Below are 72,089 nucleotides of genomic sequence, written 5' to 3' on the forward strand. Positions count from 1 at the left end.
CTGAGGGCACACAGCCGTGGTGCCCCCTGATGGTGATTATGTGTAACTATATCCAACTACACAGCCGCAGCTGTGCAACTGCGCTCACGGAATGAAGTGAAACAAAAAGTAAAAGTACTGTTACTTTGAAATAAAAGCTCAAGTGACAGTAATGTCTTCTCTGTGGTTATTTACGGACTGCTCATACATCACTTCAGTCACACAAGATAAGCGAAGGCCTAATGATCCTGCAGTGGGGACAGATGGTAGTGTAGTGGTTAGTGCTACTACCTGTGGATCCAAAAGTTGCAGATTTGATCCCCCTCCTGGCTGCTGTACCCTCAAGTAAGGTACTTACCCTAAAGTGCTCCGGGAAAATTACCCTGTTATATAAATGGGTAGGGGTGGGTTTGACCAGGTCCTGCTCTCTGGTGGGTCTGGAGTTCGGGTCCCGCTTGGGTGCCTTGTGGCGGACTGGCATCCCGTCCTGGGTGTGTGCCCTCCCCCTCCGGCCTTATGCCCTGGGTTGCCGGGTCAGGCTCCGGCTCCTGTGACCCTGTATGGCACAAGTGGTTTCAGAGGATGTCTGTATAAATAGGTAAGTAATTGTAGCGTAAACAGTGTAAGTTGCTTTGGAGAAAAACATCAGCTAAATGGACTGATGTGAAATAAATTTCTCCAGAAATTTACTTAAGTGTGAGTAACAGGTCAAATATAACTCATTTACAAACTTCTGCTTCATTGTGTGGCCTCTTATTGAAAACAGTGTGCTTCATCCTTAATTAAACATCTATTTTATGGAAGGAGTTGTGTGATAAAGCTTTAAGACCGATGACACTGTCAGAATAAATCGATATCATTCTTTCTCATTCAGAACCAACAGTAACCTCCCCTCAGTCATTTTTATTGGCGACAAACTGAAATCGCAGCTCACCCAACCCCACCAGTGCTCATGGTAAACAGTTCCGCGTATTTGCGGTGCAAACACTTTGATGCAAAGCAACAGAAGCTGTTAAAAACGCCCACTTCCTGCCAGGATTTGACATTTTTTGTCATGTCCGATGAACTGATGGAGTGTTCACCGTACGCAGGACCACCGATCACCCATACAAATAGCAGTCTTTGTGTTTCTCCCTTTTCCAGGACAGCTGCTGTATTCATTGTACAGCTGAGTTCATTCAGATCTTGAAGCTGCCCTTGAAGGGACGTTATTGGAATGAAAGGCATTCTTATGCATCGTAAAGGCTTCTGGGGTTAGGACTGTAGCAGCAATTGAAGTTCATCCACATCAAATCCATGTTGTGAATTTAGTTTCATGACGGTAAGAAAATGAGAGAAATTTAACACAAGGACACACACACACACTGTCTGAACTGCTTGACCCATACAGGGTCGCGGTGAGCCGAAGCCTAACCCGGCAACTCGGGGCATAAGGCTGGAGGGGGAGGGGACACACCCAGGACGGGACGCTAGTCCATCACAAGGCACCCCAAGCAGGACTTGAACCCCAGACCCACCGGAGAGCAGGACCTGCGCCACCGCGCTTCCACTCCAAGGGGACAGACCATGTAAATATCGGTGTCATGAGTACACGTCAGTTATAATCAGAACGCGATCAGTGCTGACTGCCACATTGTAGAGGAAGTCAGCAAATTTGGCAGTAAAATCTAGCTACAGATCAGAACGGATGTTGCCTTTAACACCACCAAAGACTGACAGATACAAGAGTATCAGTCTTTGCCACAAGCCTGTGTAAAAGATGGCACCGGCAGGCAGAATGGGACAAACTTACACTTACCGTGTGAACCGCTTGTCCCGTACAGGGCTGCGGGGAGCTGGAGCCTAACCCAGGGCGTAAGACTGGAGGGGGAGGGGACACACCCAGGATGGGATGCCAGTCCGTTGCAAGGCACCCCAAGCGTGACCTGAACCCCAGACCCACCGGAGAGCAGGACCCGCTCCAACCCACTGCACCCCCCCATAACTTACACTTGGATTTATGCTTATTTATTTCTTTTTCATTGGTTCCCTTTTCTTCAAGGTGATGTACAACTCAGAGTAAGTGCATTACACCACGGGTGTATTACACCAACAGCGATACACACACGTGATTCTCAGTATAGCCATTCAGTCCAATACCACTGTTTCTCCAGCATACATCGCATGTGTCACCTCATGTAGAGCTGATAGGGAGTCATTTTTTTTAAATAGCAAATAATATAGCAAAGTACAGTGCTGACTGAAAGCATGTGAACCCCTAGTGTACCTTAGTTTTACCATGAAATGGCTGTTTAATGAGAAGCAGTGTTTCTCATGGGACATGATAGGTGTGTCATGACTGATTCCATATGTTGCTCTAGAAGAAATCATGTGTGCAGTAGAAACACACAAGTAATGCAGGTGCAAAAATAAACGACCCCTAAGTTACACTGGTTAAACCAAGTAGGTAAGTGGGAGCAGCTGTGTAAATCATGGTAATTTATTCATTTTGTATGTTTTAGATTTAGATAGCGTTAGGTTTATTCTAGTATTTTGTACAAGAATAAAGATCATCCCTGCAGGGTTCACATACTTTCAGACAGCACTGTAGATGCAGCAGATGGATGATCAGCAGAGAGGTAAGTTCAAAAGAGATGCGTCATCTTTGACACTGAGAGGGATTCAGCAATTATGAGTGAAATATACGTAAAAACTCAGCTGAAAAACTGATATTCAGGTTTTTCAGTGTAATGGAAACCAAAGCACTTCTTCACACCTCAAGACTGCGGTTTTCAGCAGAAAAGCACCTTTTTGAAAATGACTCAGTGAAATGCAGGAATGCATTTGATCTGAGAGAGTTTTCAGTGACGTCGCTTTTGCCAGTGATTATGTTGCGGACAAAAGATGATGAAGCTGGCTGCAGAATCTACCTCTGACATAACACAAAAGTGGTGTCATGACATTTTTACATCACCGCAGTCTCAAAAAAACAAATTAATTCTTTATTATTTCTCCTGTTTCACATAACTTTGGCATCTCTGATTTACAGTGAGATCAGCCCACTTCTTTACTGACCACACTTTATATCAATTCATCATTTATCATTTATACTCATATTGTGTGTGTGTGTGTGTGTGTGTGTGTGTGTGGCCATCCTGCATTGGATATGCATCTCATCCAGGGTGTACCCCTGAGCCTAGCATCCAATAATTCCGGGATAGGCTCCTGACCCTCGAGACCCTAACCAGAACAAGTGGTTACAGAGAAAGGATGGATGAATTTGTATTATCCTGTGCAGATGCAGTGTTGCATGATGTAGAGCGCTGGATTATGTACCATACACATAATTTAGCACTGGGATTTTTAAAAATCTGTGATCACTCCAGTCAGTTACACCCCTACTAAGCGTTACATTTAAAGCTTTTGTTGAACTCTCAAACAGCTTAAGCTGCATATTTTTATTGTTTTGAAAAAATGTTTTCATATACAAAAATGGTAGTTGAATACTACAGATTGTGACCTTGAGATAAAACATCGAAAAATGACTCAAAATGTTTCCACCAGCCTTGTGAAATATGAAATAGCACAAATACCCATAGTTCTAAAGTGACTTTATAGCACCCCACAGAAACAACAACCCTTTAACACGAAATTGCCCAAAAAATACATACTTTCAACACTTTCAAAAGCGCCAAAACTCGGCTCAGAGAGTCTCAGATTAATAACAGGAAGTTGCTGACGGCCCTCGAGATCGGCTTCTTTGCCGCTTTGCTGGTACAGCGAGTCTTGGCGAATGCAGCACCCACTTGGTCATGTGGTGAGAAGCAGCTGAAGTTCTCTGCATGTGGAGCCAAAGTTGGCTGAAAGAGTCCGATAACCCAGGTTTACTCTTCTTGGATCCTACTACGGTAAACATTTGTCACTCCCTACAAAGACCACTAGCTGGCGTAGGCGACTTGACAACAACATCACACAGCCCACTCCTCAACTCATGAACATCTGGACGCACTACTATTATTTAAACAATCGTGTAGGAGTTGTTTTTTTTTAGAATTACAAATCACACACACGCTGTCCAAAACTGCTTGCCCTGAGCAGGGTCCGTCCTGGCAAACCGGAGCCTAACGCAGGGCGTAAGGCCAGAGGGGGAGGGGACACACCCAGGACGGGACGCCGGTCCGTCACAAGGCACCCCAAGTGGGACTCGAACCTCAGACCCACCAGAGAGCAGGAGCCAGGAAACCCGCTGCGCCACCATGCCCCCTCCCCTGGAATTACAAATAATTTTTTTTTCATTTACTTTAGTATTCTTTGAACTCACCGCATCTGATTATTGTTTCAGTGGGGAAAAAGGCACTAAGATCTTTCATGTATGATCCATGATTCTATTGTTGGACTCTGGAAAAAAAACATTCAATATTATTCATTCTTTTTTCTTAGATCCAAACTTGTAAGGTTATTGTAAGATAACATGGAACAATTCTAGACTTCATCATACAGCGTAACCACAACATATATATTTTTAAGGCCTAATTCACTGAGGCCACATGAAAACAACATGCTAGACAATCTCGACTGTATAATGTACTTTCCCCACACCGTGAGCATCTCCAACCAGCCAAGTGTGGCCCTAAAACAGAAAGTAATAGTGCTGAGAGTGAGAAGAGAACATGTTTTGTTATGTGTGTCTGCCTCATATGGAGAAATGGAAGAGGAAGGCACGCACACACAAAGCTTTATTCTGTTTTATATTTAGAAATGTGCAAAAAGCCCCGAAATTTTCCCCTAGTTGGCTTGTTCACTACAGATGGTCATCTTACATCTCACTTGGGAAGGCTGATTATTTTTTTTTTAGCATTTTCTGAAATGTCACACTGCAACTGAGAATACGCCAAATATTGGTGCGAAGAAGGTCTAAAGAGGAAAGAAAGGTACTGTTCAATGGTCAATGATCACTTGTTAAGGACTCAGTTCTTGCAACCCAGGGACTAGTTGAGTGAACCAACATGAGGAGAAGAATTCAGTGTCCATATACTGAAAATTGAAGCTGAAGAAAATCTAGGAGCTCACCTAGTAGTTAAACACATAGATATGTAACCTGAAAACAGCCCAGAAGGGGTTCTGTTGTTGTAGCTCCAGGTGAGGTGCCGTATTGTGCCAGTACAATATTCATTTACATAGATTGATACATTTGCAGGCTGATTTGGCCAAAATGTTATCCCCTGAACGAGTAACACAACAACGTATTTATCAGTTTGAGATTTGTGTTGAGTAAAGCCTTCAAACAGAAGCTGAAGTATGTTCCAAAAGTTTGAGTACACCTAGAGATCTCACCTAGAACATGAACTGGACAGAAGAGTGAAAGCAAAGCAAGCCACAAATGTCCTGGATGTCTGGGAAGGGCTGTAGAAGAGTTGGGAAGATGTATGTGATTCACTGGGACTTGTATAACTACATAAGCCAACAGTTTCAAAGATCTGGATCTAGCTCCCGCCAGCAGAAGGTCACAGCCCCAACTGTGGTATGGTCAGTGATGTGTGTGATCCAGGCCAAACACCATCTTTGAGCTTCAGCAGGAATCAAGTGGAGTTATCAGCTATTTGTATGCCCACTGTTGACAGTGCTAAGAGCAGTCTGGTAAAAGGTAACATATTATTAAACTTTCAGTGGTCTGGGCTTCCTCTAAGGCATGCTAACAGCACATGGGCTGCATGGGCAGTCATGTTAATGAATGTTCTTTTTCGCAGAAAGCAGAACCAAGTTCATGCATGTGTCCTAGTGAGATGCTGTCTCACACCAGCAAGGTTGGTCTGGATAAGTATCTCTTCCAAACTGATCAGGGGTCAGGGTCAGCGTTTTAAATGAGGCAGCTGGGATGGTGTCAGGCTTCGGTTTAGCTGATCTCAGCACGGCGATAGCAATAAAAGCCAGTTAGTATCACTCTTTCAGAAGATAGTGTCACACACAGTACTGGATCAAACCAAACTCAGTGAGGTCACTTCCAGGGACATGAGCTTCTGTGTCTGAATTATTTGAACTAACTGTAGGCTGTTGACGTAATCGGAGGTGCATCTTAGGACCAAAAATGTGCTTCCAATTAATTCAATGGGCTACAGTTATTGAGGCATACTGCATTTTACCATGCCAAGGCTAAGTGTTCTAAAGCATCTCGAGTGTGGAATGAGCTCCCTCTCTCACTCAGAGCAGCTGAATCTCTCTCAACATACAAGAAAGGTCTAAAAACACATCTCTTTCAGACTCACTTCTCCCCCGATCTCCTATGTGTATGATAAACATGATACATTATCACTTAAAAAAAAACAATAAAAAAACTATATGCAGCTACTTATATAATGTACACTGGTTTATTTCAGGGACATAATACTGGTGTCTGAAAGTCGAATCAAGGTTTCAGTGACTCAGTTCACATATCTATTTATTGATGTCTTTATCTATGGTACAGTTGTGCAGTATGTAGTTCTCCTGCCTCACGGTGGGTTGAGAATGTGGGTTTAACTTCCGCTCAGTCTGGGTGGAGTTTGCATGTCCTTATGTCTGAGTGGTGGTTTCTTCTGGGTGCTCTGGTTTCCTCCCACTGTCAAAATACGTGCAGTTTATGGGGCTCGTGATGTTAATTTTTTTTTGTGTGTAAGTGGCTACCATGTAATGGACTGGAATCCCATTCAGGGTGGACCCTTCCTCAGGATGAATTTTCCCTATCGTTATTTAACTTTTTAAATTTCTTCAAGACATTTTGTTGGACAAGCAACACAAGCAGTATAATCAATTCATTCTAATGACAGCTGGGTCACTCAGCTGCCAGCTTCTGTTAGAGTCACTCATTTTTATTTATTTTTATTCCTCATTTATATGATACTGAAAGGTAACATACTGAAATGTTTGCCTGAATACATGTTTTTAACACCAAAAGACACAGGACTGGAATGTCACACAATCAACCATTAAAATTTGCTATGCAAAAAAACTTCATCTTAATCACCAATGCGAAAATATATGCTGACAACATGAGGATGAAATGGATTTAAATTTATTGACATGGGTTTTTTTTTAATTGATTTAATGTGCTCCAGGGTGCACCTCACTTAGCTTTGCACCTTCCTGGATAGACTCTTAGACCACTGCAACCATGCCTTGGACAACCTGCTGAACACTGCAGGTTACTGACTGAATTGGTAATTATAATAATTATTGTTATTATCATTACATCCTATTTAGTGTCAAGAAGAAGGCAGGAGAAACGTGAGAAATGAAAGGGTAACGCAAAAGGTAACAAATTTTTTCATGCACAAGTCGAATAAACAGAAGAGAACCCTCAAAGGGGTCAATGGCAAAATTAAGCCTTTGTCCCCAACGGTTTTTTTAGCCTACGCCATTGTGGTTTAAATGTGACTTGACACAGGAAGCAAAGCAGCACAAGCGTAGCTGATGTAACGGACCACTACACCCCGTGCACCTTTGTCTTCATTCTCATTGAGCCTGAGAGAGAGAGAAAGAAAGAGACAGAGAGTGAGCGAGCAACTGAGAAGGAGGAGGGGAGAAAGGGATGGCGACAACTCAGACCGACAGAGTGAAGATAAGCAAGTAGAAAGAGTATATGAGAAGAAACTAAAAGAAGGATATAGAGTAAACATAGAGGGAGGAGGGAGAGAGAGAGAGAGAGAGAGAGAGAGAGAGAGAGAGAGAGAAAGTGTCACCCTCATGGTTCTGGCGAAGGGGAACATGCACGCTGGCTGATGTCACTTGTCTCTCTTTCCCCTTGGTTCTGCATGAAAGGAATTCAGACATCAAGTGGCTTGGAACCCTAAGGTAAGAAACCACGATTCCACCCATCTTTAAACGTGCGGAATGGAACACGCTTTCATTTGGTTTCTGTGAATATGTGTGTGTGAGTGTGTTTATCTGAGGCCAAACTTCCTGTCAAAATACTTTCCCGGCTAGATTTATGTCTTTTCGTTTCTCTCCCGGGTCACCTTTGCCAGATAAAAGAGGGCAAAGATTTTTAGGTGTGGTTGTCAAACAGAAAATGCTACTAAAAATAGTACAGTCATAATCCTTGATACTGATGGCGACAATGGTGTTTGGAAACACCCCATGAAAAGTCAGGAAAATGTTTAAAGTACATTTCCTTTTTCTAGAATGCGGTATAGACTGCACATCAGAGAATTGAAGAAGAATCCGTTCCTTAAGGATACACTCTTGTCGGTCAGCACGTTCACAGTTCTCTCTCGGAAGTGTGTGGGCAGCAATGGCTGGAGTAAAATGATTAGTATTGATCAGTAAAAGTCTGGAGAAACCTCCTAGGCACATATCAGCCCTGTGTTTTGAGTAAATTTCCACTGAATGTTGAGCCTAATGACTACAGCTCCTTGGTAAGACGCGCGATCTAAATGCCAGGCCCACATGGCAGGTGGCAGAGCTCAGTAGGCTCTTTACACATTTACATTTACATGTATTCATTGAGCAAACACTTTCCTCCAAAGCGACGTACATCTCATAGAAAATACAATGCGTGCATTACATTAGCAGAAAACATTACGTTATATTACAAGCATTACACCTTCGTGTTAAGAAAAGGCAGTCATGAGCTGGAACATGTGTACAATGTACAGTTCTTGACTCTTACAAATGAAATGAAACTGCAAAGGAGGGCAGAGAACCTGCTCATGGATAATACTGAAAAATAATACCCAATTTCACAAACTGAACTTTAGGTGAATTCTTATTTTCAGACATACAAAACTCTGGGTTAAGGGGGGACTTTCCAGAAAAGGCTTGGGCCTGTTACATAAGTGCACCATGGAAGATGAAGAACCTGAAAAAAAGAAAACAGAACAAAGTTCAATGAAATCCGGCAAACCATGAGAAAGAAGCCAAAATTGTGTTTTTTTTAATATTCACCCTTGCCTTTGTAGTATGTGTGTAGGGTAAAGGCTAAATGTTGGGATGGGATCATAAGCTCTACTGCCCTTCCTCCATCCTGGGCCACATTCCTCCTCTGGTGGCCCATCTGGGGGAAAGTCACTAGTCAGCTGAGTGGTGCACTCATGAATCATTGCCTTCTGTAAACAAACAACAGCTACTTAGTCCCAGCTAAGATAAAACAATGCAGAGGGATGGACGATTCATAAGCTACTTGTTTATAAAAAAAGGTTTCTTTTCATCCCGTGTAAAAGGCTTCTGTAAGACAGGGTCAATTAATTACTGATCATGGACAGTCACTTCATTCCACACGGTTCTTGGGTTGGGTGTTTGGTTTTTTATTTGACTGATCCTGACCCAAAGAGTGCAGTGTATGCAGATAGACTACTCAGGTATAGCTGAGGTGTTTCAGAAGCATATTCACTTAGAAATTCATGTACAGCACCCATCAAAAGTTTCAGTTCACTTCGTGGAAACTATTTTTTTCATGCTTGGCAAAGTTTTTTTGTCCAGATCATTATTTTCTGTTGTCCTTCACTTTCCTTCTAGTCCAGGTAGTTCTTGCACAACTTTGAGGTGTGTTTTGGGTCAATGTCTTGCTGAAAAATAAAGAATAACCCAACTAGTTATAATTTTGATGGAATGGCTTGCTCCTGAAGTACTGTGTGCTGTGATGTCCATGCTGGTGGTGATCACGATGGGCTCAAAAATGCATCAACACCGCCTTCACAGTAGCCCCACGCCATGACACTGTCACCTCCATGCCGGACAGTGGAAACTACAGAAGCGCAGCTCACACATTTTCCCGCTTCGTAACTGGTTAACAGCTGTTATACACTATTTAAATCATGCATTTGTTGTATTTAGACTATACAGCTTGTTAAAATTAACATTGTGCTAGTTGATCTAAAGAGTGGACCGAGCTGCTCAGCCAAGAAAGACTTTCCGAGCCATGGAAACAGTAATATATTTCTGCAGAAGTGGCTGAGGGAGCCAGCTGATTGAAACCAGTTGACCTCAGGCTTCTAGCTTGTGATCAAGAGATTATAACATGCCATGATGTAATTTGGAGGAGAGAGACATCGTGCCACATCTGCAGCTTACATTCAAGTGAATGCTACCGATAACCCCTCTTTCTCAGACCCAGTGGTGGGTATGGAGGGTACTGCAGGCCAGAGACAACTTCCTGGGTGTACTGGTATAGTCCACATTTCTCATGGCTTGTTCCATTGCTTCCACACTCCTTTGTAAACAGATGTCAGGTCCTGGAGTAGAAACAGCTGCTCTGGACGTGTCCCTGGGCTCTGATCAGTGAGATGGGTTAGAGGGGGTCAGGAGGGGTCAACACAGACCCAACCAGAACAAGCCGCAGAAAAGCCAAGGTTAAAGTGCAACTCAGCCCAGTGAGATAAATGTGTGAATATTTATATAAACTATCTGAAGTTTATCTTTTTAAAAAGGCTGCTTCATCATGTTGTGTAGATATCTTTTTCACTGTTCAGTTCGCATGCTTTGCAGAATGAGGAAGTTATTATTGTGGCTTTTTGGGAGATCAGCAGTTTTGCTTTTTAGAAACTCACTAATTTTCCGTCAATATTGAAACATTTCTGCTACTGCTTAAAATGTTAACCATTTCAGTAAATTTTTTTGTGCTGTTACTTGAATGATAAAACAATTATTGACTAGAAAATACTTTTAGGAATGTATGGTTTTCCCAGGGAAAGTTCACGTTACTTTTCCTCGAGTTTCCGGCAAATAAAGGACAGTTGGTTCCTAACCCTTCACAATAGCACTGTCTGCTAGGGTGTAGCCGATGCCACCAAGAAGCCTGCTGCTATTCGTAGCAGAGCAGCACTGCGTAACCCAAAATCGCTCAAATGGTTTGATCTGTAGCACTCTGACATATAACGTGGCCTGGTTTTTCAAAAAGTATTTCTGTTCAGTTTTTGCATTTAGTTTCACGTACTTTGTCATTCCTGTACTGCACACTCCCTTTAAATAGGTTTTAGAATCACAGAAATGCAGCATGTGGGTGAGCTGTGGCAGCCCTATTTTGCTGTCTGGAGGAGGATATGAATCTTCAGATGAGATGTTCTATATGTTCAACACATATCCTGTAATCACATTTTGACTGATCAGAATGACAAGTATAAACCATAAATACTATATTTTTTAAATAATGACCACACACGTGAGGAATGATTAAAGATTAACTCACTATACTCAGTCAAAATGCTTTTCGTCGGAAAAAAAAAGCATATTCATAACTTTGGGCCAATAAACATCACACTCCTGATCGCAATCACCTGACAGACACAAGGTTCTTCTGTGGACACAAGTTACACGGAAGTGAACCGACTCCCTGTCGTCACACAACCATGCCCGATATTGCTTCCTCCTTGACAGATCAGGAACCATATCTGAGCGTTCAGCAAGATGCCACACTTTTTATCAGTTTCAATTCTTTTTTTTTCCCTATGTCAAGGCAGAACGTAAAAACATAGTAGTTAAAATGCTTGAGTCATCATGAACTGTAACTATGCCCGTTTCATGTTTGCACATGGTTTCAGGTGACATCAAATCCAACACTGATACCCATTGTGCAGTATATGTATTATTGTTATCTTAAAAGCTGACCAAGAGGGGTGCAGTGGTGCAGCAGGTTTGGCCAGGTCCCACTGTCTCGTGGGTCTGGGGTTTGAGTCCCGCTTGGGGTGCCTTGCGGTAGACTGGCGTCCCGTCCGGGGTGCGTCCCCTCCCCCTCCAGCCTTACACCTTGTGTTGCCAGGTTAGGCTGCGGTTCACCGTGACCCCGCTTGGGGCAAGCGGTTTCAGCCAGTGTGTGTAAGTGTGTAAAAGCACACCGACAGAAATGTTTTGCTCCGGGCCGTGGTGCCACGATTACACTAAAAAGCTGTAATAATCCAAGTACCCCTGCTAACAATATTTTTGAGTATAATTATGATTTGCATGTAACCCAAGAGGGACCTTTTTTGTAATTCCAATCTTCTCCCACTCTGAATGCAATAAATGAGATATCTTATTCCATGAAAAAAGGAAATGACGCATGGAGAGTTTGATTTCAATTTCTTGACCGTAGTGACAGAAAAAACTGCCCGGCTCTGTCTTATCACTGAGGAAAGTGATCAGATAGCAGTTATGGCATGTTTGGGGAGTCATGGCATGTTTGGGGAGGTTGAGCCAATAGGAGGTGTATATGATGAGGACCTGGAGGAGTCATCCTTTAAAAAACATTTCTAGAAAGAAGCGAAAACAGAAATATTTTTAAAAAATTCAGTCTTGACATCCCACATGTTTTCAGACAATACAGAAATAACTGATCTTTGGGACCTTGTAAGGTCCAGCACAACCCCGTTACAGTTTAAGCATCACAGCATTATATCTGCATGCAGAGTAAAACCAGGCATAATTTATATTCAGTACAGTCTGAGCTAGAGTGATGAACGAAAGCCACTATTTATGTATGTCCTATATGCCCTTATAGTATAAAAAAAATGGGGTTTTAAAAAAATGAATGTCCTGTACACAGACTGTCCCAACAGTTCCCAGCTGTGGTCTAAAATATTTACATAATCAGTAACAAGATTTTTCATATCCCCACCTCACTTTCATGAAGTGTGTAGTAAAATTTCTTTAGCTTCCCCAGTTCTTAATTCTGAGCATCACTGCTTGTCATGAAATGAGTCGTCAACAAGGCCAAATGTGACTAGCAAATATTTCTCAACACGAAAGCTGTGCTACAGCTGGGAGGAAGGTCGACAGAAGAAACCGGAGTCCCAGAACAAACCTGCGGTATAGTATGAGCACGTGAAAAAAAAAAAAATATAAGAAATGAATCCACAAGCGAATATTTTTGCAGCTTCAGAAGTTGAATGAGAGAAAGCTGTTTGTACTGATGCTCTGCCCTCCATTGTTGATACCATAGAAACCAGTGTGTTTGGGAGTGACGTGTATGCAGCAGTACAGCAATATAGGCTGCTTTGTATTAAATTAAAATTGTAATGTATCCACTTACCTTCATTCAAAGGACAGATAGTAAAGAAATTATTAAACATCCGAAACAGGTAGAACAAAAGACATTTGCATGGACAACTGTATATGACTTTGTCCAACACGTGGATGAAGTAATGCAAGAAAATGAACACTTTTGCGAAAATTTGAGTTTTTACAGGTGCTTTGAATGAAGAAAGCAATGTTGATTAGGCTGAGCAGACAGTCCCAGCTGTACAACGCTAATGTGAACCAAAAAGCATGCCATACTGTAGAGTGGAATTACAGTGAGAACATTTTCCCCATAAGAAATCATTAAAAAGTCATTTATGTGGACTGAGGGTTGCTAGATTTTTATTCATAAATAATTAAAGCAAAATCATTCCATCCAGTAGTAGTGCCTGCCTGTCCTGAGCATAGTCGTGGTAAATCGGAGCTAATCCTGGAAGCACTGGATGCAAGGCCGAGGGGGGCATACACCCTGGATGGGATGCCAGTCCATTGCAGGGTTATTTGAAGCAAATCCCTGAGTTACTTTTAAACATTTTAGATGATTTTTACATTGAAAAATATATTTGGCATATTGCACATATGTTACAGTAGCACAGTGAATCAAACACAGCAGCTACTGCAGGAGGCGACAGCAATTTTCGAAAACATTTTCTAATAAAAATCAATAATTTTAAAATCAAAATATTTAAAAGATATACATTTTTTGTACATTTTATACATGTTTTCAAACTTTCATTGAAAAGGCATCCCTCCGCAAGTCTGACAACACTGATGAAGCGTCTTATAGCAAGTTATGGTTGCAAATAAGGAGCAACATTTTTACATTTACTTATATCACACTTTTCTTCATAATGACTGACCATGCAGAGTAAACTAAAATTTATTTTATGAAAGGCCGACAATTACAGACGCAGACTTGTAATTGCTAAAGCACAGTTTGTTTGACACCACCACTTTATTTGAGTACATTACAATAGTGCACATGCACGCTTTCTGAACCGCTTGCGCCCTATAGGGTTGCGGGGAACCGGAGCCTAACTCGGCAACTCAGGGCGTAAGGGGACACACCCAGGACGGGACGCCAGGCCATCGCAAGGCACCCCAAGCGGGACTCGAACCCCAGACCCACTGGAGAGCAGGACCTGGTCCAACCCACTGCGCCACCGCATCCCCCTTTACAATAGTAGTTGGAAACAAAATTGACAGGAAAGGCAAAAGTGACAAATTATGTGATGCAAGTTTATGCAGGTGATAGATAGATTGACAAGTGGGTCCAAAAGAGATGCGTTTTGAGACCCTTCTTGAACTTTGGAAGGGATTCACTGGCTCTGAGGAACAGAGGGAGCTCGGTCCTCCACCTCAGAGAGCCTTCGGGGTTTTGATTTTGGACCGACTGTGTGTGGGTGGAACCACCAAGCAACTAGCGGTGGAAGAGCATAACAATCCAGTTGAGTCGTAGAGAGTTATTAGGTCTTGTAGGTATTGCGGGAGATGGTTTTGTAGTTTGTAAGCGCTCTTGAACTTGATACAGGCAGTTACAGGAAGCCAATGGTGATAGATGAGGAGATATGCAAGAATGCAGACATCTCTGAAACGTCCTATATCAGGGTGCCATATACCAGGCTCCCTGTTACATTAATGGACAAACTGTGCTGTTTCAATGATGTCTTCAAGCTATTTTTTGTTCATTTGTCCCACAAGCACGTAGTGTCACCTCCCTCTTATTATATTTCTTGGTGTTTTTTCCAGGAACTGACAAACTGCGACTCGGATTTCTAACTCGTCTGATGCCGATTTGAGGTCTGTCGTACCCTGGACCACACATGCAGGGTGTCTGAAAAATCGCTCTGTAAAGACTATGAACTCCTGCCAAAGCACTCAGGAAATCTGCCCAAGATCCCAAGAAAATGTGAGCTGAAGAACGTGGCCTGGGAAACAGGAAATGTGATGAAGCCCATGTTGGCGAGCGTTAGCGACGCCATTCTGAACCCAGGACTCGATCAACATTGCGAGCCAATTGAATATTTCGCTGAAATGGGCATGCAAGGTTCCGAGGCCTTGGTGTTGGAAGGGAGAGGGAACCTCACCTGCGGTGAGGGGAACGACCTGAAGGAGTACCAGCACTTCCTGTACGCTGTCACCTATGCAGTGATCCTTCTGCCGGGCCTGGTGGGCAACATGCTAGCACTCTGGGTTTTTCGCGCCTACGTCCGCGAGACCAAGAAGGCCGTGGTGTTCATGATCAACCTAGCAGTGGCTGACCTGCTGCAGCTTCTCTCGCTACCTCTGCGGATCTACTACTACCTGAAGGATACCTGGCCATTCGGAAACTTCCTGTGCATGTTCTGCTTTTACCTGAAGTACGTCAATATGTATGCCAGCATCTACTTCCTGGTCTGCATCAGCATACGGCGCTGCACACTTGCCACCCACCCGCTACGGCACAGCAGCAACAAGAGCCGATTTGACCAAGGCATCTGCGTAGCTGGCTGGCTCGTCGTCGGAATCGGTTGCCTGCCCTTCCCGCTGCTGCGAAGGGGCACTAATGAGAATCAGTGCTTCTCAGAGCTGCCCCTGGCACCGCTGAGCATGGCGGCAGGCGTGACCGCCATCGTTCTTGCCGAGCTGCTGGGCTTTGTGCTACCGCTAGCTGTGGTGCTCACCTGCTCGTGGCGCACGGCGGCCAGCCTGCGGGAGAGCAGCACCACCTTACAGCGAGGCAGTGAGAAGCGCAAGGCCCTAAGGACAGTCCTGAGCTGTGCCGCCGTGTTCCTGGTCTGCTTCGCTCCCTACCACCTCACCTTCCCCTTACACTTCCTGGCCAAAGCTGACAGCAGCATGATTGACTGCACCTTCCGCAATGCCATCTTCAAGAGCCACCCCATTACGCTGTGTCTGGCCAGCTTCAACTCCTGCTTGGACCCCATCATCCACTACTTCACCACCGATGAGTTCAAGAGGCGCCTCTCCCGGCATGACATTTCCGAAAGCCTCCACCTGTACGGTCAGAATCGACGCACAGAAAGCATAATACCTCAGTTGGAGTTAGGGGCCTGAGGACACAATCCTACAAGTCTGGAGAAGCAAGATTATCCTGCCCATTATTCTCCAAGTCAGTGGTGTCAGACAAGCTAAACTGAGGACACACCCCATGAGTCAACAGAACCAGTGACATGTCTCCAGAGCAAGAAGAGTGGAACTAAGGACACACCTTTACAAGTCAACTGGAGCAATGGCATTCCTCCGAGGTCTTAAGATGATCTTAAGAGGGCAGGAGAACCTATGACATGCTTCCACAGTAAAGGAAAGGCAGGTTGAACCACCCTTCGTACAGTCAAGACATGGAACAGAATACATCATACATCAATACTTACTTTACTGGTCACTTCTGGGATCTAATTGCTGTGTTTGCCATTATCTGATTAAGGACACCAACATTCACAGGTTGAATTATATCAACAAAAATTTTTCTTTCTTCTTTAGACTCTTAATAGCTTATTAAAACAAACCACATCTTGAATGAGATATACTTTAAATCCACAGGGGAAAAAAAAAACAAAAATATACAAAGGTTCGATGCAATGTTATCACAAGTGGTTCTTGTGACTTTGCGTCTCTGTGTGGTCTCTATTGTATCAATAGATTTATTTTGGAAAGCTTTAGTAAAAATTAAATGATACATTTTAATGTGTATGTGCAATCTGTAAAATGTTTCAAGTGTTTCTCTTTCCTGGTTGTCAGACAAAAATTGCTTGTCTGGATTGTTCTGGTGATGCTGCCTGATGTTTTAGAAGGTACAGTCAAACTCACAGACCTTCATAAGCTTGTCTAGCCTGGAATGGTTTTTACACGGCATAACAAGTGACTATTTCATCTCTCATATGCTAGGATGTCAAATTTCTCAGTAACCATACCAACCTCTAGCGTAACCAATAGATATTACAGACTAGGAAACGCAAATGTCCAAAAATACTAATATAATCTCAGAAAAAACGATGAAAAGAAATTTATCTCAATAGTCTCATGTGACTTTACGGGAGCAAAAAAGAAAACCCTGAACATACGGAATTTCTAAACCGTTCTGTCTCATTCTACATTAAATGACTGGTACAAGCCTAATAATATTTCAAGAATATTTCACACAACAGCGTAATGGTTTTTTCACTGTTTCAAAACTTTGGCTGACAAGACAATCAAAGGACCAGTACCTTGATACCTATAGGACCTGAGTCACCTCCAATTACCTGCTTGTTGCACTCAAGAGTTGTCTGAAACAGAAAGCTGATTCCCAGTCTTGGTCCTGAGGTGGTGAAAAGAAATCCCTCTGTCTCTCAGAGCTGCTGAATCCCTCCCAGCAATCAAGAAGGATCTCAAAACCCATCTGTTTAAGACCCATTTCTGACCTAACCGCCTGGTTGCTGTATAAATGAGTCCAACATCATCCATTATGATCACTGACATTCTATATTTCTCACTCCTATAGGCAGCTACTTGAATGATGTGAACCAGCAAAATGGTAGTATGACCCAATAAGGCTGTGCTTTGATAACCATGCCTGTATCTTAAGCACTGCTGTAGAACACTCTTTTGAATATTTGGTTACGTTTCATTTTTCACATATGTACACATAAATGTAGCGGGGGGTATGGCGGCATGGCGGATTTGACCAACGCCTCGCTGTGTGGAGGGTCTGGGGTTCGAGTCCTGCTTGGGGTGCGTGGTGGCTCCGTGCTTCTCCCTGCATTTGTTTCCCCTGACATGCAGAGGAAGGACCTGGCAACCCCCCTCTCTTCCTGCCTTAAGTTGCCTTGAAAAACACGCGAATGGTCGCTGTGGGTGAGGTTTGACTCAGCACCTTGCATGCATGCAAATGTGTAGCCCATCAGACAGTGCTGATGGGCACCTGGCAAGGTGGGGACTCACCATTGTCACATGCTCCTCATCCTTTCTGCTTTGTTCTGTCATGTGCAAAATTTTGCAAGAAATCCTGCAGATACAGCATTTATGCTCGTAAACCACAATACGGACGCTCTATTATAACTAGAAATTTTAACAGGAATAGAAAAAAATAGAAGAAGCAGTGAATGGTTCCCACTGAGACAGTCCAGCACCTGAAACGCCAAGAAACCAGGCTGTTAGTTCAAAAAACATGATTCACATTCAACTCGAGACAGGTTGTCGTAAAACTGTTAGTTGGAACTGTTATATTAATTATACAGCTGCTTGCCTAGAATTGGATAAAATTTGACCAACACCATGTAGCCTGATGAAATCAGATTTAAGCCACTTTGAAAAGTTCATTTGACTTATTTAACCAATAATAAGTATCATTAATGGAGGCAGCAGGCAGTATAGTGAGTAGAATGGATGTCTTTGCATGTGAAGGTCAAAGGTTTGAATCCCATATCTTGCTGTAGCAATGTACATAAGGAAACCGCTCCAGTAAAAGTTACCCAGATGGACAAATGGCAATCATTTTTGGTTGCTTTGAAAGAGTGTCAGATAAATATAAGAATTAGTTCAAAATATTTTAAAAAACTTCTAATTAACAATTAAGCTAAAGGGTTCCCCAGAAAGGAAGATGAGGCGAAACAGCCACTCCACTCTCTTGAAAAAGCGATCCAGTCGGTTTTCAGCCTTTTAAAGAAACTGAAAGTAGCATTACCACCTTTCGAACTCCTAAAATACACACTGTTGTGGTTAGCGGTAAAGGGTGGGGCCTCGGCCACATTGTGATGTGAAAAGAGGCAAGGTGTACAAAATAAAGCAAGTGAAGCACAGAAAGGAGCAAAAACAAAAGAAGTGCAACATGTGTTTTTGTGGCTAAAGTCTGCAAAAATGCCATCTTATACAACGACCTCACTGCAGCAATTGTAGTAATCGAGCAAAGCCGGAACGAAACGTTCGTTATTACGACTCAGTTTTACAGCTTACATGGCTTTTTACATTTGTTAATTTATAACACTTTTCTCCAAAGCGACTTACAAGGTTACCTACAATTTTTTTACTCGTTTATACAGCAAGGTAATTTTCACTGGAGCAATTTTAGGGTAAGTACCTTGCTCAAGGGTACTGCAGCAGCAGGCAGAATTCACGCCTACAACCTTCGACTATGAAGGCAGCAGCACCACCCACTGCCCCAGAAGTGTGTGTGACCGGCGAAGTTGAACCTTTTCTTTTGTATTTCTGAAGCTATGCACTGCATGAAAAATTAACCGGAGGAAAAAATTTCCGAAATCACCCCAACCACCAAAAAATTGTAGCCATAAAGAAATGTATCTTTATTTAACAGCACACGATTACAAAGTGAGTTTTCCTTTCCCAAAAACTTAAAAAGACCTCCAAAGACAGTCTGCCTTCCGGTGGATTTTCCACCGCAGCCATAAATAACTCACGGTTCTCAACATACATGATTGTCCTTCACTGAATGGCAACGATGCTTCCATACAGCTAATGCATTTTAGTTTACGCACAAGAGATACCCAGGACCACAGTACACGAAGTACAAGCTGGCCCCATCGGTGGGGCCCACAGCAGGAAACACCACCAAAGGTTAGTGCACATCACCACACCGGCATCCAGGAAGTCACAACACAGCCAGCAGATGTACAGCAGCTCTATCTTGCACACATCATAACAACTGCCAGGTTTCACCTGAATCATTTTTTTTCCCCAGATACATCATCTAGACTTTTAAAATACAGGTATCAGATGTACAGTGTTCCCACCAAATTACAACATTTTATCAGATCATGTGTCAAAGTTTCACAGTTGGGATTTGAGCTTATCCAGTGTTGAGCTGCAGGCTGCCATAAGGCAGATCCAGGGAGAACCCGTTTCACATTAAAAAAAAAAAAAAAAAAACCAAAAAACTCAAATTCCCAAATTTATTATGCAAAAAAGCAAAGGGAAATCGGATAGGAGCTGGAAGAGACTGAAAGGATTAAATATTCTTTCTGAATATAAACCCAATTGAATTTTTGGTTCTTATAGAGCCTGTGTGCAGCAGAGTTCAGAAGCACAGCTCTCCTGATACACCATAAAATTAATACCTGAACTGTCATATTCCTCTTCTGTCCTCCACCAAGCAGAATATGTTAAAGCCACAAATATGCCAGATTTTCACAACAAAAGCCAAATATACGGATTCTCTTGACAATGCACAACAGAGAATTTAAATGTCACAGATATTAAATTAATTAAAAAGAATTATAAAGTAGACCATTAAGGAATTGCAGTAAAACAAACATCTAAAGAACACATGGATGGGATGTTTCTGAAAATGGAAATAAACTTAAAACTGACTTTGCACTGTGGGGGGAACAATGAGGCTTGACTTGGCACACAAAAAATGAATGTTTAAAAGAAAAAAAACACACAGGAAATATAACAACTCCAAAGGTTATTATTTCTCTCCCCAGCGAGTACCACTTTATATATATATATTTATGACTTTCACAGAAAAATTGAATTTTCAACATAACTAATACAAATTCTATCATATTTCTCTGTGCAGTGGATGCAGTGATTTCAAAAACACAAGGCTGCTTATTGTATACATCTAAGAGTAATATATGGATGACATGGGTTGTACTGTAAAGTTATTAGCTATGCACGTTGCTCTGGACATGTGTCCGCTATGCAAATAAATCGATTTGTAGAAATGCATATCCACAAAAATGGAAAGAGTACACTGATGAATCAGGCTTGTGCAACTTATGCTGGATGGAAATCCATAATACATATAAGGAAAATTTCTTCAATGTAATAAAAGCAGAAACAATGAAGGGCAAAAGAAAATCTGCCACTGATTTTTAAGCGCATAAAAATCTGCTTTCTGCCAGCGGGCCTTTGGGAAGACCACCTATCATCTGCCGTCCCCCAGCGCTGGAGAACAGCTCCGTGGGCAAGATCCTCTCGTCTGCCCCACCCCCTCGTAGGCCATCACCCCTCAGGCCTTGCAGATCTTCGTCTCGGTCACAAATTTGTTCTCAAAGTGGCGGACAGTGGTGCAGTTCTCCACGGAGCGCTTCCGCACACCTGTTGGAGACCGGTGGAAAAGGGTCTCAAGTTACGGCAACTCCTGAACATATCTACAAGATATGAGCCATACATTACTGGAAACATTATCTTACGAAGGTCTTTGCATAAACCTCCAAAACATGATTGGACTTTCATAAAAACCAATAAACTGTTACGTCACCCATCTATCCATTATCTACTTGAACACTAGAGGGTCACAGTGGTTCAGAGCCTATCCTGGATGCACAGAGCACACCAGGTGTATACAACACACAGGGTACACCAGGAACAGGACACCAGTCCATCGCTGGGTAGCCACACACACACACACACACACACACACACACACACACACACACACACACACACACACACACTCCTTCACACACACATTAACACTAAGAACAATTTAGTTAATAATTCACCTGAAACATGTGCTTGAATTTTGGGAGGAAACAAGAGCACCTGGTAGAAAACCCACGTGAACACAGTAGGAACATGCAAACTCTATATGGACTGAACTACACTCATGAACAACACAATCCATGTCCTAAAGCTAAAGCTACCCGCTGTAGCTCTTTATCGTTCAATAAAAATTTAGTCTTTTTTCCCTATCCTACATGGTCACCAAAATGAGAAACACCACTCCGCCTCCAAATCTCCTCAAAGTGTCACATACCGAGGATCTCGCTGCGACGCTGCATCCTGTACGTCTCCTTTCCAGCACACAGATTGTAGATGAACGGGCCAAGCTTGGCCACATTGTCAATGCGCTCTGTCACCACCAGGTCCTCGTGCACCAGGTAGGTCTTGTAGGAGCCAGACTGTTGAAATGGGTGGACAAACTTTTACAATAAACTCATGTTGAGTTATGTTCAGTCTTGGTGCAGTTACCACACAGCACGTACCATCAGCTGCACAAACAGGTCCAGCAGGTCTTGGGGAGGCAGGACCACCGACGTGTTGAGGGGGATCACGAAGCACGTCCGCAGGGTGAGGTCCAGGTAGGCCGTCAGTTTCTGTTCAGATAGAACATGTAGAGTTTCATGGGTTCCAGAAAACAGAGAAACACATGGACTGGACACGGAACACGGGGGTGCGAGTACTCCTCAAATTTCAATAATCCAGAGAAGAGAACAACATACTCCACGTTGTTACACACCAAAAAGGTCAAGATGGGTTCTCACACAATGGACCCTTTGCTTCTGAGTTGTAACATATACAGTTATCGCCCTGGTACCGCGAGGGACCGAAACGCTGCCGGTAGCTGCACTAGTCCACTAAAGGTGAGAATGGGGTAAAGGACCAACGACTGGTACCATTTTAGTTAAATTGTGAGATGGTGCTATATACTTAATTCAGTATAAATTTGATGAAATAACATTAGCTATTATTGCAAAATGAATAAAAAAAAAAAAACAATAATATTTGAGGGTCACTGGAATGTGTCCGGGGGCACGGTGACGCAGCTGGCTTGGCCAGGTCCCACCCTCTGGTGGGCCTAGGGTTTGAGCCCTGCTTGGGGTGCCTTGCGACAGACTGGCGTCCCATCCTGGGTGTGTCCCCTCCCCCTTCAGCCTTACGCTCTGTGCTGCCAGGTCAGGTCCGGTTTGCCACGACCCCACTCGGGACAAATGGTTGTAGACATTGTGTGTGTGTGTGTGTGTGTGTGTGTGTGTGTGTGTGGGGAATGTGATCATGCCCATCTCCCAAACTCACCACCATTCTCCATCGGCGCTGTCGCCTCTGAAAAGATCTTTGTTCTTGTGTTAGCTATTTTTGCATTTCTAATATACGCGCTATACGTCCACTCGTCCCAGAACATACACAATTCATTTCATAATAAAATGTAAATTAAAGAACACATCGATATTTATTTCTACTATTAAAGTCTCTGTAAAAAATTATTTTCATTTCAATCCTTACAGAAAAGTGTAAAAAGTTCACTTAAAGTTAGGCATACAACATAATGTATATTTAAGGTCTTTATTTGGACATAATGAATTTATTCATTAGTATTTACTCATCAGATGCCTGCACTGTATGCACAGAGGGACATATTACTGGTAGTCACTGCAAGTTTGGTTAAACGTGAGAGAACGTTAGCGGACATGCTCCAAAAATGACATGGGCGAACAAGTGGGCCGCCCTTAACAGTGCAGTGTTAACCAAGCAATGGCTGTACCTGGATGCATTTGCATTTTCAGAGTACATTGAGTAGGCCCTTGTATTTTTGTGAACCAGTTATGATGTCTTGCTAAAAAAAAAAAAAAAAAAAGAAAAAAAAAAAACTGAATTAAGTAATCGAAAAATTTAATAAATTTTTAGAAAATGGAATTTGGAGACAGATTCCTCGAGCGATACACCGGCTTACCTCCCGGAAGTCATGCAGGATGTAAGCAGGGTCGCCGACGCCGAAGCGCGGGATGGGCACGCTGATAATGGCCACGTGCTCGTGGATCTCCACCTCCTCGTCGACGCGGGGCAGGTAGTAGGGCTCGTCGGGTACCGTGTGGGTGTTGGCACTCAGCTCAGCGAAGTGCATGGATCCATGGTAGAGCTTCTGCATTCAACATACACAGGAAAATATGTTGTGTTCCATGCACATATATCAGTGGCTGTAAACAAGGCCCACTTCTACTGGCCTCACCACCTTGTACATAAAGCCCCAGAGAAAACATCAGGCAATGCCATTATACATCTCCACGACCAAGTGAGTTAATCATCTCCCCAACCACCACATTGACCCACAGGGTGTCAACATTGGTTTTTTTTAATTGAGACTGTCAAGTGGGCACCTCCCTTCCTCTGTGTTTCGTTGAGTTAGGTCCACAACACCTCAGGAAGGCTCGACAGTGAAGTTTGGCATCCCAGACCCACTCCCTCCCCATATGTAAGATGCCCTCCACCCACAGCAAATGCAGCAGTTACGCAACCTCAAACCATCATGGTCCACACCAACACCACAGCTCCATACGTACTACCAACAAGCAGCTCCCCACCACAAGTCACCTGCTACCTACGTCACCAAAATATTACAAACCAGCCTCCGACCTGCAACCCCAACTACGCTGCTCTCTTCTCATCCATAAGCATGGACTCACCTTCTCAGCAGCCTCAGACAGCTCCTTCACTGCCACCCTTAGTGAACAGCCTCTAACACCAAATTCCACTAAGAACAAAGTAACCGATCTGGCCACAAACCCCCTGACACTTACTACCTGTACTGGTCTCCCATGAGCCTACCACCCATGGTCCATTGGCTCTGCCTCCAAATCCACACGCCTTAAGATTTACCACTCAAATGCCTCTCCTACAGCATCCTGAAACAGCACTGTTAACTGCACAAAGTACACAATCCACTCGCTCTCGGAATATACCACCATGTCAAGTCGCAACGTAGTAACCAGGATAACCTGCGGCACCTGCGACTGTCTGCAGTTAACACTGAGCACGCTGGCACACACTGATCTTCAACAAGCCCACCAAGCTGGTCTGGGCGCAAACTGCCCTGTCGAACTGCGAGTCCAAATGAAACAGGTAACATTTCCAAGATTTGCACACGTGTTGGTGTTATGGAGAGAGAGATGTATACAGCACAAACAATCGTGTTACAATGTCACCCCAACATCAATAACACGGGAGAGAAACAAAGCCAGAAATCAGATTTATTCATTTAGCCAAAGCTTTTTCTCCAAGACGACTTACACTGGAGAGCTAATTGCATTATTTACCCATTTACACGGCATGGTATTTTTAATTTTTCCCTGGAGCAATTCACTAAATTATTCATTAACTCAAGAATAAGGCTCTGGAGTTAATTAATACCACTAAGTTTCCCTTTAAATAAAGTCAAAACAACCTTTGAAACACACTCTACTAGAGGGTAGTGAGTATAACAGCAGGAAACGCTGGACAAACTTGGGACAGTGTGGAAGAATCCAGCAAACATCTGTGAAGAAAACATCTGGAATTCCACTGGAACTTTCGCTATTATGAATTTGTTCTTCGGTGGCGACGCTGCCAGGGTGAAGAGGGACGCAGTCTGACGGGACAGCGATGCAAGATGTTCAGGAAACATTGAGATGGCAAAAGAACATTTAAAATGAGAACAAAATCACATTTTTTTCAGCCACGATTCCTCATAAGTGCAGCCGGTCAATTCCTCAGAGATCCAGGATGAAGGACACTAAGCCTGCGACTAATAAATAAATTTATAGGTCATACTCTTCATATATAAAGCACCTGCACAGAGATAAAGAGTGTATTGTAGACAGCTGACACACCTACCTTAGGTGTGAAGTACCTGTAGACACAAGCTCCCCCGACAATGAGGCCGGTGAGGATGAAGGCCAGACCCAGCAGGGTGAGAAGACAGCGGCCTGCGGATCCCTCCTGGCCGCGCGCCAAGGCCGTCTCCACGTCCTGATGGACAGGTACGCAAACACACAGGTCTTACCTGTACCATCAACACAGGTGTACGACCACCAGGAACCACAGAAAAAATGAGAACTGGATTTTACAGCTACATTTCCTACATTTCTTCACTTAGCCATTTCTTCCCTCCAAAGCGACTTACAAAGTTACGATACTTGCAGTGCTTTACCTATTTATAAAGCAGGGTAATTTTTAGCTGGGTAATGAACAGTTCATATAGCAAGTCAGTTTTTTAAGTTTTAGTTGAGTCAGTTTGATGATTATTTAAACTAATTTAAACTGTATTAACAGGTGTGTGATTGAAATAGTGTGCTTGATCGCCCTGTGATGGACTGCCCTTCCATCCAGGTGCATCCTTCCTTCCTGCCCTGTTCTTCCAGGATAGGCTTTGGACCACCATGACCCTGCAGCAGACATCCAGTTATTGGATGGATGGATACACCGACTGGTGGCGCCGACAGTGACACAGCAATGCGCTTTAACATGATACTCTTCATAATTATTACTTGCTATTTGAAAGCGAGAAAAGCGGTTAACACACCCTGATCTTTCAGCCATTTTGAATTTTGGATGTTCGCCGCTGTGCTTTCTGGAAGGAGCTTTCTTACACTTCTCCTCTGACTCATATGTCCATCAACAGGATGTATTTTTTACACTAAAAATCACATGACGCCATGAAGGGCAGATGGGCTCATATTGATGGGGGTACAATTGGAATGGCTGACAGACAGCAATCTGCAGAGCCCTGACTGATCAGAGAACCTGTGTGAGAGAGAGAGAGAGAGATGGAGACTGAACTTTGCTGGCACTGTTTCAGCCACACACACAGGTGTGTGAGGCAGGTATGAGCAGCGCCAAGTGTGGTCACAGAGCTGGAACCCATGTGATGTTGACCTGGGCTTAGACCCCACACCCCACTGTCACGTAAATGCAAGAAAAGGGAAAGACCAGGGTCTTCTTGCTGAGCGCACAGCCACTGCATCTCCATGGTTACCATGTTTTCGGTCCACTGCTCGTGACAGGGGGAGGAATTAAATTTCCATTACGTCACACGAAGCTTAGCGTGGCACATTTTAATACAAAGCCAACATCAAAACCCTTTAAACATGCATTTTTTTTTTTTTTTTTTTAAAAATTTAAGAAGAAAAACATGGACACATTTTTAAAACGCATAGCACAAAATGTATCCCACCATTTTGGTGTTTTATTCATGGAAAACCTGCTTCACTGCGACAGGGCTGAGGGCCCGGGGTCCGTAAAATATACCAAACAAGACAGAATAATCGAGAATACACACAATTTTCACTGCATTGCATAAGCGACAATCATCGAACGCTGCATATTCTGCATAAAATGCTAAAAAAAGGCGCGTTTTAAAAGCTCACAGAATCCCTGACGCAAAAAAAGATAGAGAAAACCAGAGGGAGCGCAATGACAATGCCGACACAGACTGAAATGTGCAAGTGAAGTGACACAGCGCACTGACTCCACTCGCACCCGCAGAAGCCACCAGTAACCCCACTTCACGCCGGTGCACCCGCGGGCCGCTGTAAAATACCAAAAAAAACAAAAAATGCCCGGCGGCGAGCGCTCACCTTCTCCGCGGGAACGAGCCCGCCGTCCTTGCCGAGCGCCTTCTGCGCGAGAGCCGAATTGAAGGCGATTTTCACCATTTTTTTTTGTTTCTCTGTTTTAATTTATTCTGTGCGGCTGGCTCGCGACAAAAGCGCTGTGTTGAGGAGACGGTTTGTCTGCGCCGTTTGCAGCCGCAGCGCGATGCTGGAGCACAGTGCGCCTCCTCTGCTCTGCTCTGCTCTACTGTGGGTGATGAATAAACGGCGAGTCCTGTCGCTGCTCCGACGAAACAATGTGCAGAAACACCGAACGCGGTTTATCCTGCGATGATGAAACGGCCGCGGAAACACAGTGCGCGAAGGACTGCGGTAAAACTGCGCTGTAGAGGCACAAATGCAGTACGTGGGACCTGTGAATGAAACAGTTCGTGAAAGCAGGGATTTGCGTTTTCGGTGAAGAAACTGCACAGCTGAAACGCTAAACGGGTGTATCCTGTGGTGAAACTGCGTAGTGGAAGCGCCGTTTAGCTACGTGCAGTTTTTACATTTATTCACTTAGCAGACGCCTTTTCTTGTACGGACTGTAAAAGGAAGCCATGGAAACGATAACGCAGTCGGGACTTGGATGGAAAAATGGGCCGAACGGTGAACTCAGTTGATTCAGTGAGGAAAGTGCACCGTAGTAGAAAATGGCGAATGCGGTCAGTCAGTGCTCTGTGAGATCACTGAATGCAGTTGGTCCTGTGAGGAAACTGCACCGTGCGAGTGCTGAATACAGTCAGTGATCAAACGGCCTGGGGTGGGAACAACAACAAGAACCAAAAAAGAACCCAAACAACAATATCGTTGTTCTTCCAAGAAAACCGCACCATGGAAACACTGAACAGCTGGTCTGGTGACGAAAAAGGACACTAGAAAGACGATAGAGTCAGTGCTGCGATGGAACTACACTGACTGTAAAACAGTGAATGCAGTCGGTCCTGTGATGAAAATGACTGGAACAATGAGATGGGTAGTCAAAAACTGAGGTAAAACTTCTCTAAAAAAACCTAAATACTCTTTTAAGTATTGTGATTTCGTTTAAGAAAAACATCACTGGCAAATTTTTCAATCACTAATACTGGACAGGTGTTATTTTTCAAAATTAACAGATAAGGGTACTTTTAGGCCAGGGTCAGCTTACCCTGCTCTTAAGCATTCATTTATACTAATAGGTTATTAATGATGATGATTTTATTTTTGCATTTCACACCAATAAATAACAGCAAAAACAACACTGAAATATGTGTCTTCATGTCGATGTACCTGTTCTTTTACTCTCTTCTTTTTCTCACTTGAAAAATAAAAATAAGGCCGAGGGCTTTATTGGGGCTCTCACTTCTATAACGTGCTGAATAAAACATGTGCTATACATTTTTGAAGTTTATTTTTCTATTTTTTCGTATAAACGTAACAGCTGCAACTTCAACAAAAAAGCCCAACAAGCATAGCCTTCCTCACCCAGCCTAAATCAGAATCAGAACGAGCTTTATTGCCAAGTATGTTCGCACATACAAGGAATTTGTCTTGGTGACAGAAACTTCCACAGCACAGACAGAATGACAGTGACAAGACACAGATGAGAAAATAGATCAATATGTGAATGAAAGATAAAAAATATATGAAAAATATAAAGTACACAATATACAAAAATACAGGTATGTTCTATACAAATGCAAGGGAGTGTGAGTAAGAGATGTGATAAATATTTATAAATATAAATAGCGTTGTGTATTGCACTGGTTTACTCTCTAGGGGGGATTTAGTTCAAAAGTTTTCATGAAATCTAGACTCGAAATAGAACCTTTGCAAAAAAAGAAAGAAAAACACACGTCTATTTGAAATGGAAATATATACATTTGAAAGACAGGTACACAGCTTCTGGGGCCAAAGGTGCTGTCATTGCATGTTGACTTTTTAGTTTGCAGTAGGAAAGTGCTCTAAAAATATTGCCTGGGCGGCTACTTTTAGTCGAGGGGGGGAGCACGAGGGTCGGAAACCTGATGCCAGCTGAAAGACGTAAGGGAAGGGCTGAGGTGCGACGTGATGAGCCAGTTGTGTCCTGTACCTGGAGGCTCCTGCTGGTGAGGCTGGTTCACGGAGATTACAGGACTCCGGGCGAGTGATGGGGAGGGTTTATTCCATGGACACCTGACAGATATTATCAACACTAGTCTATTCTTAGAAAAGGTCAACAGGTCATCAAGGGTGGGAATGAAGATGTCAAGCCACGTCAAGTCACGATGACTCACCAGGGACCTAAAATCCGCTATCTTTGGAAGATTCAAGGTTCGGAAAGATGTTCTCCAGACCCGTAGGAGCCAGGAAAGAGACCTCTAAATAAAGTGGAGGAGGAGGGGTACATTTGCTTTCCATCAGTGTACTAAAACATGGCAAGATTTAACAGGAATGATAGGAACAAGGAATCAACTTTGGCGATGAAGGAAAAAGAAATGCAGCAGAGAGCTGTGACTCAGTCTCTAATAAGCTTTTCAGAGGGGATCACAAGGTTGGCATTCGAACCTCTGCAGGGCAGCGCTGCTGATGACTACCTCACTTTGCACAGGACAATCTGATGATTAACCTTGTCAAGTGCAACTTTGAAAATCATCTTAGTCATAAAAGGAATATCTAGTGACATTAAAAATGTAAAAGCGTGACTTTCTGGTGCACTTCATGTAGCAAAGGACAAGTGTAACTGTTCTTGGCCAGCAGACAGAAAAACGAATGAGCACATTATGAAAGAGCAGGGTATGATTCATAAAATTATGACATCCTGTGGTGAGAAAAGGCATTACATATTTATTGTTCTCTTGGCAACATTGTTTCTATCACATCTTTTGATGTCCATAGGTATTAAAATGCCCATATTTTATGGCGCTAGAGCATAAATGTAATGTGAAATATGGTATCCAACTGTAAAAACTTATTTCCTTGACTATGAAATTGATTGGTATCGTGTTTGAGATGCATGACAAAGAAACAGAATCTTCCTGAAATTCAACCATATCATTTTAACCAATATCCTCCATTCATTTTTGCCCACTCTAGAGGATGTATATTTGTAAGTGTATCTCACGAACTGTATATGGTACAACAGTACGTATGTCGTAACATGCTTTATCAATGAAATTCTATACTTTTAAATGACACCACATTATTGGTGACAGGGCTTAAACAACTTCCTGGAAGTACTAGAAATAAATCCAAAAGCCTTTTGTTATGGGTCTCAGGAGGCTAAGAAATTTTGTACACATGATCTGTAACGGACACTTTCAAGTAGCAGAAAAGTTTTCATATACACACATGGCAAATGCCCGTAGAATTTCACTTTGAGACAAAAACATTTCCAAATCAGTTCCTCCATTTCCATTTATGAATTGGTCTTATCAATCCCTCTGCCTTATTTTCCAGTAACCATCTGGAAAGTAAGTCCTGATGTGGGACCAGAGAAATGCACTTAAGTTACAAAAGCTAATTAATGCATGAGAGTGATGAGAAATGCACCAAAGCCTGTCTGCTCGGTGCTGTTGGACTCAATCAATCAGGGTTAACAAGCCAGATAGAGATCTGAGATGCGTCAAGGCCTGACTGCCAGTTCCCTTGGTGACGCAGTTGATGGGGGGGGAGCTGAGAGTTTTTCCAGAACGAGGTAAAATGAACTCTAAACATTCATGCGTCATCCTCTACACCCTATCCACCTGTGCTCAGAAGATACTTCCTAATGATAATTGCACTAACATCACCTCACCACTTATTTTTCCATTTCATGACTCAAAAAGGACAAATCACCAATGTAGGCACAATTCCCTGATATGTCATAAAGTCCTCAGCTTATAAGAGTACTTGTGTTTATCAGAGATGAATACCTTCCCCTCAAGGTAAGCTGAGCAGCTTGCCCATTTCATGCATCCAGCCTTCCACCTGTTTTTGCAACTGCTTTACCAGGCAATGGTGTAGTGACATTTCATGCACTCTGAAATATGTGGTGACATATAACCAGGCCTTGGTCCCGAGCTAAAAATGTCACAAACATAGCTGAACTGGGAGCACAGGATGAATAATGAAATAAAAAAGGTCCGAAGTATCATTTCCTCAAAAGACCCTGAAGGAAAGCCTTTCTTAAGTCTATTTATGGCTGGAGACAGTGTTTCCCCCAGTACAATGAGAATGGAGGAAAAAGGTTCACGCATCACAATGTTTCAGGGTTTAAACCTAAGAGATACGAGTGACAGAAGCCATATGTGAGATGAAAAACTGAAACGCTGATACCATTATTCATGTTTCCTTGGATTCCTGAGACGGGTACTGATTTTTGGGAAGCCTCCTGGCATGACCACGTCCGACCTGCAGAAGGCAATGTAATGCTACGGAAGCATGAGGTTAACACTGCAGAATTAACTTAGAGATAGTGAATGGTTTTAGTCACCCATTTAAAACATATGTTGTACTGTAAGGAGTGATGGAATGCTACACACTGACACTCCATCCACTTCACACACCCCACTCTGCTTTTCTGGCTCTTGCAGTTCAGCTGCAGCTTTCTTATGTTACAGTGTCTTCAGAAACTCTGCAGAAGGACAAAAGGCTTCAGGCTGAGGAATCACCGAAGACTTTCTTGGAAAAGTAGCAACGGATTCATTCATGGACAAACAACCATTAGTTAACAGCACTAATAGTAGTCAATGCAAAATGTGGAAGAAAAGGGCATCTCCTGTCTATTTTTGTGGTTTGTACCAGGGTAAATACTAGGCTCAAGTACAGGAAAATTCTCTAGCTCACATCAGACTAAATGACTGTATTTTCATCCAACCACGTTAGAGGAGTGGTGATCTAGAGTGTATCTCAAAAGCATAGGTGTGAGGCAAAGTATACTCTAGATAATATGCTAGTCTAGACCAATTACACACTCATTTACAGAAACACACTACAATTCAGTCACCAATTCATCTGCAACATGTCTTCGGAGTGTGCGAGGAAACCAGAGCACTCAGGAAACCCACGAAAATATGAGAATATACAAACTCCACACAGACTAGATGCAACTCACATAGGCACATACAGATAAGGTGGCACCGGTGCTACTCGCTATGCTGCCCACTACATTTAAAGACTTACACAATTAGCAAGCAGGTTTAAAGTCTTATAAATTATTAGCCTGAACAAGTAAACTCTTCAGTTTTCCCAATTTTGCAATTACAACTAAAGTACATAACAGACCACTTGAATAAATGATAAAAGAATTACACAGAAGCACCTGGCCAGAATTAATGTTTTTAAACCTTTAAGACATCCCCATCTTAGAACTTCTAAAATGGGACTTTTTCTACAAATCAGTTCCAAAAATCAGCAATGAACATTTTATTGATTTAGATGAGGAGTATGAACATAATGCTAAAAGAATCTGCCATTACAATGCAAAAGTGATAAATATTAACATACATACAAACCGTGATTTTTAAATTTCAGTAACTGACCAAAGGAATAAAGTATGCATATTATAATCAAGTTTCACACACCAAAACCTTTGACTTATAGTGTATTTTGTACATTTTAAGTAAAATTTAACTTTATGCACGGGGAACATGGTTTAGTAGGGACATACTTCTTTATTAAACTACGCCTTTCATGAATGTTGCAGGGCATCTCCGTATGGTACGAGCAAGATCTTTACCTTTTCATTTTAACCAAAGTGTCAAAGCTCCATCATGTTAATTCCAGGCACCTGAAACCCTGTTGTCACCCACAAAAATCAATGCATAATGAAAGTCTCTAAAAAAAATCTGTCAAAAAGACAGGCATGTTTAATCCCTCCCACAAAAATGTATATGCTTTTTAAAATGTACAGTTATTCTTTTTGTGCAGCACAAATGAGCGTTCATGAAGCATGCTGGGAAAAAACCAGCAGGGTCCCTGCCATTCCCCACACCGTGAGTCACTTCTCAGAAAAACAAGTTCTTTTTAGCTCCCTAAGGAGGCAGATGAGAGGACAAACAAAGAGACAGTTGGCCTGCAAGAGTAAACCGAGGTCTTCCACAGATGTTCCAGGGCGCCGACGGTGACTGGCAGGCCGCTGCTCTTCTACACCTGGTCTCGCAGTTTTGCCAGCCTCTGGGACAACTCATCCTGAGGGGAAATGCAAGTGCAGTGTAGGCTCGTACTGTCATTGAGACTTGGGCTGGGTGACCTCAGCCACGTTCTGCTTTGCATAGTAGGTAAATATGTCTTGCAGAGAACAATAACACTGCAAAAGCTAAACAAGATTCAATATCAGTGATGAATACACTGGCTCCTCATACTGAAAATATTAGTTACAAATTTTATAACATACAAACACACTCCTATTTTTCTATTTATTTATAATTGCATTTTCTTCTATTGTCTAAAAATTCTGCTTGCTGGGTAGGGAACTTGACCTGTATTTATGTGGCAGTCTGTAATAAAGCACTGGAGAGTGTGGAACCCCCTTAATCCAGTTCACTTCCACAGTGTTTACAGCTGATGTCTGGTGTTCCTGAATCTCATCAATAGCACCATGAGGAAGTGCATATATGAGATGAGTCGGCCAGCAATCAGTTTTTTTTTTTTTTTTTTTTTTTTTAAATAGTTTTAAAGTTGCCTGAAGTTTATAGAAAGTAAAGAAAGGTCTAACAGTATTTTTTAATTTCTTATAACTTTATATTTTCACAGAACGTAACAACCCAACAGATCAAGGGATGTCTTTGTTAAGCCCTTAATTATTGTGATTTGGTGGTAAAGATGACTTTGAATTTCCGAATAGACTTTAGTCCCTCGTAAGATGAGGAGCCAGTGTAATATACAGAAACTACTCCATCTGGGTGATATACTGGTACATTCTGTACCTGCTCTGCAGATGCAACACTTGATCCGAGAGACCCCGTCTGACCCTGGGGAAGCTCCATGTTCAAATCCAAGCTGTGGGCAAACAACAACAGTAAGAGCGGAACATGCATGACTTCTCAGTACCAGGAAAAAATGCTCATCTAGTAAGAACAAAAATGCTGGTTGACAAACAAATAAGCATAAACACAAACATGCTTTTTGTCTGCTGAGTAACTGCAAAGTGTCATAACACATAGCATTAATGTATAGGAGCCCAGTATGAGAGCTGGGCTCTGCTATGTCTCTTGATGACATAAAGTGGAAGGTATGGCTGCCATTGGTGAAACCAGCAGCACGCCATCCGGGAGGTCTATGATCATGCCAACTACCAGGATGCTGTTATTCTTGGCCCAACCCAAAAAACAAGTGTCCTGCTTTGTTTTTCCTTGCAAAGCGCATTACTCACAGCAGTGCTGATACCTTGAGCCAATAGCTCAGTGAAGCATCGCAGCTGTCATGGTAACAATCGTCTGCAAAAATGCTGCATTCATTTAATTAGCCCAGCTGCTGCAGCCTGACAACAAGGGCCTGGACCTCACACCTTCTGAGTGAAGATTAGGTTGTTGTGACATCCATTGGGATTCAGCAGGGACAGCAGTGCACCAATACAGGTTAAATGTGGAACTGAGGTAGGAGATGCAGCTTTCGATGCTCTAAACTCACTTTGCCAGCCTGTGCTGGTAATAACACACAAAATAACCTACCCAGCCTCATCGGCCATTTCGTGCATCAGCGAGTCCACTTGGTTCTGCAAAACACAAAAAAACAAGCAAAGATAGAAGTATCGTTAACATGACCAAGCAGTGGAAGAATGTCGCCTTTCACTACTTTCACTTAGCCCTGAGAAGTAAATGTATTATACAAAGACACAGGTACAATTTAGTGCAAAGACAGTCCACAGAGACATACGGTGCAGTTCATAAGTAATTTGTTGTTATGGCTCTGTACTATATCATCTTTGATTGGAAATGAAACAAAGACTATGAGGTTAAAGTGCAAACAGCCTGGTTTAATTAAAGGGTATTTATGTCTGTATCTGGTGAACCGTGTACTGATTACAGGTCCTTTTGCATAGCAACTGAATTTTAGGGGATCAAAAGTAACTGGATAAATTAACATAGTCAAACAAAACTCACATTTACTACTTGGTTGCAAATCTTTTCCCTCTGATAACTCCAGCACATTGGATTGTTAAGTTTAAGTCCAATGTGCTCAACTATAAAGCCAAAAAAAAATTATTTTGATACTAAGCTGAAAGTAAAAACTTGTCTCAACAGGATTCAGGTGTGAGCAAAGCTTGTCCGACGAGTTCAACTGGAAGAGCCACGCACCCGACTGCGCACACCTACCTGTGGAGTGGTGAGAGTTGTCGTGCTGCTCATCGTGTCTTCCATCTGTGCTGTCTGCACATCCAGGGTCTCAAACTGTCGCTCAAACTTGTCCATCAGGCCTGAGATCTTGAGAGCAAGAAGGGGAAGATGTCAATGTTATTGTCCTTTTACACCCTATTAAATCTGTGTGAATTATCAAAATGTTATGTGTGGAAAAAATACTTCAGTTTGTAGTATTAACAGAACAACTATTTGAAATGGATACTATAGAACTTTACACCCTCATTAGAGAGAACAGGTGACAAACCTGTACCACTTTTTAACATCAGCTAGGGAAGTATAGCCCAGCTCAAAGGTAAACTTGTACAGTGACACACTTATTACCTTCTCCAAGTTCATACTCTTCAATGTGGCATCCATGCCTTTCACCACGCCTGCCATCGATTTAGTAACCTGCACAGCAGATCCATGAAAACCAGGTAGTTAAAAAAAAAAAGACAGATTACCAAAACAAATTATCTGGAATTAAACTATTGAAGTCCTTTTTCAAAAACAAAACAAAAAAAAAAAAAAGAATGTATGACGTGGACAAGAGAGTAATGCATGCTTTATAATTTCATTTGTTCTGTTATTTCTTGGTCATGAACCTGTGCTCAGTTAGATGTGGAAGACCACCCACCTTGTTCATAGTTGCAGCAGTCTGTACCCTGGCGGCAACAGCATCTACCCGTGCACTCATCCTCAGGTAGTTCACCGACTGGTTCTTCTGCCGAATGGCGTTCTCTGCATGTATCCGCGCCACCTCCATATTGCCTTTCTGAATGGCCTGGAGCAACAGAAATAACATCCACATCCTTCACTCTACATTAATTACTTCGCCTCACAGATGCCCTCGTACTGGACAAGTCAGAGCTCACAAGGGTATGTGATTTTACACTTCAAAAGCAGTGTATACACTCTGGTGATTTAGATAAAAAGCAACAGTGCCACCTTTCCCGGAATTATAAAAAAACTCACAATTCTAACCCAAAGACCGCCTCTTAAATCTCCACTCTATCAAAATGCTCTTGCATGCATCAACAAGACACTTACCCTTAATTACTCCAGTAAAATTACACAGCTGCAAAAATATGTAAAATATGTAAGCTGCTTAAATGGCTAATCAACAAACTTATAACTTGCAACATCTGGGTCACAGGTCAAAATGCATGACCAGCAGACAGCCTTCTCAATGATAATGGATGACAGTGACACAACTGAACCAGCTCACCTTTTTCACTTTGGCTTTCTCTGCTTTCTCCTCCTTGTCACATTTCTTGGCACTTCTCTCCAGTTCTTTGGCAGCAAACTTTAGGTTGAAAAGATGTTCTGTAGCAGAAGGTTAAGGACTCCGCATTGCCCGAACAACAAACAATCAGTAGCTATGCACAAAAACAGATAGCATTAAGAAAGATATATTATGTTAGCGCGATAGCAGAAATAAGAAACCCCACCAGCTGGGAGCTGCAGTTAACCAGCCCAGAGAGAACAAGAACCTCAACACAAAGTTGAATAGCATAATCAGCAGAGAAGCAACGGCTATAAGGAATGAATGGATTTTTTTCTTGACGTGTTCAGCTATTTGCATTTTTTTGTGCTAAACAGCTGTCATTTTGCTTCTGCTGTTAATATCACATTGTCTGCTTTGCTGCTTAGCTAACACTGTTGCCCAAAGAAACTGTGAGCAATGTAGTGATGGCTAGGCAGGGAGAACCTTGATGAACAGCTCCTCACTGCCCACCCCTGCCTTAAGTTAATGATGACCAGCTGTTGGCAGCTGAAGGTCCATCAGTTGTTAGGGTAGCTGTTTGGAGGAGTAGCACAAGAGACTTCTGGGAAGTGTGTCGCCTGGGTGCAGAAGAGCTCCCAGGAGTGGGCTGGGGTGGCTGTTAGTACTGACCATTTGTTCCGCTGCCTTCTTTTTGCCTGTTATTGGGTTTCCTTTAAATGGGCCACCATTCCCATTTGGTTTGTAAATAAAACCTCTTCGTTTATTTGGAAAACCACCCTCTGCCCCACACAATTTACAAATATATCAAGAAAACCGTAGGAGTAATAGGATGAACATACAACACAACAATGCCCCTTAAAGTATTAACTGAAAGCAAATTATGTTTTTCTTTGAATAAAAAAATCCATAGATATCAGCACAGATGGCAAATGCTGAAAATGTTGAATACTAAAAGGAAACCCCTGAATTATGACTGTAATGGGCAGCAGGAAGCATAGTATCTTGGGTACAGCCTTGCAATCTGAAGGTCTTCGTTCCAAATCTCCCTCCTGCCATAAGACCACGAACAAGGCACTTACCCTTGAGTAATGGCTAGAGTACTTACTGTACAACTGGGTAAATAATTGGAACTTTGATTATCTAACACTGTCACCTTGGACAAACGTATCAGCAAAACAGAGATTAAAGGGAAAAAAATGCTTTTTTATTTCTGCCAACATGTATTACTGGTAAAACAAAGAAATTATGAGGCACCATTCATGGATCTGAAGTCACGTGGGGACTCCAGCAGCAGGGAGGGGAGGAGGAGGAGGAGGAGGAGGAAGGAAAAGGCTGCACTTCCGCATTGGGCTGCCTTTGGGATCAGGTGATTCTTGGAGTCACTCAAAGAAGCAAAAATCTTTCACTTATAGATTGTTTTAAAACAATCATTCATAGACTGTCTAAATTGTTACACCGGCATTTTACGCCTCAGCCCATTTAATTTATTTCCTTGAGGTCTCTGACACACACAGCCAAACATAAGTCAGATGTAAACCAATCACTTGGCTGGCTGTTATTTTACATACACAAAGTGTTCCGTTTCAATTATTTAAGGCAACGATGACTGCACTCTGTCTCTGACGTGTCAACAAACAATATTTAAATATATAATATACCCGCAAGAATGTCGACAGTCACAGTGTCTCCCAGCACACATCCATGATGAATCCGACTTGACCGGGAAGAAACGATCCCAGTGACATTTAATATATAAACTCTACTGTAAAACCATCAATTTAACCCATAAAATGTAATAAGATCACGTCTGAAGGGAAACCGCAGGCCGGCGCTATTTTTATTCCTCCTCAGCGGCAGCCGCACCGTCAGCTTAGGTTAGCGCTTAGCTGGGAGAAAGGATACTATCCAAATTCGACATGTCCGCGGGCAACTTACGACTCCACCGAGCTGTAAAAGGGCTTCTTCAAGAAGAATAACTTTACAAGGAATTATTTAATTCTCCTCGGCGTCCGGATTCACGGCTCGATTTCTTCCAGTCACCGTCGCGTTGTTTTCGTCGAGACACTTCCGCCTACACGATGACGCGATGACGTCACCAACCGCGGACTTTCGGGGCGTGGCTATATTACGTCACAGCCATTCGGAAACAGTCGGTAGAGAACGTGCTCGCTACACGCGCTTTTTTTTATAGTCCATTGTGAAACAAGTTTAGCGTGTGACGTCAATTTTATATTTTTGGAACTGGGTTGACTGACCTTTTTGTCTCGCGCATTTTCTTTACAGGGTTCATGGTTTTCATCCGTGGCAACCGTCTCTGTCTGATTGCTTCTCGTCTGAAAGATGATTCCACATTATGCAGTGACAGTCCCTGGTACGGCTCTGGTGCGTCGCGTGCTATAAACATGTTTAACGCGCATGCGGTGCAAATGCAACGAAATTAATGTCTTTCTTTACTACTCACTTGAATGGTTCCACTTGTGCTTCATTGGTTGTTTTGTGAAAAGGAGACAAAACATTGAACAGATGGAAAATGACTCATCCTGACCAATTTGAGTGGAAAATATGAATGAGTGGCAGACACAATGAAAGCCCCAACGGTGCGGTGCGCACACTCCTCACGTCCTTACTGTCCCACGTGTGCCAGTCAAGACAGGCATGTCAATGGGCATCTGTCATCAGTCTACGTGGTTGTATTATATGCTAAGGGTAGCGAAGAAATAGGGATGTTTGGGGAGGGGGCTGGTGCAGTTGGGGTTCTCTTGATTGATGATGAGGTCTGCAGCTCTACGTTATGAGTACAGAGAAAGGATGAGTCACCCACTGGCTGATGATATTATATTGGCTGTGGTTGCGTCGCCACCAGTAGAGTGTATCATCATCTCCTAGGCTTTCTCCAGCCTGGCCTGCTCGGGTTTGCTGAGCGGGAAGGATGTGGACGTCACGCTTGCCTCAGTGGTGGAAGAAAAAACAGCCCATCGTATTTCATCTTTCCACTTACATAAAGGGATGGGGAGAGGGTTGGATGTGCTTTCGCGTGTGATTCTCATTTTAATGTCATTAAAGTTTTCTTCTTTAAAAATAAAAGGCAGAACAAGAGAATCAATGTTTTCATTTGTTTCCTTTCAGACTGATCTAACAATAGGCCCCCTGTCCAGGTGGCTGTTTATTTATTGACTAATGTCTGTGTATTTTTTTTTGGGAAATCACTCATTTAGCCCATTGGTTGTGATAAACAGTGAAAAGCGATATTGTCTGTCTGTTTCTTTTATAAATAATGCTTTTCAGTTAACCTGGTAACAGTGGCGTTTCCAATCAAAACCTTAAAAGTTGAGCTCTGCAACACAAGAACACGATTTCTTTTTGTCCATGAAGAAAATATAAAAATAATTTGTATCAAGTCAGCCTTGTATGAAGATTTATTGTTTTATACTATGACTTTAATCACCAATGATGATGTTTCTCCTTAATGGAACCTTATTTGATCCATTTATATTTTATATAATTACAAACATTGTTAATGCTTCATCACTAGAAATCATTGTATATCCACACTAAAACTGAAATAAGTGCTTATCTGAAGATATAGACCATTTGTTAATTTAATTTCACTCCATGTCCAACTCCAAAATTGTTCTTGTAGATTAAACTCTGTAAAATATGTTTCTGTCTGTCATTTACCGCTACCACTTGACAACATTTTGAACACTGTACTGAATCTGTTCGCTTTTAGATATGGATTCGCATATAATGAAGGGCTTCTGTCCTGGACCAGCTGTTTCCATAAATATCAATGTCTTTAAGACTGTAAGATATTGGAAACTTTCTCTTTAGCAAATGATCCCATAATAAAATGAATGGCAGCCCATAATTTATGCGAACCATAGTATTATTATAAGTGATATCGGATGGAGAGGGCCGCCACCCCTCTGCTGCCCCGTCTACATGTCCCATCCATCCATTGTTGTGGTTTGACGGTATTCCAGTGGTCCACCTTAAAGCGGTGACGCCACGTTGCCACGGCAACCCGTTTACGCTACAGTGTCTGCGCGAGAGAAAACAGTGCGAAGCAGCGAGAAGTTTCATTTCAGCACCACGACTCGCGTGGACAGCGCCCCCCCTCCCCCCCCCCAACACACACACACACACCCGGCCCCACCAACACTGCGCGCGCCGCTCCGGCTTTGGAACCCCCTCCGTCCACGCCTCACCTGGACCCGCAGGTCGATTCCCTCGAACCCACCTGGTGGAAGAGGCGCGCGCGCGGACCGGGAGCCCGTTCAGGTGGGTGACAGAATGCAGCGTTGATCCGCGTGGCGCGCGCAAGTGCTGGGATTCAAACTAATGAGGCGCTGGGTTCTCGCCGAGTTTGGAATTGTAAATGACATGATGTGGAAATGTTAATTAGCAGCGAAAAGACGTTTGAAGAGGAGGCGACTTATTTGCATCTGTTCCGTGTTTCCTGCGTTCAATCAAAGTTGAACTAACTGGACTGGTCGCTCTAACACATCATTGTGACTGCGGCTGTCCGACTAGCAACATTTCAATTTCTTTTGGAAATTTTCCACACTTGTTGTTTAATTTACATAACACAGTGCAGTACTGTATCTATTGCTGTACAACAAATGGCTGAGTCGTCATTCCCCATTGCTGCGTTTCCCTTTAATATTTCATATGAAACATTCAGTTTCCAGTTTTTGTTTCATCTTTCATCATTGATCGTGCCTTTGTTTATTCTCGTGCTTGCTCGCTCTAGACACGTTATTATGAGAAACTTGCTGAAACTCACTGTCAAGTTGTTTTGGTCACAAACGGCCAGATCTTGTGTCCTGAGCTTTTTACACTCCAGAGTGTTGTAGGTATGAAAGTAGAGACGCCAGAGCTGCACCACAAACGGGTTTTAAATTATACAGAACATTACTTACGCAAATTATTCTTTTTCTACAAGAGTTATTATACAGTATCTCTACACGTAGCTGCACATATCAGCCGTGCCTTTTTCTGGAGCCAACAAATGTGAAACCAAACATCATTTATGTGCTTTTCAGCTCTCATGACATGCTTTACTTTTCACAATAAATTACCTAATTGTGGGGTATAATGAGTCCATCTTTACACTCCGGGTGAGTGAACTGGGTCCTCTGTTCATTCACACGCGCACAGGTCACCCCCCACCCCCCATCCCTCGGTTTACACGGGCTTTATGTAAACATGGGACAAATTCAAGTGGAAAAGCGAATCTCGATGCAGTTTTTTTTTTTTTTTCCCAGGCTATGACTCATACAGGCTTATTTGAGGGTGACGGAGCGCGTGTCGTGGGGGGAGGGGGTCGGGGGGGGGCTCAGAAATCCTGCAGCATCACCACTGTTGTAGCGCACTGCTTCTCAGCTCATGACTAACGGAGCCATACTCGTTTCTAATGAAGGGGCCCATGTTATTTTTGGGGACCCCCCCCCCCCCCCCACTCTACTTTGACAACCTCCCCCCCCCCCCAGCGCCCACGTGCCCGGAACGACGTGCCAGGTGTCACGTGCCGCCTTGGCGTCTGTTGGAAGGCTGTGACTCAGTGGAGTGTGTGGACGCGCAGCGCGCCGCCCTGCCTGTCGTGCGCTCGCCAGCAGCGGAGCATCTGCTCTTTGTTCTTATGACTTTTTTATGCGCGGCATTTAATGTCAGAACAGTGAGCAAAAACACAAACAAAGAAATAAATGAAACAGCGGCACGTCGTCGGATGTTCTTTCACAGTTATCATCCTTAACATGAAGGTTACTAGAGATCCAGACAATATTTTTTACCAGATCGCACCTTTTATAAAACACTGCAAAATATAAACCATATGCTGTTGCTTGTGTTTGATTTTTATTATGTTGAGCCTAATTCCAAAAAAAACTTTCCAGTATCAGTAGGTGGGACTAACAGGACTGATCTTATATCAGTAACAGTAACACACGACATGGAAAAAGTCAATAGAAATGTGGAAAAGAACTTACATTTATTTATTTATTTATTTATTTAGCTTGTTGTCATATTTTGCTTGGCCCCTGTTTTAAGTATTTACCCCTGGCACTTTTGACACATAAACCCTATTTTGTCATATACCATGAATCACTGATATTACAATATCCAACATGAAACCAGCTGGCGATGGAAAATACAATTAAAAACAATGCATAAAACCCATTAGTGGCGAATATGGAGCATCCCTCAATCTATATTCTCCCATTAATATTAATTTACTTTAATAGATCAAAGTGTCAGCGGAATTTAATTGTCTCACTTAGTCATAATCATAAATTAGCATCTACATAATTGCATGCTACCCAGTCATAAAGTCCCAGATTAATTCACAGAGAAGTACAGGAAATAAATTAAACTTTGCTGACATAGATCCGGTCTTCATTTAAAAAAAGACAGGAAGGAAACTGGAAAATATGTAAAATGTGAAGACACGTCAAACGTGTTACGTGCATGTATGCCTGCTAGGTCTTCCAAGTCTCCCTGTGCTCTTCCTGTGAATTCATAATATCTCTCTATTGTCATGTACAGCTATGTTTACCGGCACACTAACAGCTGTTTTGAAATCCAGGCATCGTAAACGTGAAGCAAGCATGTCTGACTGATTTCTGTCAACAATCGATGGCGCGTATGGTCACATGATCATTCATGTAGGCAACAGACAGTTCTGTACTGTCACTGTAAAGTCACTGCTTGTATTTTTACACTGTGACATACTCTTAGAAGGCTTAGGGTGGAATCCTGTATCGGAATTGCCCCTTTCTCAGGCTCAGCAGAACAACATGCTGGTGCAACGGCCCAGCCATGCTATACTAGTGTCTCCCAGCCCCTGGGCTGTGGGTTCGAATGTGGATTTGAATATAGCTTAGTCTGTGTGATGTTTGTATGTTCTCTTTCTGTTTACGTGGGTTTCCTCTGGCTGCTCTGGTTTCCTCCCACAACCCAAAGACATGTGCTTCAGGCCAAGTCGGGAGTCTAAAATTACTCAGCGTGTGTGGGCTGCTGAGCTCTGCTGCGTTGATGTGGGATAGTTGTAAGTATCTTAGTCTGCTGTTTCTAGTACTGCAAGCTGCCTTAGACAGAAGTGTCAACTATATGTGAATTAATAACAATTAATGCTCCCTGCCAGAATGTGATTTTCTCAAGTGGCATATTTTGTCTTATATGTCATGCACCCAAAAGCTGGCTCTTCTTGGTTTTGGCCCATCTGGTTCTATTGCAGCCTGTTCAGGGTGCGGAGCAGCACGGTCCAAAGATTACAGCAGCCTGTGATGCACATCACAGATCTTTTAGTGCATTCTCAGAAAGGGAAGATATTGAGAGTTGATGCTGAAATGTTCAAAAGAGCCCATTACTGCCACGTTCTCTGATCATGCGCGCAATAATCCCATTTCCCCACCTTTTCGGAAAGAAAATGTGTAGATTGGACATAATGAGCTAGTCAAGCAACTCTCTAATCACAGTGCAGCGTACCTCTGAGTCATTCCATACGATTTGCAGAGGTGCTAAGAAAATTAATGGTATTGTCATGGTTACTGATTTGTCTTATCAGGATATAATTCTGTAGTGTTACCCAAATGTATTTCTGTGTATTAAGTTCACTGAGCAGAGTGAGAGAGGCCTGTGTTATTTTTTGTTTCCTGGGAGAAAGGATTACATTAATGTATGTATTTGCTTGAGTTTTCTTTTTTTATCAATTACACTGAGCTGATTAATGCACGCAGCCTGCAATGAGTCATGCTGCTTAACCCTGTTTGTTCCAGAGCAGGAGAATCAATAGGCACCGTCTGCAGGGATGTGCTCTGCTTTGTTCTCCCTGTCCTTCTTACTCCCGTCTAAAATTTACTTACATATGGCAGGGATTATAACAGGGAAGACTTATGCCATGCTTTCAAGCCACCCTTGTTCGAATCGCTCGATTATTTTTTTGCAGCACAATCCTTACTCAAAAGTGTTTGTACACTTCTGCTGTATGAAATTCGTATCAGTTCATAATGAGGGTGACATGGTTGGGGGTTCGGCACTCATGGGACCTGACTCCTTAATAGCCTTCTCCTCAGATATTATTGAAAATGATTTTTTTCCTAGAAGGAGCTGAAATCTGAAAACTTGGGCCATTATGAGATATGACTGAAATATGAGATATGGCCAGTGATTTCTTTTTGCAAGGAAAACACATTTTCCATTTCTACTTCTGTCTGAGGTTGAAAGATTTTATTGATGATTAAATTACTAACTCTAACAGTCTGCAGTACAGTACAATAGCAGCTGGTGTGGACTTTTATCAGTGATATCATCCTCTGAATTTTGATGTTATTATGGTAAAACATATAGCATTCGGTTTTATCTGTGGTGTGGATTTAGTTTATGTTTTTATTTGCACAACTCATTTATTCTTCATTGACGGTGAGCCAGGTTTGTGTTGTCAGTTGAGAGGACAGGGCAAAAGGCAGCTCTCTAAACACACAAAAGAAATGTTTTAAAGAATGTATAATTAGTTCAGCAATGATGGACAAAAAAACCCCTTAAAAACCATGATATGGTTATAGCTTAACAAGCTTCATTAGCTTGATGAATGAGACTCCTTAACTCCTTTTGGTTGTCTGTGTAGGCTGTCAGCATGACTGTGTTCAGATCATAAAGTTTTTTTATCACAGCAAAAAAAAGTAAAAACTCAGTTTGTAATTTCCAAAATAGTGCAAGGACATTCCTCTCTCTCCTGTGTTGTCTATAAGAGAAATGCAGAGATCAGGCTAAGGGCCTCGGACCCTGCCCCTGTTTTTTCCTGCTTTTTCTCGCTCTGCGTCCTCTCAGCAAAACTGAAAATGCAAGGCGGTTCAGAGTCTCGCCGCCTGCGTCACTGAGCTCTTGGGAGATCCGTGTGCATTCGGCGGAGCCGACTGCTGGGAGAGGCTTTTCGCCTTTTCCCTTCTTGCGAATACATGCACTGCTGACTTTTTTTAGTTGTTGTTCCTCCACTTGGAAGCCTTTGCGCTTCCCACTTCCCTCATAAACGTTTATACCAATTACTCCCTCAGGCTCCATTATACAACCTTGAGCAAGTCTGCCCATGTCTCCCAGGGGCTTTCAGTTCTTCTACTAAATGTACTAATATGTATTTGTCTGAAGACTCTAATGCAGAACTGAGTGACTTTATAATGACATTATAAGGACCTCTGTAGTGGGTTCCTCTCAGATCGAGTGGCACCGTGATTGATTTTTGATGCATTCCATTTCTGAGTTTGTAGAATTTTATTATTGTGTGGGAATTTTCTCCCAGACGATCATTATTTTTATTGTAAGCACATTTGTATTCATTCATCATTCTTAGCGAGGAAAACAGAGCACAAGAACACATCCTTTCTTTTATTTCTTTATCCATTGACTGCAGTGTATCCAGCTGCACATGCGAGTGCCATAATAACATGCAGCACAGCTGTGATAAGCAAAATAAATCATCACGAGTCTTTATAACCAAAGAGGAGCATTTTTAAAAAAGTCAAATACAAAGAAATTACCGACCTTTTGTGATTTTTCAAATGGTGAATTTGACATAGAAAATTGATCCAGTTTTGTGATAAAAATTGAATAATTAAAATGTGTTGCCTTTAGTAATAAAGAGTTACTTAGACTGTTGCTTCGTGGTTTGTTGTATGCTCAAAAAGACATACATACTGGGACAATATAGAACAGAACACATTAGCTTGCATTCCAACAAATCATATCAGTGATAGAGATGGGCCATGTGTAGGAGCCTGACCATTGGCATAATCAGATGGAGGGAGGGGTTGTAGCTTCAAGTTCCATCTTAGTGTACAGTAGTGTGGTACTTAAATCTCTTTGGAAAACGAGTGTAGTGTAAACTGTAGGGTAATGGCTTGTGTAGCAGTTTCAAGCGTTGCCTTGTCTGCATATTACACATTTGAATCACTGCTCCTGCTGTAGTATCCTTGAGCAGGGTATTTACCCTGAACTGCTCCAGTAGGAATACCCTACTGTATACTGTAAATAAGAAAAATAATTTTTCAAAGGTATCAGCTAAAATAAATGTGAATAATCATAACCAGTGCACTGGAACATAAAGAATAATTAAATAGGTGAGCGATACTGTAGAAGTAGGAACCATTGCCTTTGGACTCAATGGACCCAGATTTGAAGCCCACCTCCTGCTGTAGAACCCTTGATCAAGGTACTTACTGTAAATTTCACCACTGAAAATTGCTCAACTGTATAAATGTGCAATAATTATAAGGTGTTTTGGAGAAAAAGCCAGCTAAATCAGTAAACGTGAATGTAATTGCAACATGGATTTCTATAGCTTGATTGAGGTTGTTATCGACCTTGAAATTACATGTATCATTTTTGTATTGTCTTATCTGTTTTCAAATGATTGAATCGAATTTTGAATCCACATAACATATATAATACTTAAAAGAATATAACCCAAAATATCTTCTGTCACACTCTTACCCAGCTACTTTTAACCAAGCGTTTTTCAGATTACATGTAAATTTAAACGTTATTTGTGTGCGTTATTGAATTTGCCCTTTTTCAGAAATAATAACAGCAAGCAGTTAACCAGTTTTAATGCCTTTCCTCTCTTGTTTCTATTTTTTTTTCCAACTCTATAGCTGGTGTGAAAGATGGAGCTCAGTACTGATCGCAGATTCCATAACCTCACCCAAGAGCAGGTCCAGACTTTAGACCGTGTCCTCACTGAAGCAATCCCCATCCATGGAAGAGGCAATTTCCCTACGTTGGAGGTGAGGCCAAGGGATATCATTCATGTGGTGAGAAACAGGCTGGTAGAAAAGGAGATCCAGGTGAGGGATGTCCGTCTAAATGGCTCCACTGCTAGCCATGTGCTTGTCAGGGAAAATGGTTCCAACTACAAGGACCTGGACATCATATTTGGGGTGGAGCTAGCCAAGCAAGAGGACTTCCAGATCATCAAGGATGTGGTGTTGGGCTGCCTTGTGGACTTCCTCCCTCAGGGTGTCAATAAGGACAAGATTACAGTTCTGACTATGAAGGAGGCTTATGTCCAGAAGATGGTGAAGGTCTTCAATGAACATGATCGATGGAGTCTTATCTCACTGTCTAACAACCGTGGAAAGAACGTGGAGCTCAAATTTGTTAACTCCTTGCGAAGGCAGTTTGAGTTCAGTGTGGACTCCTTCCAGATCATCTTGGACCGCATGCTTGAGTTCTACCTGGAAGAAGACAGAAGCCAAGCAGCTGAATTTGTGATACTTGACAATAAAGATGCTTCATCCAGAGCAGGTGAAAAGCCAGGTCCAGGCGAGGAATTACCATCCACTTCTCACGATGTGAAAAAAAACCGAGACTCAGACTTGCCAATGGAAGTGAAGGACCTGCCAGGTAGTAGTCCAAGCCAAATTGAGAATGAAGTGACTTCAGATGAGATGTCACAATGTCAACCAGAGATGTTAACTACTCAAACTATAAAGGCTGAAGAAGCAATGGAATTGAATGTGCAAAAACCAGGCACAAAAATCCAGGAAAAAAATGATTTAGAGGTAAAATCTGATTTTGCTGAAGAACTACCATCAGTTTCAGAGCCTACTACTGATTCCTCATTTTTTGATATCCAAGATAAAGAAATGAAATCTTTAGAGAGTGACAAACTGATACAGTTAGAGGTTCCAGAGAGTACAGAATATTCACCAATGAAAGAGAACCCTGACAAAATTTTTTCTGAAACTGAAAACTCGGCAGATGACGAGCCGGTACACATATTCTGCAGATCTCCATCTAAATCTTTTCTAAAACTGACACATCAAGTCCCAACCCCTCCCAAAAAATCTTGTAAGAAGTCCCAGATGGTTGTCCTGAAGCATTCCTCACCGAAACCTCAGAGAAAAATGATAAAGAAAGTGAACAGCAATCCACTATCTCCTGATCAGACAACTATGGTCAATCAGACAGAAAACCTTAGGGATTCATTAAGTTCTGATGAAATGGCTTCAGCTACACAATCCGATGCGTTGGTTCAAAATGAAGAGCCAGATCTCACTGACAATTGCTCCACAGCTACAGAAAAAAAGTCACATGACAAAGGATGCCAGGTCGAATTGCTGGATATACCCTTTCTGATCAATACAGCTGTAGCCCAGAGAATGGCTCTTGAATCCAGCGACAAAGAAGCAAGAGCTGAGATGACATGCCCAAAGGTCCAATGTCAGATACTGGAAATTCCAGAGACTCCAGAGATTGTAGTTCAGGCTCTAGAACTCCAGAGGAAAGAATGCATGGATGGACCAAAACCAATTCAAGATTTGGAGGCTGCTGCCCTAGTTAAGGGACTGCACTGTGTGGAACCACACAGTGGATCCACACCAGTGAACTCTGCATCAGAGGTTGTGGCTCAAACCAGAGAGCTTCCTCATATCACCGTGGTGGCTGAGAGCATGTATGGTGACTTTGAGCAGGCTATGGACCATCTACGATACCGGCTGATTGCCACACGTAACCCAGAAGAGATCAGGGGTGGAGGGCTTCTCAAATACAGCAACCTGCTGGTGCGCGACTATAAGCCTGCCAGTGAGACCGAAATAAAGACTCTGGAGCGCTACATGTGCTCTCGCTTCTTCATTGACTTCCCCGATGTCAGCGAGCAGCAGCGCAAGATTGAGTCTTACCTGCGCAACCATTTCATTGGAGAGGAGTCCAGCAAGTACGATTACCTTATGACTCTGCGACGGGTGGTGAACGAGAGTACAGTGTGCCTGATGGGCCATGAGCGGCGACAGACCCTCAACATGATCACTGTCTTGGCCCTCAAGGTGCTGGGTGAACAGAATGTCATCCCTAACACTTCTAACGTTACCTGTTTCTACCAGCCAGCGCCCTATGTGTCCGACAACAACTTCAGCAACTACTACATTCCGCAAGGTCAACCACCGCTGATTTACCACCCATACCCCCTCCATATTCACATGCTTACTGGATTAGTCTAGCACGTGCAGATAGAGAAGAGCTCAATATTTATCTTTCAGCAACAGAGAGCCATGGCAAAATAATAACAATGTACAAGCAAGAAGGACATTTGTCCAGATCCTTAAAGTTTTGCCCACAGAAGTAACATGGAGATAGATGTGGCCATGGCCATCTTATGAAATTCTCACGTAAAAACACTCTTGTCAGTGCTAGCCAAGAAAGCGCTGCAAAAGCACATAAGGAAATAAAACAGGATCAACATCTCAGCGTTACAATGAAATATTCCACGCAATGTTTCTGACCACTGCTGCAGGTTCTATGTGCTTAAGACTTAGCAAGGAAAAGATCCTTTGTCTATTGACATATAAATAATATTAGGAGTCAGGGGCATCCTGAGGGTTGGACCAACATGAAAGATATAAAGATATAAAGATGAGAAGGCGATTTGTATCTAATTTCATTCTTAAGGAGTGGGCCCCTGGGGTGTGCTGCCAGGAGCTGATCCTTTTCTGTAAGGGCTGTCTGCTCTGTACTATGAGAGACCACACCCAAGAGTAAACTTTTTGATGAAGAAGCTTTGTTTATTCCAACACCAAGATATTTCAGTTCCAGTTCCATCCTGGAACTGAGATAATTTAAGAGAATAAATCAGAATGGCAAATATAGATGATGGATGGAATTTCACATTGTTGGTGGAAGTACACAATGCTCTTCCTCAGCTCCAGAAAGTTGCAATGTAAGAAGGAGGAAAGCCCAAAGAAGGCGTTATGAAAACATGAAAACATGCAGTGTTAGGCAGGATAACATGTGTCACCCATCGCTCCGGTGGTGACCATTGGGGAGCACTTATTGTCGAAATGCTGAGCCACTGCAAACTCAGATGTTGTTCTTGTAGTCACATGCAGATGTAGACCTGTCTCATTTGTGATTATGTCTCGCTAGTCTGTTATATGGGTTTTAGATACCAGAGCAAGACAGATTGCATGTCTCTACTGTATAGTAAGTGTTACTCTTGTGACAGTAGTAACTGTAGGGTGATATTTGTATATTTTAAATTAGTAAATTCTATTGTGACATCGGCGGCATATACACTAAAATTGGAATGACACAATACACATTTTTATAAAGAAGCAGTTTTGCCACAATAAACTTGATTCACAACGGAACAAATCTGAAATATTGGATTAGTTTATTAGTTGAATATTTTAGACATTTTTAAAAAATAAACTGGCCTGGGCCCTATTTCTTGAAAGCAGTGTGGATTTATGAAGATGGGATTTCAATAGAAGGTCAGTTTGTATTAGTTTAGGAGTTCCATGTGTTCTGAAGCAGAGACTAGCTGTTGGATGCCAGTGTTTCATGTTTGTAAAATGGCGTGGAAATGTTTTTATTTCAAAATTTAACATAAACATATTTTTACAGGGACTCAATGTGACAAACTTTTCTTTTCAACTGTTCTGAAATGAAGGCATATTAACTGGCAGAAGTGTTATATAATGGTCAGTCTCTGTCAAAATATAAACTGTGTAGGTATTTTTTATGTGTATGTGCTGCAAATCTGGAATTTATATAATCAAGACATAAAGTAATGTCTTGGTCAGTGTGAAAAAGTACAAATCAAGCATGATTGTTAACCCATTTGTTATGAATTTTGCCTCCAGGCTGATACCGTATGATTTCACTATGGCTATTTTATACTTAAAAAATCAGTTTGAAGCAAAGAATGCAGCTTTCTTAATAGATGATTCATAGATAAATCTTTCAGACCACAAAAAAGTATGTGGTAGACATTAATCGAAATACTACAATTTTAGATTTCTCTGAATATTAAACTTTTGTCTGCATCTACCTATTGTACCACAAAGGTAAAAACAAGAAAACTGCTGATTTGTAGTTACCATTCTGCACAGTACAATTGTAAGAATACTGTCAAGTGCCATACATTTAGTTACAATTATTTTAAAATATACATTGGATCCTCATGCTACCTTGTGTTACGTTACACGTTCAGTCAACAGTCAGAATTAAATTCGAAATTGCACAGAGAAAAATATTTTCATATTCACTCATCTTCAAGTTTTAATTTTAATGTAGATCAAAGTGAATAAAACTGTTGAAGTTAAAATTTTAAAAGCATTTGTATTACAGATATATCTTAGACTTTTACAAAATGTACCGCTACTCTAGTTCTATGTTTTCAACGATTGTGGAGAAGATAAGATAAACTGAAAGTAGCCAGATGCTGACAAATTTCGCACATGCTGCTAATAAAAGATAATAACATAAGTCCAGGTCACATAATTTATTTAACTGAGCTTTATTTGAGATATTTACAGATCCTAGCTCTGTACTGGTTCAATTTATAAACAAATCAAGTTAGAGAAATGAACCAGAATTCTGGTTCTAGATGTGTTTGTAAACTGAGGACCCAGTGTACGCCTTTATGTTGTGTAATTTCTGAAATTTGCCAAATTCCTTGATTAAGGTACTTTCCCCAAATTGCTCCAGTAAAATACCAGCTCTGCAACTGAGTCAAATACTGTAAATCCCTTTGGATTAAAGTGTCAGCTCAGCAGCAGTTAAATATGAGGCAATTTAACAATAATAATTATTATTGTTCTATCAGATGTGTGCTGGATTTGACCTAGAGCCAATTCTAAGGGCTATTGTTAAGCTAAAACAAACAAATAATAATATATAGGCTATTCAGTATGTGACTTTTGTACTAACAAATTCGTCAAGTGTTTTTCACTATATTATTTGAAAAATATGAATATATGTCATAAATGTATTTGTTCATTCTTCTTTTGGACATGCACCTCAAGTCTTCTTTGATAGTTTATTGAAAAACCCCTTTCTGTGCCCCTTTTTGCAGATCATGCTTCAGATTGGTCTGGCTATAATGCTAGGAGATCAATGACTTTAGTAAAATGTCATTGCGCATTTATGTGCAGGATTCGTCTTATAAAATCTTGAACAAGTTTTCTGTTCAGTTCTTGAAAAACAAACAGGCTAAGATTATAACCGGAGCAAGAAATAGAATGAATGACGGAATGAATCCCAGACCATGACCAAAGATGGGTTTTGTGGAAAAGTTCACACAAGTGCCTGCAACACACATCTGTTATGAAAGAAACTGAGTGGGGAACTCAGAAAAATAAAATATGAATTTTACTGCTCTTCAGTTTGTACTGTGGTTAATGTTCCTTTGTGAGCCTTCTGTTGTTGTGTACCTTTGTGATCTTTCCTCCTGTGCTTTGTTAAAACAATGTTAATGTTGCTTTTAGAGAGTAACATGTTTCTCTTTACTCAGGTACCCTGTTTAAAATAAAATTATATTAATAAAGTTTAATTCTGAGTGCCAAACCTCTGGAGAGTGGGTGTTGTTTTCTTATTGTTTATATTCATAAGACACAAAACATGAAATATTAGTATTTATTAGACAGTAATCGTCACACTTTTTATCACGATCAGTTGTGTCCTAGATATTTTGGCTTCGGTCATCCCCAGTTCAGCAATAATGACAAGAAACAGCACCTTTGAGTTACTTTGTGCCATTATTTTATTTTTATGTTTTTGGAAACGACATGCAGGACTTTATGTTGTCTCTGATCTCCCGAGCCCCCTTATGGACTCTCTGTTCCTTGAGATGAGTGGCATGGTGCATATGCGGTGGGAGTTTTGTGTGTGTGTGCGTGTGTGTGTATGTTTAAGCACCCGCTGACAGACTGACATACCTTCCAGAATGTACTCTTCTTGATACCTTGTATCTCCTGTGATTGACGTCAGAGCCCTGCGCAGATAAACAGTTTCTCAAATGGAAGGGTGAAGAAAACAGTTTGACAGCTATTCCTCAGCTTCTTGTGACAGATGTTTGCCTGGCAGGATTTGGACCAGTAGAGGGAGCTCCTAGAAGACGTTTACCTGGTGATGGATTGAGAGCGGGAAGGAAAATATTGAGTGCCACAAACTCCGTACTTCTACAAAAGCCTCGGTTTTAACATAAAAAAGGGGGCTCAATGAATGAATCGATGCGTAACAAAGACGTGTTCTAAAAAATGTGAGCGATCTTCTGTAAGGATTTACATGTCTTCTTTCAGGTGTTCTGTACATGGCACCTGAGTGCATCAGCAATTGTGTTTTAAGTGCTATAACCCAATAAACTTAAATAAAATAAAATTCCACTGATAAGTACCAGGCGGGGGGGGGGCGCGGCGGCGCAGTGGGTTGAACGGGCTCCTGCTCTCCAGTGGGTCTGGGGTTCAAATCCCGCTTGGGGTGCCTTGCAACAGACTGGTGTCCCGTCCTGGGTGCGTCCCCTCCCCCAACAGCTTTACGCCCTTTGTTGCCAGGTAGGCTCCGGTTCCCCGCAACCCCGTAAGGGACAAGCAGTTCAGAAAGTGTGCGTGTGTGCGTGGTAAGTACTGGAAATTAGTACTTCATAATAATAATAATAATCATGATGTAATAAATTGTTGGTCTTTTTTACTCTCAGATTCTTTGACTTTTCCAGAAAAGACAGCAAAATACAAACAATTTAAGGCTGACTTTGATATTTTGCAAATTTGCGCTTATTGATATAAGAGATGTATGCAGCTTCACGGATAAGAGCAAACAGCAAAACCAAAAAATTCCTTTACCTGTGTCTATGTACACAGAAGCATCCAAAAAAGTAGCCATCCCCTGTCTCAGTCGTGCAGTCGAAACATCTTTACCACAGCAACTATACCTTACCGCATACATGAATGTGAACAAATGGATGTAAACATTTACCCTCTGCCGGTTCCTCTGCCGGTTCCGCTGCCGCCCCGTCACACGTGCACACGTGTGGCAGTAAATGTTTACATTCGGCGAGAGCAGGCCCTGTTTCGATCAAACACAACTGACAGTTTCGAAATACAACCCTATCGCAGCCCAGCCTGTTTACTGTCTTAACCTTTCATATTTCACTTTTATTAGCCTACGCGTCAAGCCCTCTGCTGTACGGCAGGGGTGGGATGCAATCGAGATACGGTAAGAAATCAGCTAGCGAAACATGACGACACTGATTAGTGGCTTTAATAGGTAGGAAAGAAAGCCCTTAGGCTGCAGTTGCTACAAGCGTGAGTCAGATCGCAAGCAGCCACATGCCAGAGGGACCATGCAATGCATCTGTGCACCAGGTTGCATAATCTCAGTTCTTTATTAATTACTATATTATACCGAGCTGCTATATTAACACACTGATAAAAAGCACAGCATTTTTTAAAATGTGAAGGGTTTATATAATCTTTTTTTTTTTTTTAATTATCGGGTGAATCACAGTACACCTACCCCTAAATAATATAAAAATATTAAATTCTGTTTGGTGAAATTGATAGAGCATGTTATATAACACAGCTTGAAAATCTGAAGATCCCAGGATCGAAAGCCTGCCTTGTTAGATAGAATTTGATAAAGTCTCCTTCATCAGGTTAACCTGAATTGCCCCAGTTAGAATATCATGCTGTATAACTGGGTAAATCATTGTAAAGTTGGTTCTCTACCCTTGCCTGGTGTCACGGAAGATGTCACATGCCAGAGCAAAAACTGCACGGATGTCATGTTTGTATCTAAAGGAACACATGATTGTTAATGATTTAACATTGTGTCGTGTTTTAACCTTGCAACTATGGTTCCGAAGCCGACTAATAGACGGCTTAACTATAACCCAACAGTACGGTGTACAGTAGTCTGATAATGGCAGATAAGATGGATAACATCGTCTGAAACAGCTTGTCCCATACGGGGTCGCGGGGAGCCGGAGCCCAACCTGGCAACACAGGACGCAAGGCTGGAGGGGGAGGGGACACACCCAGGACGGGATGCCAGTCCATCACAAAGCACCCCAAGCGGGACCTGAACCCCAGACCCACTGGAGAGCAGGACGAGGTCCAACCCACTGCACCCCCCGAGATGGATGAGAGCTTTCTGTATATGTAATTGCAGAGCAATATTTGCATACATCTTCACAAAAGCAGAACCAGAACAGTGCGGCTGTGACCCAAATCTGTAGATTCCTTCTCCGCAGTATTAAAAAGATCCACCCACAGCCGACTGCTCAAAACAGACGTCATTAGATTGTTTCTGACACCTGAAGCCTGACCAGCCTGCATATTGAGCTGTATTTGGACTTTTCCTTTTGCACAAGATACTAGATATGTTAACCGTACGGCAGTCACAGGTCAGCTGCTTTTGCAGTTCTCGCTCTCTCTCGTTTATTGTATGTTGTCTTAAAGATGTTCATCTGTATGATAAAGTTTTCAGAAGTTTAAGTTTTTAACTTATGCCTTTGTCTGAAGCCCCAGGTTTAGATACAAACACGACGTTCATGCAGTTTTTGCGCTGACATGTGACATCTTCCGTGACATCATTGCACATCTTTGCGGAGTGCACTTGATCTCCAACTTGTGAACTTTCAGTAGCAAACTTTTCACTGACGCAAAACTTTCTGAGAAGTATGTAATATTTGTTTTTTAATAAAATGAGTGCTAGTCGACCAATTCAGATAGTGTGAGAACCCATCACCCAATTCACCAGCAGATATGGCGTTCCAAAAGAGTGGAAAAGGTGGCAAAGAATCAAACGGAAGGTGAACACGCTGTATGTGACCATATGGCTTGTAAATCCATCGATCCTGAGCCCAGCAGTGAAGTGCTGTTCCCACATAATACCTCTGGCTCTGCAGTGATTTGCTGTTGCTGTCTAAACATCAAGATAAAAAACATAAAAATGAGATTGTTTTGCTTTTCTTATAATTATGCTTTTATATCTTATTATTATTTAGTAGTCAATTTTTTAGTTAATTTTGTGGGATGTGGCTGTGGAGATTCCTGCGAGCATCGACACCCTGCTCCACCTCGAACCAGGGTTCATTACTGGGCTTTCTTATTTGTGAAGTGTCGAAAGTACTACTGCCGGGCTACTCCGAATGCGCAGGTGCACGAGGGCATCCTGGCTCAACGAGAGGAAGGGCTGTGTGCCCAAACACTGCCCGAGAAAGAGGAAGAGAGAGAATCCATTGTTGCTCCTGTCTGAAAAACCATGCTGTTGCTTCCCTCCCCGTGCAGCTGTCCAAGTTGCTGGCATGTTCTCTGAACCGCTTGTCCTATACGGGGTCGCGGGGAACCGGAGCCTACCCGGCAACACAGGGCGTAAGGCCAGAGGGGGAGGGGACGCATCCAGGATGGGACGCCAGTCCGCCGCAAGCCACCCCAAGAGGGACTCGAACCCCAGACCCACTGGAGAGCAGGACCCGGTCCAACCCAGTGCGCCACCATGCCCCCCTTTGCTGGCATGTAGATTACACTAATTCATTTAACAGGTCTTTGTCTCCAAAACGATGTACAGCTCAAAATGCATTTCGCAATAGTTGAAGAGTTAGAAATGCAGACGCAGTTCTGAGTTAGTTTGTCCAGTTTTACTGTTTCGGCCAACGACATGATGCGAGTAGCTGCCTGTAGACTGATGAGAAGCCCCTGGGCTGCTCCGTGTCACATCTGACCTGCGAACTTTTTGACTAACCAACTTTTGGTCCCAATTGAGTTTTTTTTTTGTGGTGAAAACCATATATATACTGTACGCGAGGCTGCTGAACACCGTACATTTGATTTCCTATCAGTTCGATATTTTTCTTCAAATTCGGGTAGGATTGAAGATACTGGTATTTTTCCCACCGCGTCAGACCCACATGCCTCCCGTACTCGGTACTCCAGAAGGATGACAAAGGCGATGAGTCACTCCATGTTGCGGACCCGTCAACTCAACTCCCAGTTGACTAATTCCGTGGCAGGGCGGAAATTGGGCTTCTTATCTGTGAGTGATCCCGCAAACGCATCTTTGCGCATACATTACCGCATTTATTGTGTGAGTAAGAGTGTGTGAGGATGGGTGTCAGCGCACCGTAATGTTGTGCAAGGGGACATTAGAGCGATCGCATTCAGGATGTCACGATGACCCGTTCTCTGGCTGACGGGTCTGAAAGAACCTCAATTAACCAGCAGTGACCCTTGTGACTCTTGGCAAACGAAACCACAAAGCGACGTTACTAATATAAGCACGCTCACCCACAGGCCGGGCCTCCGTGGAGTACAGTTAATTCCGAGAGCAGCTACTGCTATTCCTTTGCAGTATTTCTATTCGCAGAGTATCTCTTTCTATGTAGGATTTACCATTGTGAAGAATTTACAGTTTTACCAAGTAATATAATTAATTGGCTATTTGTCGGTACAGATAATTAATATTGGCTATTAATCTATTATTAAAGTATATTATTAATACAATTAATTATATTTCAATTAACCAGGTATTATATGCATTTTGTGCAAATATGATAAATTATATTGATAACATAGCTGGATTTGCAACCAACAAAGTTCATGCTCGGAATGACTAAATAATGAGTTATGAATAGCATAATGCTTAATAAAGACATGAATAAATAAAAACTAATAACACGTGAGACCTAAAGGATAGCGCGAGTCGTACGGAGGGTCACTGCACTAACTTGTCGGTCATCTCAGCTGAATATTTATTCTGCTATTTCAGATTTCGGAAGTTGCTGCAGCACAAAGTAATTTTCAATAAACTGTTCTTAACATTTATTTACCTTTTTAATTGTTAGGTTGGCCTTGCTTTTGTGAGCAACTTTGTGGCCTTGAGCGCTTCGCACTCTTCAGCCGCGTGCTTCTCCGCGAACGCAGCCTGGTAGCGGCAGTCCGTGACGTGTGCGAGCGCGAAAATACGCGACCCTCATGTCCAAATAATTTTCAATCTCCTGGCAGGAAATAAGGTTGCGCTCTTTGAGTTGTACAACTCCATACACAAAAAATGAAACCGCTCTTCAGACGGGAGGGTTGAATGGCACAGGCCGATCCGGGAAAAGGGCACTCTTGCGTCCTGCTCAATTAAAAATACCTTTACGAAATAGTCATACTAAAAAAAGAAGAGACTGAAAGAATGAGAAGACGTTGCTCAACCAGATGGCCTTCATCGCACACTGCGTTTACGATTAAAAAACAATTAAGAGAGTAAGAACTCGAGGTTCGGCATAACGCAAAACTTACAAAACTTCTCCTCTTAAGAAAGAATGAACTTTGCTAAAAAAAAAGCTGCTTTTCAGCCTGAAGACAAAAATAAGGTTGAGCACAAATTTATTGGAAATTTATTCATCGTCTAATGGGAGCATATCAAAGAAATAAAAGTTGTACTGAGTTTGCATTATACTGAGTCATCACGTAATGCTTTGTCAGCTTTTTTCACAACGCCTCTGACCAGCGTCTTCTGAATATCCTTTCCTGCTTTTTTTAAAGGTAAAACTAAATTAACAATCACTTTAATTGATTTTACAAAACGCTTCCCATCAGCCAAAATGCCACATCCAAGGATGCAAGCCGAGCAGCAACAGAAAATTTCGCAGATTTATACCTTCTCTTTTTGTGACGTCTGAGGTGGAAGAAAAATATTTCCCTTGTGCTGACTGGCGTTTCGTTTGAGGCCGCCTCCGGAGCCCCGAAGCTTTCTGACAATGCTTTTTCACCGGTTCCCGCCTGACACCTGAAACGCTCGCTGTTCGGGTAACTCGGCCCTCCAGGACCCGTCCAGCGCGCCTTCGACTGCCACGTCACATGGAAACAGCCGACGTGCCCCGTGAATGGATTAATCTGCTGGTCATGCAGAGCTTTAGAAGAGCATGTCAGCTACAGGGGCCCTGAAACCTTTTGTCTGCCCCTGAGCACCATCACGATCTTTCTTTTTACTCGCATTGATCTCCGTATTTTCGACCCTCTTGTGTTTCCTCTCAGTCACATTTGCGATTTCGGCGGCCATTCAAAGCACACCGACACAAGGAGTGTTTTTTCTTTATTCTTCGGAGCTATTCAAAGAACCTTCACAATATCTGGGCTTTTCAAAATTTGCTGCCCGAAAACCAGGTTTGGTCTGAAATTTGCTTTTGAAAAGATGCCATGGAGAACATCTCTCTTATGAATTGCTTCCAGCTGCCACACTTTCTGTTCTTTTTCCTCCTGATCTGCTTTGAATATTGCCACAACATCCCTTCATCTCCTCCTTTTGTTGCAGCCTTATGCTAAAATCGTTTCAGTTAATTGTTTCCCCTCGTCAATCTACACTCACTACCCCATGATGACAAAGTGAAAACAGGGCTTCAGAAATTTTTGCAAATTTATTAAAAATTAAAGTGAAATACCGCAGTAACACAAGTATTCAGACCCTTTACTTAGTTGAAGCACCTTTGTCAGAGATTACAGGCTTGAGTTTTCTAGGACATGACACAACAAACTTTGCACACCTGGTTTTGGGGCTTTTCTGCCATTTTCTCTACAGATCCTCTGAAGCTCTGTGAGGTTGGATGGGGACTGTCGGTGGACAGCTATTTTCAGGTCAGAGATCTGAAGATCTCTAGAGATGTTCAACTGGATTCAAACCCTGGCTCTGGCTGGGCCACTCTGGGACATTCACAGAGTTGTCCTCAAGCCACTCCTGTGTTGTCTTTGCTTTGTGCTTAAAGTCATTGTCCTGTTGGAAGATGAACCTTCCGCCCTTTCTGAGGTCCAGAGTGCCCTGGAGCAAGGTTTTATTAAAGATATCTCTCTACTTTGCGCCATTCAGCTTTCCCTCATCCCTGACTAGTCTCCTAGTCCGTGCCGCTCAAAAACAACCGCACACTATGATGCTGCCACCACCATGCTTCACCGTTGGGATGGTATTGCACAGGTGATGAGTGGTGCCTGGTTTCCTCCAGGCACTTAGAATTGAGGCCAAAAAGTTGGTTTCTCACAGTCTGAGAGGTACCTTTAGGTACCAGTCTTTAGGCACCTTTCTGTAAACTGTAAGAGGGCTTTCATGTCTCTTTTACTGAAGAGAGGGTTCTGCAAGGCCACTTTGCCATAATGCCCAGATTGGTAAAGTGTTGCAGAGATGGTGGTTCTTCTGGAAGATTCTCCCATCTCCGCATAGGATCTCTGGAGCTCAAACAGAGTGACCCTTGGATTCTTGATCACCTCTTCTTACCAAGGCCCTTCTCCCCAGATTGCTCAGTTTGGCGGAACAGACAGCTCTAAGTTGTGTCAAACTTCTCCCATTTAAGAATTATGTAGGCCACTATGCTCTTGAGAACCTTCAATGCTGCAGAATTTTTTTTGTAGACATCCCCAGATTTGTATCTCAAAAAATCCTATCTCTAAGCTCTGGAGGCAATTCCTTTGAGCTCATGGCTTGGTTTTTACTCTAATACACACTGTCAGCTGTGGGACCTTATAAGGACAGGTGTGTGTCTTTCCAAATCATGTCCAATCCACTGAATTTACTACAGGTGGACTCCACATAAGGAGTAGAAACATCTCATAGATGATCAATATAAATGAGATGCGCCAGAGCTAACTTTCAAGCAAAGGATCTGAATACTTATGTCAATATGATATTTCAGTTTTTTTTTTTAATAAGTTAGCAAAAATTCAAAAAATCCGGTTTTCGCTTTGTTATCATGGGGTATTGAGTGTATGTTGATGAGGCAAAAATTGAATTGAAGTAATTTTAGCATAGGCTGCAATTTAAAAATATGTGGAAAAAAAGTAAAGGGGAAAAAAGAAAATACTTTCTGTATATGCCCATATATAATATGAGGAGTCATATACACACCTTGACTGAGACTGCTTGGCCTGAGCAGGGTCACGCTGAGCCGGAGCCTAACCCAGCAACACAGGGCGCAAGGGTGGAGGGGACACACCCAGGACGGGACACCAGTCCATCGCAAGGCACCCCAAGCAGGACTCAAAACCCAAACCCACCAGAGAGCAAGCACAGGCCAAACCTGCTGCTCCACCGCATCCCCACTGAGGAATCACCTATCACAATGCAATCACCAGATCAAGTCTTGAACACTGTGTTCACTGTGTCTCGCAAGAGGAGACGAGACTTCTGCCTTCACTTACGTTCTTACGTCCACCCAAAAGCACATCCTCTGAACAAACAATAATTATGTCAAGAATATGAAAACTATTGTTACTGTACATATTGGAGTGTGTGTTGATCTCTTAACTTCCAATCTAATTAAGCTATTTTAATCCAGACTGCTTTTTTGCCCCTATGAAATGTGCCTGTCAAAGCAGATGGCGTTTTTATGAGACTCAGAAACACACCATGTGGTGTCACTGGAAAGCCCACGAGGTTCCGGCGAGGGCTGAGCGTGCAACATAAACTGGCCAAATCAACACAGAAAAACAAATGTTCCAGAACAGTCCTGTCAGCGAAGGCTGAGCAAAAAAAAATAAAAGCATCTGCCAAAAAGGATAACTATAAATGTAAAAGAGGGAAGCTGTGGAAGGCAGGATGTTACTCTGGTATAACTTCAAACCACCAAGGGTTTTGAAATGTTTCTGACAGGTGTGTCATACACTGAAAACCCCTTTAAGATTGAGTTTGTGCTCAGGACCAGTACACAGTGTCATACAGTGATGTATAACCACACAGTACACAGTATTGGGCAGTATGTCGCTCCTACTGCTCTATCCTTCGTCGAGGTACTTACCCTGAAGCGCTCCAGAAAAAAAGATCCCAGCTGTATATGTAGGTAAATCAGTGTAAGCAGCCTAATCTACAAATGTACAGTGCATTCTGCTTTGGCTAAAGTCATTGAATAAATAAAAATGGTTAATGTAAAAGTGAATACTGTCCAGGAGTCACGGCCCACGCTGATGCCAATAATAGCCTTATCAAAAGGGTGATGTCATTATGAAAAGCTGCTCAGATATTAGTGTTGGTAACTGATGTCCAACTGGGCCGCCCTCGTGACCACGCTGTTTCTCAACAACAGGACACGGCCCGGGTCCAATTCCTCTCATTATCCGTCCCATGAATAAAAAAATTCCCACAGGGCCGGGTAACACGATGGTTCTTACGAGAGCATACATTTCACTGTATTTTCTCAGTCACACGTTCTACTCTACAGATGTGCATGTGGTCCATGTTGACGTTGGACGATGAGACGTGGACAGGAAGTATTTATTCTCCTTTGACGGACACCTTTTGGAATTTACACAGCCTTCTCAGGAGCAACATTTTTAAATTGTTTAATACCCCAGATCGGTGTGCGGTGGCGCAGTGGGTTGGACCGCAGTCCTGCTCTCCGGTGGGTCTGGGGTTCGAGTCCCGCTTGGGGTGCCTTGTGACGGACTGGCGTCCCGTCCTGGGTGTGTCCCCTCCGGCCCTACGCCCTGTGTTACCGGGTAGGCTCCGGTTCCCCGTGACCCCATATGGGACAAACGGTTCTGAAAGTGAAACCCCAGATTGGTGATACACTGGGAATGACCTCAGGTCATACAGAGAAGAAATGTTAGAGTCCTCAAACATTTTGCGTGACATACAATACTATGGAGAGACCTGTCCCATGCATTTACATCACATGTACATCTATTGATTGAGTGGGCACTCACAGTAAACAAAAGTGCATTTCTCCAACAGACGAAGGGATACAGAGACGTGATTCTCAAAGTACAGTCACATTGTCCAAAACCCCATTTAATCAACACGAGTAACTACATATAGAATTGATAAGGAACAAAGTTTTTTTTTGTACCAGATGATGTTCTTTATGGAGCGGCTGGGAGATCAGGAGAGAAGAGGGTCAGAAAGAGATGTGTTCTGAGACCCTTCTTGAATGCTGAGAAGGAGTCAGCAGTTCCCAAAGACAGAAGGGGGTCATTGTGGCACAATGGAGCCAAAACTGACATCCTTTCTGCTACCAAGTGCCACACAGGTACAATTTGCCCCAGACTGGGTATCAGGAAGGCTCTGGTTAGTAAATGAACAGTCTGTTTGTCTCCACTCCCCCTTGACTTTATTGCCTGAAAGTGACTTCACTCCAGCACATCTATCACAAGGTCTTGAAGTGAGGGATGGCAAACCAGCCACTTGGGTAATATCTTCACGTTTGGTTAGCTGACGCTTTTTCCCCAAAGTGACTTGATTCATGATTTTGAAATGATTTACCTATTGATACAGCTGGGAAGTTCTCACTGTCCCGAGAAGAGGGTGAATGCCTTGATCAAGGGTTCTACAGCAGGAGGTAGGATTTGAACCCTCATCCTTAGAGTGCAAAGGCTGCAGCTCTAACCAATGTGCCTCCACTTTTGGAGGGGCTGGGGCAGGCAGGTGGTGAAGTGTGTGAGGAGGGGAGTGTGTGACAGCCTCTGACAGGGGTCTGCATTAGTAATTGCCACTCTGAGATGACTAATGGGCCGGCACGCTTGTAGAGGAGTGCGGCGATCAGGTAGATCCTATTAGCCCGGCAATTACAGCTCTTCCCACATCCGCCCACAGGCGCCGGTGCACCTCAAGACGACTTCTTCGGTCACTAATTGCGTGAGCCGAAAAAGGTGGCGGGAGCGAGGACGTGTACCACCGTAACATGACTTTTCATCAAACGCATCATAAGGACGTCACAGAGACAGGCGAGATTCCTCCCCGTACCGCCACCAGCGCTCCGGGCACCACCTCGTACGCTTCTATAGCTTATATTCTTTGAACAGCTCACAATGGAGCACGGGCTAATGCCCTGGTGACAAATATTAACACATCTATATATAGTTTTAATGTGAATAAAGCCCTTTGGGAATTTTTTTAGAACACCTTATTCTTTCCGTTTACTTAGATCCAGGTAAACAGGTGGCAGAAGGATGCCAGCTCATAACCTGGAGACTGTCTGTCCAGGTCCCCCCGGGTGTACCCCTTCTGGCTAACATATTTAACCTCAATAAACAGTCACTTATGAAAAAAAAAGTCAGCTAACAAAATAAGGAAAATGAAATGTGCTCACTGCCAATGGCGAGAATTATTACTTTACTGCAGCTGGTGACGAATCCCGAGAAAATCCTGAGATAAAGTATAATTGCAGCCGTATTTATTACAGCATAAAATTTCTGTACATGAAGCGTATGGAACCATGCGCATGTTTCAGCCTTAACCCTTCCTCTGTATGTGCACACATTGACCAGTCCTCATTAACGTACACAAAGTGCACTTTGTTTCAGTTGAATAACAGAGCAATAATACACACACACTTTCTGAACCAGTTGTCCCATACAGGGTCGCGGGGAGCCGGAGCCTACCCGGCAACTCAGGACATAAGGCTGGAGGGGGAGGGGACACATCCAGGATGGGATGCCAGTCCATCGCAAGGCACCCCAAGCAGGACGTGAACCCCAGACCCACCAGAGAGCAGGACCCGGTCCAACCCACTGCGCCACTGCGTCACCGCACCCCCCTAGTAATAATACACTCAAGGGTAATTCTTCAGATTTTTGTGTCAAAATTACTATATGTACAGACACCAGCTGCTCTATCAAGATATTTACTGTGAACTGACATGGTGAAAATGACTCTGCTGTATAAACACAAATTCTAAGTAACAATGCTGTAAGTTGTTCTGGGTGAAAAGCATCATCTAAATAAATGTAAATATATTTGTCTGGCATATGAGATACATGAAATTTGTTGGAGAAGTGAAATATTGGCATGTGCTCCATGTTAAAAATCACAGGCTGATGCTGGGGAGGGGGGTGCGGTGACGCAGCGGGTTTGGCCAGCTCCTGCTCTCCGGTGGGTCTGGGGTTCGAGTCCTGCTCGGATTTCCTTGCAATAGACTGGCGTCCCATCCGGGGTGTGTCCCCTCCCCCTCCAGCCTTGCGCCCTGTGTTGCCAGGTGAGGCTTCGGCTCGCTGCGGCTTCGGCTCGCTGCGACCTCTGCTCGCGACAAGCGGTTTTGGCCAGTGCGTGTGTGATGCTGGAGCTCAGAAATCAATGTTGAGGAGCAGAAGTGTTTGCAAACAGTTATACCTGTAGACCCATTCCTGTCCGCCTGTGCAGTGATCACAGGTTATTAGCACACCGTGGCCCGCAATTCCACTGAAAATGGGTTCCTAAATTCTACTCATGAAATATCAAGAAGCAGCAGTAGGAGGCGTAGTGGTTACAGGTGCCTGGTTTGAATCCCTTCTCCTTCTGTAGTACCTCTGAACAAGGTACTTAGAACTTAATGTGCACCAGTGAAAGTTACCCTGCAGTATAAATGGGTAAAACAGCACCCATCAGTTCAGTGTTTTAAGGTGGGTTGGAGAAAAGCATCAAATGAACAAATGAATAAATAAGAAAATCTATGAAATTAAATAACCTCTGTGATCCTAAACATGTAGTGTAAAATTCAATGGTTGGCAAAGATTAATAGTGCTGCTGGAATGAGCTTTCTTAATAAAACTTTTAGCATGGTACAGTCTCCACTTTCCAGGAAAACCGAAATCAGAACCCAAGCAGTGGGAGCTGAATCATGATCACAAATGCCTTTAATTGTGAATCATATTAATACCATGAATTTTTCCCTTTTCTGTTCTGTTGGAAATGCGCCAAAGTCCAAAATTAACCGAAAAGCGATCTTAGAAGAATTTCGAGAGCAAAAAAGAACATTTCTAAAAACTACGCACATATCTTTTTTTCTACTATTTAGTAGGTAGAAAATTAGTGGCAATTTTTAATAAATCAGAATGCGAGCTGCCATGTGCTCTTTACATAGTCCAATACAACGTGTACATATTGCAGGAAATGAGCTTTTGAAATGTCAGAATCTCCTTCACATACCTACTTAAAAACAAAACAGATTTATACACACAGCATAAAAATGGCCAGAAGCAAATTTATTCTTTTTTTCCTTATGGAGCGTTACATAAGTGTCTGAGTAATACAGCTATATCAGTGTCCTTCACTACGAATAAACACATCAGTTTCATCTGCAGTTTTCTCAAGTACTGATACGTACCACACTTTCATGTTTAGTTTTAAGGAGGCTCTCTTTGTTTAAAAAAAAAAAAAAGAAAAACAATTACTTTGCAGTAACTGTTTTGACAAATAAAATAAAAACAAATTGTAAGCCTTCATGTATCAAGCTATGGTTCATTTAAAAATTCCAACAGAATCACACACACACACACACACACACACACACACTGTCTGAAACTGCTTGTCCCAAGCGGAGTCACGGTGAGCCGGAGCCTAACCCGGCAACACAGGGCGCAAGGCTGGAGGGGGAGGGGACACACCCAGGACGGGACGCCAGTCCGTCACAAGGAACCCCAAACAGGACTCGAACCCCAGACCTACCAGAGAGCAGGACCCGGCCAAGCTTGCTCCACCCCACTGTGCCACCGCACCCCTCCCCAAAAGAATCTGTTCAGGAAATTCTGAGTTTGAGGTTATTTATAAAGGGTCCATAATTTGACAATTATCTATTTGTTAGGTATTTACTGGACCATTTGCAGGTTGTGTGACGGACAGCTGGGCACGAGCCCACGCTGCGGTATGTAGTCTGATGACGGCATGGCTCGTGGGAGGCACAGCGAGGCAGAGCTGTTTATGCCTTCAGAAGAGAACCTGCTTTGGCCGCCTCACCCGTACAGTAAAATGATGTAATATTTGTCTATAAACTCCACACCCAAATCCAAAATTAACCTTTCAGAGTTCACAGCAGGTGGCGTATTGACTACAGTCATGACCTTGCCCTTTAAGGTCCCATGCACAAGTCCCACCGCCTGCTGTTGGACCCTTGATAAAGGTACACGCCCTGAATTGACACAGTGAAATTACCCAGCTCTGTGAAAAGGTAAACAATTATGAGTTCCTTCGTGGGGAAAATATTAGCTTAATGAATACATTAAATAGCAGCATGAAAAACGAGTATTTGAGGATAGTAACTTTCAAAGTTTACAAAAACGTGATACACAGAGAGCAACTTACACCTACTTTACCATCAAAGGCATCTGAATTTATGGACATATATAGTGCATTTATGTTTATTAACATTATATTTAATTAAATTTAAATGTGTATATATAGACACACAAGTATATATTGATACATTTATATACATATGCATGAACACCCGTGAAAACTGAAATTTTTTTAGCTTTTCCTTTCTGTTTATTTTGCTTGTCTTTGGATTTAAATAGGATTGTTTGATAGAAATGTCCCTGTATGTCCACATGTTTAACAGCTGACGACAGTTCGGAAGAGGCCTTTTTTGGTCATCAGCAAGCTGTTTGTGAATATGGCATTGTGTCGGGTCATACCTCATGCCTTTATTTCACTTCAGGTGCCAATTACTCTGTCTTCAGTCCAGTGTGGAAGTGGCGCTCGGTGCAACGCGTGGCTCCGAAAAGTGTTTTTTTTCCGCCATCATCTGGCAAAAGCGCTGGCGAAACAAGGGAGAAAAGGGCTTTGAGAGGTAATGCTGAGAAACGGCAAAGCAGCCGGTATTGACACACGCTTTGCATCTTGGCAGTTTCAGTTTCTGTCAAACACCATCACCGCTTTACGGTCGACATGTGGCGTTTCAAGACTTTGGCCGCTCTAACTGTCTGTTAGAGAGTGGGACCACCAAGCGAGCAGAAGTAGAGGATTGTGGAGCTATATAATAGGATATACCGTATATAGAGTGTGTGTATATATACAGGCGGTCCCCGATTTAAGATAGTTACGATTTTTTCGACTTTACGATGGTGAGCTGCTGATAGACATTTAGTAGAAACTGTAGATTGAATTTTGAATTTTTCCCGGGCAAGCGATATGCGGAGCGGTACTCTTTCCCAGTCTGTCACGCGGTTCTGTTTTGTGCCTCCATAATGTCTACGAAACGCCCATCTGTGTCTCCTGCTACTGGTGGGAAGAAGAAGAGGAGAGCAGTTACTCTTGAGGAAAAACTCAAGATAATTGCCCAGCATGAAAGTGGAAAGCCCAAAATGGCCATTGCACGTATGCTAGACATCGATGTTCGGTAGGTTAGGTGTATCGAATGCATTTTTGACTCACGATATTTTCGACTTATGAATGGGTTTTGCGGAACATAACCCCATCGTAAATCAGGAACCACCTGTATATACATATATAGGGTGGCACGGTGGCACAGCAAGTAGCGCTGCTGTCTCACAGCGCCTGGGTAGCGCGAGAGTCTGTGTGGAGTTTGCATATTCTCCCTGTGTCTGCGTGGGATTCCTCTGGGTGCTCTGGTTTCCTCCCACAGTCCAAACACATGCTGTTTAGGTTCCCCCATAGCGTGTGAGTGTCACGGAGTGAGTCAGTTTCACTGATGCATGGATGAGTAACCCCTTGTAAAGTGGTGTATCTAGCAGCATAGTCACCTTGGTAAATAAGGTGTGTGGGCTAGTAATGCTACATAGTATCCATTGTAATTTGCTTTGGACAAAAGTGACTGCTAAGTGAATAAATGTTAAAATTTTATTATATACTGTATATAAAATATTATTGTTATATAGAGTATATGCAGTGCTGCTATATATGCATCCCCCTTTATCGCCTATAATTTGTGATCTGCTGTACGCTTAAAAGTGGGTGAATGACTGTGGGGAGTTTATTGTCGTATATCTACCGCTGTAAGTTGCCTTAGATATAGGTGGCAGCGAAATATGACCCAAGAATCATTGTAAGGTGCTTTGGAAACAAGTGCCTGCTAAATTAATAAAAGTAAATGTGAACATACGCAATACAGCGTCTTACGAGACAAAGAAGCGGTGTGAAACAAAACCCTCATAAAGCTGAATTCTCGTAACCCTTGCATCGGGACTATGTATCGAGGATGACTGTATATGCATTTTATTGCAAATTTAAAGGTTTGATGAAGATATTCTAAGACTTATGGCAAGGAAGTGGCCATTCACCAGCAGAGCTGCTTACAGGGCAGGTCGGTGGGGCTGTGCAACTCGTCCGTGGCCTCCTTGGGAAAGCGCTTTGGCTCAGGCTGGCTGTGTCGTTGCTCTGTTGGCACGCCGGTGGTTCCCTGGGCGAGGGCTGACTCAAACGGAGGCGCAGCAGTGGGCCGAGCGCAGTGACGCGGGTCTTCTTTTAAGACTAATCAAGGAGTAATTGACCGCATCTCCGCAGAGCTCTAGTGACGCCAAATACTCATTTTAAATTACTTGAACATTGCCACTCAAGCAAGAGAGGAGGGCGCCTGCAATTGCTTAATTAAGAGGTAATTAAAAAATGGGCAGCAGGGAGGGAAGTCTTACCATCAGTCGGTCGTTGCGGTGCTTCACGGCTATACTGCAGAGCACAGCCATTTTTTTTTAAATCTCCACAAAATATAAAATTGAAATAATAAAACTATTAAATTTGAAAGAAAAAAACATCATGAGAATATAAGGTAATTAATTTATCCCTTTGAAAAAAGTCCTTGACTTTTCTCAGAGCTTTATTTGATTGTTTGGTGGGATTGCATTAGTACCGATTATATATTTATGGTTATTATTTCGCAAGACATTTTAACTTTTCCGAAAAATGGATTTCACATTTATTTTTTGTCAAATTCACTTCTTTCTAAGGAAGAAAAGTGTGAAAATGGTCAGATACGTTTTACTTTCACCATTAAAATCTATATTTTCAAATTTGTTGAGGAATTCCTGGAATGAGGAGCAAATCTCTACATTCAGGGATTTAACCACAGTTCTAAATTATGTTTCTCTGCTCTGACGTCAGAAAGAGAAAAAAATAAATAACCAACGTCAGAGCGACTATGGATCTCTGCCTGCATGTTATTAATCACAGGTTAAATACCATAAGGAAATGGCCATGATAGTTTGTCATTCTCCTGGATTATTCTTTGTCCATATGAGCAGGAGAAAAAATATCCTTTATATGTTTCCATAGAGATATGATGACCTGGGATGGCTTCAACAATGGGGGGAAGAGGAAAATAAAAAAAAAAAAAGAAATAAAAGAGAGATAAGGACTGGCTCATGCGCGTTGTGATGGTGGGGAATAATTGTCTCGGTTCCTCTTCAGCTGTGAGATGCTCCTGGGGATGTGGGTGACGCTGGGCTGGCTGACAGGAGCAGAAAAGTGGCTGAGAAAAAGAGCTCTCATCAGTTTCCTTAATAATCACCCTGACACACACACACACACACACACACACACACACACACACACACACACACACACACCACCACCACCCCTATCACCGCCACATTTACTTGCACCTCCTACCTGAACCTCTCCTTCATTACTCTGCTTTCATTCATAAGGAGACAGCAAATTTGCATTTTTTTGCAAACCTATCTGTTCCACTGGATTAGGTGGATCTGTGTGTCTTTGGAACGGGGGCGCTATCTCCTGCCAGGTGGGGCAGGCTGGTAGAAGTTTTGTAGAGCGGTACCCTCTCTGGAAGAAAGGGTACTGGCCACATCACAGCACACACATTATTACCATAGCAGTGTGTGTGTGTGTGTGTGTGTGTGTGTGTGTGTGTGTGTGTGTGTGTGTGTGCGCGCGCATTAGCAAGCGCACTTATTTTCTAAATTAAACATACTGTTGTAAGCCATTTAGTCACGGACCAAAAGGATGTTAGCATTCAATGACGAATATCTGGACAGGGTGCTATCTGAAAATTTCCGTTCTGTTGTGACAGCCAAGGCATTCGGTAAAGTCACATTGCAAGGGTTTAAACTGGTCTCTGTCTGTATTGCTTCAGCTGCAAAATGATTTTCTGAGATTACATACATATAATACACAAAAATCACGTATATGTCACTCAAGGTGCATAAAGAAGGCTTCTTATGAAATTCTTATCAAGTTTTTATGTGAAAATATTACATCTCCAGGTATAATAAAATAGAAGAAAGGCCGAAAAAGGTTTTTGTAAATGAGCTGGCACCTGGACAAGCTAATGCCAGTGCATCGTTCAAAACAGGGCATAATGTCCACCCCACCTTTCCTCTTAAAGCACCTGGAGGTTCACGATGCTATGAGAAGATGTAAGATGCCGCAAGAAGCCTCCGTGGTTCTCATGCTACCGGGGGGACCCCAGCATCTCTGAAGACCTGCAGTCTGCTCAACCCTGTCATCCAGTCCTAATTTGTTTCAGAAAATGGACGAAACATTGAGAAACAAGAGAACAAAATTGTTTATTCCTGTTTCTTAAGGTAAAAATTCCACTTGGTTCCAAGCCCAACCAAATTCACTCTAAATCACCCTAAATGGATACAAATTATCATAAGGAAAAAGTCATGTAACACATTAAAATAGGATGAATAACAGTCAAAAACGTTGAGGTAAAATGCAAAAAAATATTTCGAGATAATGAGCATGGACTAACTCGAGGAAAATTACATATAAAATTTAAATAAAAGAATAATTAGAAAATTTAAGTGCAATGGGAAAAAAGGCTTGCAAACACATACATGTAAGTACACAAGCAAGACTGTAGAGAGTCAGAGTGGAGCTGAGATAGCGGGTTCAGAGTTCCCATGATGCACTGCATCTCACAAACTCTCACACAGCCATTTGGTGGAACTATCAAATGTGATCTCAGCGTATTGTGACTGAATGTCACAGACTGGGAAAATGAACATCTGGACCAACTAATGTGCTGTTAGAAATTGCAGACCAGATTAATAAAAATCTGGATATCAGGAGACGGGATGAGGAGAGTATTTCAAAGACATGTCCTATTAGCCCTGAGATTACATTCACGTTATCCTGCAGGGCGATGCGTGGAGGGAAATGGAGTCCACCGCCACCAGCTGGGCC

General features: G+C 42.6%; 4 protein-coding genes across 4 annotated transcripts; 2 read left to right on the top strand and 2 right to left on the bottom strand.

The window, feature by feature from the left end:
• Window positions 1-7,473: 7,473 nt before the first annotated feature.
• On the top strand, window positions 7,474-16,492 carry LOC108920092 (probable G-protein coupled receptor 174). Its single transcript, XM_029258031.1, has 2 exons — window positions 7,474-7,785; window positions 14,671-16,492. The coding sequence occupies exon 2, from the start codon at window positions 14,869-14,871 to the stop codon at window positions 15,976-15,978; it is 1,110 nt and encodes a 369-aa protein (XP_029113864.1). The 5' UTR covers window positions 7,474-7,785; window positions 14,671-14,868; the 3' UTR covers window positions 15,979-16,492.
• A 2,686-nt stretch (window positions 16,493-19,178) lies between these two features.
• LOC108920093 (integral membrane protein 2A-like) lies at window positions 19,179-27,837 on the bottom strand. The gene is made up of 6 exons (XM_018728597.2): window positions 26,976-27,837; window positions 25,234-25,368; window positions 23,318-23,506; window positions 21,852-21,962; window positions 21,623-21,767; window positions 19,179-20,961 (listed from the first exon to the last, which is right to left on the bottom strand). The coding sequence occupies exons 1-6, from the start codon at window positions 27,051-27,053 to the stop codon at window positions 20,873-20,875; spliced, it is 747 nt and encodes a 248-aa protein (XP_018584113.1). The 5' UTR covers window positions 27,054-27,837; the 3' UTR covers window positions 19,179-20,872.
• A 4,547-nt stretch (window positions 27,838-32,384) lies between these two features.
• LOC108920108 (charged multivesicular body protein 1b) lies at window positions 32,385-38,418 on the bottom strand. Its single transcript, XM_018728626.2, has 8 exons — window positions 38,400-38,418; window positions 36,498-36,595; window positions 35,907-36,053; window positions 35,612-35,680; window positions 35,246-35,353; window positions 34,601-34,644; window positions 33,857-33,929; window positions 32,385-33,119 (listed from the first exon to the last, which is right to left on the bottom strand). The coding sequence occupies exons 1-8, from the start codon at window positions 38,413-38,415 to the stop codon at window positions 33,075-33,077; spliced, it is 600 nt and encodes a 199-aa protein (XP_018584142.1). The 5' UTR covers window positions 38,416-38,418; the 3' UTR covers window positions 32,385-33,074.
• A 2,326-nt stretch (window positions 38,419-40,744) lies between these two features.
• On the top strand, window positions 40,745-49,611 carry LOC108920030 (terminal nucleotidyltransferase 5C-like). The gene is made up of 3 exons (XM_018728482.2): window positions 40,745-40,778; window positions 47,141-47,755; window positions 48,911-49,611. Exons 2-3 carry the CDS (start codon window positions 47,153-47,155, stop codon window positions 49,487-49,489), a joined length of 1,182 nt encoding a protein of 393 aa, XP_018583998.1. The 5' UTR covers window positions 40,745-40,778; window positions 47,141-47,152; the 3' UTR covers window positions 49,490-49,611.
• Window positions 49,612-72,089: the final 22,478 nt, after the last annotated feature.

This window comes from Scleropages formosus, chromosome 14, assembly GCF_900964775.1.
Source record: "Scleropages formosus chromosome 14, fSclFor1.1, whole genome shotgun sequence".
Lineage (NCBI taxonomy): Eukaryota > Metazoa > Chordata > Actinopteri > Osteoglossiformes > Osteoglossidae > Scleropages > Scleropages formosus.

Coding starts and splice junctions, on each gene's coding strand:
- LOC108920092 (XM_029258031.1), top strand. CDS start 14,869: ATGAAGCCCATGTTGGCGAGCGTTAGCGACGCCATTCTGAACCCAGGA.
- LOC108920093 (XM_018728597.2), bottom strand. CDS start 27,053: ATGGTGAAAATCGCCTTCAATTCGGCTCTCGCGCAGAAGGCGCTCGGC. Junction 21,768..21,851: donor ACCTGTTTGTGCAGCTGATG/GTACGTGCTGTG, acceptor CCATTTCAACAG/TCTGGCTCCTACAAGACCTA. Junction 20,962..21,622: donor GCGTCGCAGCGAGATCCTCG/GTATGTGACACT, acceptor GGTCTCCAACAG/GTGTGCGGAAGCGCTCCGTG.
- LOC108920108 (XM_018728626.2), bottom strand. Junction 35,681..35,906: donor CTGCTGCAACTATGAACAAG/GTGGGTGGTCTT, acceptor TCTGCTGTGCAG/GTTACTAAATCGATGGCAGG. Junction 33,930..34,600: donor GAAATGGCCGATGAGGCTGG/GTAGGTTATTTT, acceptor GTTTGCCCACAG/CTTGGATTTGAACATGGAGC.
- LOC108920030 (XM_018728482.2), top strand. CDS start 47,153: ATGGAGCTCAGTACTGATCGCAGATTCCATAACCTCACCCAAGAGCAG. Junction 47,756..48,910: donor GAAGCCAAGCAGCTGAATTT/GTGATACTTGAC, acceptor CAAACCAGAGAG/CTTCCTCATATCACCGTGGT.